This window comes from Lipotes vexillifer, unplaced genomic scaffold (assembly GCF_000442215.2).
Source record: "Lipotes vexillifer unplaced genomic scaffold, Lipotes_vexillifer_v1.1 scaffold373, whole genome shotgun sequence".
NCBI classification, from domain to species: Eukaryota; Metazoa; Chordata; class Mammalia; order Artiodactyla; family Lipotidae; genus Lipotes; species Lipotes vexillifer.
Genome location: NW_006783733.1, coordinates 476,598 through 548,686, shown reverse-complemented (window position 1 = coordinate 548,686; position 72,089 = coordinate 476,598).

Below are 72,089 nucleotides of genomic sequence, written 5' to 3'. Positions count from 1 at the left end.
TCAGCGTCCACTGCCCACGGGCCCAGCCCTCCGCGGCACGTGGGATCCTCCCGGACCGGGGCACGAACCCGTATCCCCTGCATCGGCAGGCGGACTCCCAACCACTGCGCCACCAGGGAAGCCCTAGGTTTGTGATCCATTTTGAGTTACTTTTTGCTAAAGGTGTAGGGTCTGTATCTGGATTCTTTTTAATTTTTTTCCTTCTCTTTTTGCGTGTGGATATACAGTTGTCCCCATACCATTTGTTGAAAAGAATATCTTTGTTCCATTGTATTATCTTTCCTCCTTAATCCAAGATAAGTTGACTGTATTTTGGGGAGTGTATTTTTGAGCTCTCTGCTTTACTCTATTGATCTATTTGACTAGTCATTTTGTCATTGCTACACTGTCTTGATTACTGTAGTTTTAAAGTAAGTTTTGAAGTTATATAGTGTTAATTCTCTGAAATTGTTCTTTTCCTGTAATGTTGTGCTGGCTATTCTGGGTCTTGTGCCTCTCCATATCAACATTTTTTCTTCCAGTTTTATTGATAAAACTGACATCAGCACTGTAAAAGTTTAAGGTATATAGCATAATGATTGACTTACATACATAATGAAATGATTACCATAGGAAGTTTAATGAACAACCATCATCTCGTATAGAAACAAAGCAAAATAAAAAGAAGAAAATATTTTTCATTGTGATGAGAACTCTCAGAATTTATTCTCCTAACATCTTTTATATATAACATACAACTGTTAATTATATTTATCATATTGTATATTACATCTCTGCTACTTACTTATCTTATAACTTATAGTTTGTACATTTTGACTACATTTACCCTCTCCCTCCACACCTTGCCTCTGATAAACACAAATCTGACCTCTTTTTCTATGAGTTTGTTTATTTGTTTGTTTGTTTTTGAAGTATAATTGACCTAAAACACTATGTTAGTTCTGGTGAACAACATAGTGATTCAATATTTCTGTACATTACAAACTGAGCACCCCAATAAGTATAGTTACCATCTGTCACCATACAAAGTCATTATATAATTATTGCCTATATTCACCACCCTGCATACTTTGTACCCTGACTCATTTATTTTGTAAGTTTATAGTTTTTAATATCACACAACTCTTTCCCTCATCCTCTGAGTCACCTCCCTCTGTCAAGCACCTGTTTATTCTCTGTATCTATGACTGTTTCTGTTTTATGTTTGTTCATTTGTATTGATTTTTAGATTCCACATATAAGTGAAGTCATATGCTATTTGTTTTTCTCTGTCTGACTTATTTCATTAGATGATATACTATATTTCCATTTAAGTTGTCACAAATGGCAAGATTTCATTATGTTTTAAAGCTAATATTCAATTGTATGTCTACACAACATCTTTTTCCATTCATCTATCTATGGACACTTAGGTGGCTTTCATGTCTTAGCTAATTGTAAATAGTGCTGCTAGGAACATTGGGGTGCATATATATTTTCTAATTATGATCTTTTGTATTTCTGCAGTGTCAGTTGTAACTTCTCCTTTTTTATTCCTTTATTTTTTCTTCATAAGTCTGACTCAAAATTTATCAATTATTTTTTATCTTTTCAAAGAACCAGCTCTTAGCTTCACTGATCTTTTTTATTTTTTTTTTGTTTATTTTATATATTTTTTTCTCTGATTTTTATTGTTATGTCTTTCTTTCTACCAACTTTGGATTTCATTTATTCTTTCTCTAGTCCCTTTAGGTATAAGGTTAGGTTGTTTATTTGATATTTTTAATTTTCCTGAGATAGGTTTGTATTGCTATAAAACTCTCTCTTAGAATTGCTTTTGCTGTGTCCCACAGATTTCAGATCATTGTGTTTTCATTTTTATTTGTCTCAGGTAGGGACTTAATTTCCTTTCTGATTTCTTTAGTGACTCATTGACAGTCTAGTAGTAGCATATTGTTTAGCATATTGTGTTCTTTGCAGTTTTTTTTTTTTTCCTTATAGTTGATTTCTAGTCTCTTAGCATTGTGGTGGGAAAAGATGCTTTATCTGATTTCAATCTTCTTACATTTACTGAGACTTGTTTTGTGGCCTAGCATATGAAATACCCTGAAGAATGTATCAGGTGCACTAAAAAGAATGTGTATTCTGCTGCTTTTGGATGGACTCCTCTGTATCTGTTTAATATGTCTAATATATCATTTAAGGTTATTGTCTCCTTATTGATTTTGTCTGGATGATCTCTCCCTTCATGTAAGTGGGGTGTAAAAGTCCTCTACTATTATTATGCTACTGTAAATTGCTTCCTTTATGTATGTTAATATTAGATTTATGTATTCAGATGCCCCTGTGTAGAGTGCATATATATTTACACTTGTTATATCTTCTTGTTAGATTGATCCCTTTATCATTTTGTAATGTTCTTCTTGGTCTCTTGTTACATTATTCTAAAGGCTACTTTATTTGATACAACTATTGCTATCCCAGCTTTCTTTTTGTTTTAATTTGCATAGAATACTTATTTTCCATCCACTCACTTTCAGTCTGTGTATGTCTTTAGATCTGGAGTCTCTTATAGGTAGTGTACATACAAGTCTTGATTTGTATCCATTAGTCACTTTATGTCTTTTGATTGGAGTATTTAGTCCATTGACATTTAAAGTAATTATTGATATGTATGTATTTATTGCCATTTTGTTAATTATTTTTGTATTTCCTTTTGTCTCTTTCTTATTCTTTTGCTCTCTTCCAGTATGATTTGCTTACTATATTTAGTGTTGTTTGGATTTCTTTCTCTTTTTTTTGTGTGTGTATCCATTACATATTTTTGTTTGTGGTTATGATGTGGTTTACATATAACAATATGTAATAATATATTCATATATATACATATATATGAAGTTGAACAATATATTTAATTTAATTGGATAATCTCTTAAGTTAAAACACGTTCTAACAATGCTACATTTTTACCCCCCCCCCCACAAGTTTGATCTTTAGGGCATGATATCTTACATCTTTTTTGTGTGTATATCTCTTAACTACTCATTGTGATTATAAATGGTTTTACTACTTTTGTCTTTTAACTTTCCTACTAGCTTTATATGTGTTTGTTCTACTATCTTTTCTATAATATTTGCCTTTACCAATGAGATTTTTCCTTTTGTAATGTTCATATTTTCAGTTGTCTTTTTTTCCACTTAGAGAACTACCTTTCACATTTCTTGTGAAACTAGTTTAGAGATGCTGGCTTCCTTTAGCTTTGCTTGGCTGTAAAACTCATCTCTCCATTAAATTTGAATGATAGACTTACAAGTAGAGTATTTTTGGTTGTTGTATTTTCCTTTCTTTACTTAAGTATATCATGCCACTCCCTTCTGGCCTGCAGTTTCTGATGAAAATTCAGCTGATAGTGTTATGGGAGTTACCTTGAACACAGCTAATGCTTTTCTCTTTCTGCTTTTAATATTTTCTCTTCATGTTAAAGTTTTGTCATATTAATTACAATGTGTCTTAGTGTGGTTTCTTTGGGTTGGTCTTGTTTCAGAATCTCTGTGCTTCCTGGATCTGGTTTTCTGTTTCCCATCTCAGATAAGGGAACTTTTCAGGTATTATGTCTTCAAATATGTCCTCTGTCCCTTTTCTCTATCTTCTCTTTGACTGTCCAATATGTTTTATCTGTGCTCTGTGATTGCTGGAACCTTTTAAAGTTATCAGTAAGATTTTGTATTGAGAAAATCTATAATTACTGTTAGTCTGATTTGAGTGTTTGTGTTACATAGAAATTTTATAAAAAGGACCTCAATAAAAGGCAAAACTTTTTCATGAATGGTCAAACTTAATTTTAAATAGGTCAACTCTACTACAATATGGCTATATACTCAAGGAAATTTTGACAGTTTTCTAGGAGAAACTTTTAGGAAATTAAGCCTATACTATAAACTACAGAGCAGGATAAAGTTAAGAATATCTATTATAATTCCAAGATGGAGAGGAAATATGCATGCACATGTATAGCATGAGTAGACATTAAAACACTTAACAAAGATGTAGTGGGAAAAATTATAGTTTTGTACAAGAGCTACCAAATAGAACAGAGAGAATCCAGAAACAGATTCATGAACATATGGTTTCCTCAAATTTGATAAGAGATAGTATATTGGGGGTTGTGAAATTGCACATTTTTTAGTAGATGATCTGTGGAAATTTGGCTCAGTATATGGACTTTAAAAGTTGGATAACAAAGTTGGATTAAAAGAATGGCTCTACATAGATTAAATAACCAAATGCCAAAAGTAAAATTAAAGTTAAAAATATTAAAAAATGCAATTTTTGATGACCACATAGTTAGAAAAAAAATTAAAAACAAAACCTTACAGTATAATTCATGTACAAAAAATTTTTAACTTTGGTTAGGTACAAGTAAAACATCATTAATTATAAAATCTCATAGCAGGCAAACTTAACCACTATATGACAGACTGGAGATGATATACGCAATGTTAAACATAAGTAAATGATTAATATCTATATTATAAAGGAACACATTCAACTTATCAAAGAAAGGAAATATTTACAAAAATAAGCTGAGAATATGAATAAAAATAATAATTAACAATTATATAACAATTAATGTGTTCTAGATATTGTGTTAAGCATTATATATATTTTAACTTACTTAACATTCACAGAGTTACAAAGTTGATATGGTTCTCCTCACTAAATATGAATAGAAGGATGCACAGAGAGTTAAATAATGTGTATAAGTTTATTTTTGTCTAAGTAAGTGATGGAAGCAGGATTTGCTTCAGGATGTCTTGGTCCAAAATCTCTGCTCCTTATTAGTTTATATTGCCTTTGAAGAAATATCCACATAATTAATATGTGCATGATCAGCCTCACTGGTAAATGTGGAAATAGATATTAAAATGAAAATTGTATACCTTCTTGCAAGTAGTAGATTGGCAAAAATGTAAAGGCAGTACACTATGAAATGTTAGAATATGGGAAAATTGGAAATTTTAACCATTGCTGATGTTCCGATGTTTGGAAACTTGTGCAGGCATTCTGGAGATATTTAGTGATATCTGGTAAAATCATATATGCAAATATCCGACATCCAGCAGTTAGTCTCACAGAAAAATATATATCCCCCCAAAATATTTCCCATAAGTCTGTAAGGATACATGAATAAAGACACTCGTCACAGTGTTGTAGTTTTTGGTAACATAGAAGTGTAGGCAAATGACAAATCTGTTACTGGAGGGATGGGCTTATAATCGTAAGATATATCCATTATGTATAGATACAAGTATCATATGTATGTATATGATAAATGAATAAAGCAAATATAATTAGTTACATTTATTATCAAAATATTAATATATCTCAAAAACCTAATGTTGAATGGAAAACCTAAGAACACAATACAGTTTATAGGACAAAGGTCCTAAAGAAAATGAAAAATCACATTTCAAATAAATCTATACAATTTTTAAGACACATTTACACCTAATTCAGCATAATTTAGATGGGTTGAAAATATATGCATTAAATACACTAGGAAGGTGCCATGGGTGTGTGTATGTGTGTGTGTGTGTGTGTGTGTGTGTGTTTGTGTGTGTGTGGCATAGAATATGGGAATTAGTCTTATGTGAAAAATGCAGTTAAAATAAGAGAGCAGTTAAAAATGCAAGAAATCTTAAGTGGTGAACTTCTTCTGGGTTGCTCAGAGCATTCATATTTATATTTGGTTAATAAAAATAAAATATAATATAAAATGAAAACATGTGTGCATTTTATATATAAGTATCCTCCAGTCTATTCTCTGTGGTGAATTGAAAGATTCAATATTTTTAAGTAAGTTTTTATAATCATATAAAAGTCAATAGCAGATGTTCCAGCAACAATTAGAAGACAGAAAAACACACAGCAGATGAAGGAGCAAGATAAAAACCCACCAGACCTAACAAATGAAGAGGAAATAGGCAGTCTACCTGAAAAAGAGTTCAGAATAATGATAGTAAAGATGATCCAAAATCTTGGAAATAGAATGGACAAAATGCAAGAAGCAGTTAACAAGGACCTAGAAGAAATAAAGATGAAACAGACAATGATGAACAACACAATAAATGAAATGAAAAATACTCTAGATGGGATCAATAGCAGAATAAATGAGGCAGAAGAACGGATAAGTGACCTGGAAGATAAAATAGTGGAAATAACTACTGCAGAGCAGAATAAAGAAAAAAGAATGAAAAGAACTGAGGACAGTCTCAGAGACCTCTGGGACAACATTAAACGCACCAACATTCGAATTATAGGGGTTCCAGAAGAAGAAGAGAAAAAGAAAGGGACTGAGAAAATATTTGAAGAGATTATAGTTGAAAACTTCCCTAATATGGGAAAGGAAATCGTTAATCAAGTCCAGGAAGCACAGAGAGTCCCATACAGGATAAATTCAAGGAGAAATACGCCAAGACACATATTAATCAAACTGTCAAAAACTAAATACAAAGAAAGCATATTAAAAGCAGCAAGGGAAAAACAACAAATAACACACAAGGGAATCCCCATAAGGTTAACAGCTGATCTCTCAGCAGAAACTCTACAAGCCAGAAGGGAGTGGCAGGACATACTGAAAGTGATGAAGGAGAAAAACCTGCAACCAAGATTACTCTACCCAGCAAGGATCTCATTCAGATTTGATGGAGAAATTAAAACCTTTACAGACAAGCAAAAGCTGAGAGAGTTCAGCACCACCAAACCAGCTTTACAACAAATGCTAAAGGAACTGCTCTAGACAAAAACACAAGAGAAGGAAAAGTCCTATAATAACGAACCCAAAACAATTTAGAAAATGGGAATAGGAACATACATATCGATAATTACCTTAAATGTAAATGGACTAAATGCTCCCACCAAAAGACACAGATTGGCTGAATGGATACAAAAACAAGACCCATATATATGCTGTCTACAAGAGACCCACTTCAGACCTAGAGACACATACAGACTGAAAGTAAGGGGATGGAAAAAGATATTCCATGCAAATGGAAACCAAAAGAAAGCTGGAGTAGCAATTCTCATATCAGACAAAATAGACTTTAAAATAAGGACTATCAGAAGAGACAAAGAAGGACACTACATAATGATTAAGGGATCGATCCAAGAAGAAGATATAACAATTGTAAATATTTATGCACCCAACATAGGAGCACCTCAATACATAAGGCAAAAACTAGCAGCCATAAAAGGGGAAATCGACAGTAACACATTCATAGTAGGGGACTTCAACACCCCACTTTCACCAATGGACAGATCATCCAAAATGAAAATAAATAAGGAAACACAAGCTTTAAATGATACATTAAACAAGATGGACTTAATTGATATTTATAGGACACTCCATCCAAAAACAACAGAATACACATTTTTCTCAAGTGCTCATGGAACATTCTCCAGGATAGATCATATCTTGGGTCACAAATCAAGCCTTGGTAAATTTAAGATAATTGAAATCGTATCAACTATCTTTTCTGACCACAACAACATGAGACTAGATATCAATTATAGGAAAAGATCTGTAAAAAATACAAACACATGGAGGCTAAACAATACACTACTTAATAACGAAGTGATCACTGAAGAAATCAAAGAGGAAATTAAAAAATACCTAGAAACAAATGACAATGGAGATACAACGACCCAAAACCTATGGGATGCAGCAAAAGCAGTTCTAAGAGGGAAGTTTATAGCAATACAAGCCCACCTTAAGAAGCAGGAAACATCTCGAATAAACAACCTAACCTTGCACCTCAAGCAATTAGAGAAAGAAGAACAAAAAAACCCCAGAGTTAGCAGAAGGAAAGAAATCATAAAAATCAGATCAGAAATAAATGAAAAAGAAATGAAGGAAACAATAGCAAAGATCAATAAAACTAAAAGCTGGTTCTTTGAGAAGATAAACAAAATAGATAAACCATTAGCCAGACTCATCAAGAAAAAAAGGGAGAAGACTCAAATCAATAGAATCAGAAATGAAAAAGGAGAAGTAACAACTGACACTGCAGAAATAAAAAAAATCATGAGGGATTACTACAAGCAACTCTATGCCAATAAAATGGACAATCTGGAAGAAATGGACAAATTCTTAGAAATGCACAAACTGCCAAGACTGAATCAGGAAGAAATAGAAAATATGAACAGACCAATCACAAACACTGAAATTGAAACTGTGATTAAAAATCTTCCAACAAACAAAAGCCCAGGACCAGATGGCTTCACAGGCGAATTCTATCAAACATTTAGAGAAGAGCTAACACCTATTCTTCTCAAACTCTTCCAAAATATAGCAGAGGGAGGAACACTCCCAAACTCATTCTACGAGGCCACCATCACCTTGATACCAAAACCAGACAAGGATGTCACAAAGAAAGAAAACTACAGGCCAATATCACTGATGAACATAGATGCAAAAATCCTCAACAAAATACTAGCAAACAGAATCCAACAGCACATTAAAAGGATCATACACCATGATCAAGTGGGGTTTATTCCAGGAATGCAAGGCCTGGTCTTGTAAACCAGAAAAGGAGAACGACACACCTCCCTAAGACTCAAGAAAGAAGCCCTAAACTTCACCACCAGCACCCAAAGCTGAAATTCTATATAAACTATTCTCTGAAATAAGTTATAAGACATTCATAAAATTACAGTACTATGTCAGTACTAAAACAACCCATTTTATCACATACATGTTATGTACATTGTGCATGTTTGCACTACCACATCAATAAGTACATGTGTTCCATACGTACATGTATACACTGTATGTATAATCATGCATTACATTATTTACCACATGCCTAATAAGCATGTACGCTAAACCATTGATATTGCATAATACATACAATTTATTGGTTGTACATAGTACGTCAGGTTAAATCAATCCTTAGCCAAGGTACTTATAATCCCGCACATTACACCACAAGCTTGATCACCAGGCCGCGTGAAACCATCAGCGTGCTCGGCAGGTGTCCCCCTCCTCACTCCGGGCCCATAGCTTGGGGGTTTCTATCAATGGACTTTATCAGACAACCTGGTTCTTACTTCAGGGCCATCTCACCTAAAATCGCCCACTCTTTTCCCCTTAAATAAGACATCTCGATGGACTGATGACTAATTAGCCAATGCTCACACATAACTGTGGTTTCATGCATTTGGTATTTTTTAATTTTGGGTGGGGGGATGCTTGGACTCAGCTATGACCTTAAAAGGTCATAACACAGTCAAGCAAATTGTAGCTGGACTTGATTGGAATTATATACTGGCACGAGCAACCTGCATTGTGCAATTCAGTCAGTGGTCGCAGGACATAGCACTCCACTCTCCCCCTCCCCGCCGGTTTAAAATATTTACCTATCAGAATAAATTAACCTTAACACTCCCATCATACCAATGAGATACTTAGATATTCACCACCCATACAGACAGACATCCCCCTAGATTCACCAGCCATTTTATCAAAAATTTAATACTAAATCTGACATAAACCACACAACGCAACCATACAAACACCACCTATATGCAGCAAGTTAATGTAGCTTGAACACTTCTTAAAATGTCTAGATGGGCTCACTGGCCCCATGAACATAAAGGTTTGGTCCCAGCCTTTCTATTAGTTTTTAACAGAATTACACATGCAAGTATCTGAACTCTGGTGAGAATGCCCTCTAAATCACTGAGTTTAAAAGGAGCAGGTATCAAGCACGCCACACCTGCAGCTCACAGCACCTTGCTCAACCACCTCCCCATGGGACACAGCAGTGATGAGAATTAAGCCATAAATGAAAGTTTGACTAAGCCATGTTAATCACGGTTGGTAAATTTCGTGCCAGCCACCAGCAGCCATAGATTGACCCGAATTAATAGAATTATGGCATAAAGCGTGTTAAAGAATTATACAAGATAAAGTTAAACCTTAATTAAGCTTAAGCTGTAAAAAGCCATAATTACAGTAAAAATAAACTGTGAAAGTGACTTTAACATATCCTGATCACACGATAGCTAAGACCCAAACTGGGATTAGGTACCCCACTCTGCTTAGCCCTAAACCCAAATAATCACAGCAACTAGACTATTCGCCAGAGTACTACTAGTAACAGCTTAAAACTCAAAGGACTTGGCAGTGCTTCACACCCCTATAGAGGAGCCTGTTCTATAATGGATAAACCCCGATAAACCTCACCAACCCTTGCTAATCCAGTCTATATATCACCATCTTCAGCAAACCCTAAAAAGGAGCTAACAGAGACAAAGAGGGAAGAGATATGGGAACATATGTATATGTATAACTGATTCACTCGCAGAAACTGCAGAAACTAACACACCATTGTAAAGCAATTATACCCCAATAAAGATGTTAAAAAAATAAATAAATAAAATAAAATAAAGAAATAAAATTTATATGTATATATTTGTGTATATATATATATATATGTATATATATATATATTTTTGTTGTTGTTGTTGTTGTTGTTGCCGTATACGGGCCTCTCACTGTTGTGGCCTTCCCATTGTGGAGCACAGGCCCTGGACCCGCAGACTCAGTGGCCATGTCTCACAGGACCAGCCGCTTGGCGGCATGTGGGATCCTCCCGGACCGGGGCATGAACCCGTGTCCCCTGCATCAGCAGGCAGACTCTCAATCACTGAGCCACCAGTGAAGCCCTATATTTTTTTAATATTCATTTTTTAACATAACAGTATTTTTCAAACTGAGGCTACTAAACCACTAGTCTTCCTTTAATAAACATACTCATTAAGCATACATTTATTTTATTGTATGTCTATTGTATGTTAATTTGAATAATAATAAAGAAAAAAGTTCTAAAGAGGAGAAATTTAAGATAAGAAGCTTTTCCAAAAGTAAATATAAAAATATTTTTATTATACTATACCTAAAAGTTTGGCATTTTAATATAAGGCACGATGAAAATGAAATATTAAAATATCTATAGTCTTACTACAGTCAACTTTATAATTTATTTTTCATTTTAATGCCAACTGAATGTAAACAGAATGAGAGTGTTTAATCCCTAACATTGCCTCTTAGGAGTTTTCCTTGATTTTTAGATATGATGTGAAAGCTGGATGACTCATTCAATATGCTTCAGTGCCCTTGAGGAAGGTTGAATAGAATAGCTCAAATAGGGAAGATAAATTTCCTATAGCATCTCAGAATGTAGCATTTTTTAAAGCTAGAAAACATTTTCCACACAATTAGCACAAAATCACTTTGTCATGGATTTGCCTTCAGGTCATTAACTAATATGTTCACTAACAACTTGCACAAAGTGGATTGGAAAAAAAAAAAAAGCTTTCTGAGTCAGAACTGTGACTGATTTGGAATTAAACCATGCTTACTGGAATTCCATCAATATATTTCTACTTTCAGTATTTCTGTTGTGACCCTGCAATGACATTCAAAAAAATATATTTTCTACCTCATCTATTTCTTCAATATTCTAAATGCTATTTAAACAAAATTCATTTAATTATTTCATAAGTGACCCCACTTCTCTTATTGGGAAATAAATGTGTCATTCATAATAGAAAATGAAATACTATGTATGCTGTCTTTGTAAAGTTTTACATGCATTAATGTTGTATTTGTACTGTATACATAAGAATCTTATTAAATAATAATATTGTGATAAAACTACATATAGTACTCTTTATGAAGAAAATTGTCTATACAATTCATGAAGAATTATGAAAAATATTCCCCAAATATTATAAAATTTGAAAAACCCAAAACATTAGGTATAATTTTGGATATTAACATGTAAATTCACACACTCAGGATAGGGTGAAAAATTCTTTAAAATCAAGTCCTAAAAGGCTTATCAATACTCCTTGGATTAACATGATCTATTAGAAGATGTAAGGCAAGGATCAGTTTGGAAAACTTCCATATAGGGGAACAAGTCCATGTCTCAAAATAGCAACACAGTTCTTATTAATGTCAAGGGGTAGAGCCTAAGATTTTACATATGCCAAAACTAGAATATAATATTGTCCCAGCTTATGGGGTTTTGTGAAAAGTAAAAAACTCACATTTATTAGGAAGAAGAAAGTGTTGGAGAGATATGAACATAAAGGATCCATAAGACTCACTCACCAGCAAAGTAAATCACTTCCATAATTCAACCTTGTGGCTGCAGTCTATATCTAAAAGTATGCCTCAATAAAATTGCAGTTTAATTGCTTTGAATAGTTAAAAGAATGATAGCTCACAGCTGGTTCAGAAATACTCTTCACAGTATTACTGAAATCTCAGAGAATTTGTGCAGGTATCCTAGAGTAAGTTGGGAGCTTGAACCACCTCTGTTACCTCCTTGATATATTCATACATACCACTGACTGACACTTCTATGAAACCATCTGAGATGGTAGGAAATAATGGCTACATGTAGCAAGTTCCCATTTCCCAGAAGTGAGCATAAGTAACACACTCCCTGTCAACTGGGACTTTTCTCCTCTGTGATAGAGCTATCAATCATCTTGAGAATGTCAAGAGAGAGGCTACAGAATAAACCCTGAGGACCAGATGGAAAAGAGAAGTCAGTATCTTAGTTCTCTCTACAGAATGGAATGGATGGTTGAGGAAAATCTAACCTGACCAGAGAAGCTGGTCTTGACTTAGAGAGTCTTGGTGGTATTAGATAAATATTCAGGGGGTATATACACCAAGCTCAATAAGGCATAGCTTAGGAAAGGCATAGTCAGGATATCTTCAGATATCTTTATTTTCCTTTTGTTTTCTTTCTCTTTTCCATACTGATTGTATTCCTTCTCCAAGGATCATTGTCTTCATAGCAATATTTGGAGATTTTGGAGGATATCTAATAACCCATTATACTGTGTATGCATTATAACAGTTTCTCTGAATCTTTGTATGTTTATCAATTTTGCTAATAGTAAAAATTGCAATGGACAGTTTTGCTTTTTTCTTTGGTATTTTTAAAATTCTAACATATATATATAAGCTTTTTTCTATATAGATTCTATATCTTCTTTCTTCTCTATGATGATGTTAAGTTTTGTTATATTATGATGTAATATAAAGTATATCTTGATGTATATCTATATCTTAGGTATGGTATTATGGGCTGAAGTATATCTTCTAAAATTTATTAGTTGAGGTCTTAACATCCAGTATTTGGAAGTAGGGCCTTGAATGAAGTAAAATGAAGTCTTATGGGTGGGCCCTAATCCAATATGCCTGGTGTCCTTATAGGAAGGGGATATTAGAACACAGACACACACAGAGGGAAGACTATGTAAAGACACAAAAGATGGCCTTCCAGAAGCTGAGGACAGAGGTCACAGAAGAAATTAATCCTGCCAACACCTTGACCTTAGACTTCTAACCTCCACCACTGTGAGGAAATAAATTTTAGTTATTTAAGTCACCTAATGTGATACTCTGTTATGATAATCCTAGCAAACCAATATGTGTGGGTATAGATATAGCTATATAGATATTCCCCATAACTATACAAAAATATATTGTGTTTTTATGGTAGTGGCAGTAAAAAGTGGAGGATATAGCTAACTTTACCTCAGATAACTCATTTTGAAGATTATCAAGTGATTAATTCATCTTTTAGTCTACGTATTAAATGACATTTATTATTTATTAAATTCTTGTATACATCTGGGTCAGATCCTGGACTCACGTTTTGCACTATCTAGAAGGTTATATGGAAGTTTGTTCATGGAAAACCAAATTTGGGGATATATTATCAGTGAAGGGGACTTGGAAACACAGTGAATGTGGTTGGCTCTACTATCTGACATCTGTGGGTTTTAACTCAATCCTAAGATTTTCCAGTAGTGTACTACCTACAAGATCAAGACTGGTTCAGAAACTGTGGAACACGTGACTGGATGTTTTATAGGAGAAAGTGGCAGAACATGAAGCCATCCACAGGAAGATAGATTATCTCTAATCTGCTAATAACTGACTACCTCCACTAGAAAAAAAATGAAGCTAGTCTGGAATAATCCACTTCTAAAATTATACTGACTTCTTTTATCACATGTTTTGTGCTAAATGAGCATGAAGATCATCTTTCAGATGACATTTGTCAGAATTTTTCATATGGTGAATAGAGAAGAGCAGAATAATTTAGATGTATTTTTCTATGCTTTTGTTATAAACTATTTGCATTTATTAATACATATCACCTTGCCTTCAGTTTAAAGTAATTAATATACATTTTTTGAAATTTCATTATTTACTAATAACATGATTATTTATTCTTTCATATAAATTTAACAATCTATCAATGTTTTAAACTGTATTAGTTACCACTGCAGTTATCACTTAACCACAATATTTTGCTAATGATTTAATAAAATGTATTTATTTAAAATAATTCATTTATGTCTATAAGTAAATTAATTTTATTACTATTATAAATGTACACAACAGAACATAAAATGTCATTGTTTAACTGAAAATACTTTTAATTATTTTTTAAATACCAGAATTTTCAAACAAATAAAAATCATGAAATAACAGAGAAGAAAGAAAAAGATGTGGTTTATCAGATACTTATTCTCTTCATTGCCTCAATCATATTGTGTAACAAGCTCATCATCAGTGGCTAAAATGAATAAGCACTTATTTGGCTTGTAGGACTGTGGGTTAGTAATTAGACTTATCTCTTCTGGATTGTTTTTCTGGTCTAGGATGGGTTCATATACATGCCTATGGTCAGATGTCTGTTGGTCTTCGATAGATGACTGCTCAACGTGTCTCTTACCTTAAAGCAAACTAGCCCAGGAATGCTCTGTCGGCAGTAGTATGAATAGTAGTACAGAAGTAGAAATAGGCAAGTGTTTTCTTGAGGTTCTGCTTGAGTCAGCTGATTACATCCCCTTAGCCAAAGCAACTCAGGTGGTTTACCCCAGATTCAGTGTACAAGATCAATTGGTATAACATCAGGAGCAGAGACAAAATAAAACTTTTTGCAAACTATCACCGTTGGGAAATTTAATTCCTAGTGCTTATAGAAATAATTTGTCTTTTTGTGTCTCATCTGTTATGGCATTATGTGTTGCAGATTCAAATTTTATCTCTAGTTTTATATTCCAATCAGCCTAAATCAGAAATGTTTTGGTAACTTTTATCAGAGACATTACATTGTTCACTATGCAGTGATAACAGTGATAGTTTCTATAAACTGAATGGTTCTAGGTATTTTGGGGAGGTGAAAAATACATCAATATTGATGTAAAGTTACTGCCTCAAAGATATATTCAGGGATTTTAGAGTTTAAAAATTAAAGGTTGGAGCAGAATCAGGAATAATACCAGATATCCTATTTTAATGGTGGAGCTAAACTATTATCTCTTTATTTAATTTAAAAAACAATATAAATATCAAAATGATATGAATCATGATGTTTTGTGTTGTGTTTATTTAGCAAACAACCATAAAATACTTTCTTCTTTGTTGATCCAATTTTGTGTGTTTCTGACTTTTCACTATGAATGTAATTTAGTTTATCACAGCTCCTTTGGTACAAAATCTATAATTTCAGACAGCTCTAATATCTTCCTAGCATCCCTAACTGTGCTGTGATTTCCCTTTGGAGACCCCTAATGAGCCATTTTCTTGGGACTGCTGTCTGATCTCTTACAGTCCCTTAACATAAGGTATAGTATCCTGAGCATAAAATAACTTCTTATCCACTCTCAATTTGTTCTTGAATTTGTGTAATTTTTCTGTGACTTCCATGCTTTTCATTTCCCATATAGAAAATCATATACTAATTCTATTTTTAAAGAACGATGAAATATCAATACATGATTTTTAATTATGTATTTTCAATATATATTAATAAAAATAAAATAATGATAATAGTGTTTTAGAAGGAAAATGTCTCGTTTCATTGTTTCAATTATGCCTTTATTTTTTCTGTTGAAAATGTGAATCATGACCAAAAAATTGCAGATCATTAATATCTTGTGAAATTTCTTTGAAAGATAAATAATGCTATAAATATCTGAAATTTGTTGGACAATATTTTCTAATTTATTTAGAACACAAATATAAATGATTATAAAACTTCTAGATTTCATTGTTTTAACTTTCAGGTACCTTAACTTGTGGTAGCTAGGTAAATATTTAACAACTAGTGCTACCAAAAAAAAACAAAAAAAAACTCTAATTTGGAGTATACATAGTTCAAGATACCAATATGATGCCATGAATTCAGCATTGGGAAGAGGTGTATGCAATTATCTCTTTGAGCTAATTGTGAGCAGCCTCTGTGAGTGGGCTCCAGCACCACTGAGTCCTTGAATATCTTGTTTCACTTTCTTCAAATGATATAGTTATATATATATATATATACTCTCTTAGTTCTTCTGGCAATAAAATGACCTACAGGGATTAATAATAAAAATTATTTATGTGGAATGGGCCAGAACTAAGTTAGGTATACTGAAGGGACTACAGTGAACTGAACGGCTTATCATATGAGCTAAATGGCACAGCAATTATCTAGTTCTAGAGGACTATCTCTGGAATATTTCCAGATTCCCTTTCTGTGAAATGTTTATTGAGTGTTTCTCCTTAAAAAGATATATTTTCATTAATAATTCCTCTATGAGATAATATGTATGTAGACTTTAGTGTTCTCTAGTATTCCACTCTACAATAGCCATAGAGTCATAGTCACAAAGTTTATACATATGCATGCAAACACTTTATATTAGAGTCTGGTTGAATGTGTTCCCATGAATCCATATTCCTAGGCAAAAATATATGGCTCAAAATGAGAACACATAATGCTAATGAGACAATAGATGTAAATATAATACACCACTAAATCAAAGAAAAGATAAATTGGACTTTATATTCAAAGGCTTCTCATCTTCATGTCTCACTGTTGAAAAATCAAAAGGCAAACCATAAATGGGACAAAATATTTACAATACTCATGACTCTAAAAAGACCTGTGTCTTGAATATATAAATCACTTTTAAAATTCAATAAGAAAACCACCAAGAAAAAAATAAACAAAATTGAAAAAAATAATTCACAAGGAAAGATATGTTAATAACCAGTATACACATGAAAATATGCCCAACCTCGTTAATCGTCAAGGAAATACTAATTTTTATTAATTTAAGCCACAGTGAGATACAGCTTCATATACGCTAGAATGACTAAAAGACAAAAGACTCAAGAATGTTAAATGTTAGAGAATGCAGATCAGAATAAATTCCTTCAGAGGAATACACGAGATAAAATTCTAAGCAAATATGGAAGGATTAACCTGTGATAAATCTATTTTCCTTTTAATAGGAAGGAATGAAGTGGAGAAAGGAGACATTAAAATCTGTTACATTGGAAAGCAGGAAAAATGGTAGGATTGCTGGGCAGTGTTGTTTTCATTTTCATTTGGGTGATTTTATAGTGCTAATATCCAGTAGAGGCTGAGAGGACAGAGTCTGGAGTCAGACCGCGTGAATTCAAATCTTATATCTCAAAAATCCTATATGTGATCTTAGAAACAGGAATATTTTCTTGTGCTTCTCTTTCCTCATCTGTAAAATTAGGATACTGAGAGTAAGTAGGTTGTTTACAAAGGTGAAGTGAGTTAATATATGTAAATATTTAGATACTTTATGTATATAGTGTTACCTCTTTGTTAATAACAGAAATACCTCTATGTTCAGGTGCTCGGGAACACAACGAAATAAATAAGGAAATAGACAAGGTATAGTTGGGAAAAGACACATAGTTACAGGGAATCTGTGTTGGAAATTTTTCAGGTCAGCGCACTGGAGAGTGAGTTTAAACAAATACCGTATTCTAACACATATATATAGAATCTAAAAAACAAACAAACAAAAAATGGTACTGATGAACCTAGTGGCGGGGCAGGAATAAAGACCTAGACATAGAGAATGGACTTGAGGACATGCGGGGAGGGAGGGGGAAGCTGGGGCTAAGTGAGAGTAGCATCGACATTATACACACTACCAAGTGTAAAATAGTTAGTGGAAAGCAGCTGCATAGCACAGGGAGATCAGCTCAGTGCTTTGCGACAACCTAGAGGGGTGAGATAGGGAGGGTGGGAGGGAGGCCCAAGAGGGAGGGGATATGGGGATATATGTATGTGTATGCATGTGGCTGATTCACTTTGTTGTACAACAGAAACTAACACAGTACTGTGAAGGAATTACACTCCAATAAATTTGTATTTAAAAAAAATGTAAAGAGCATTCTCAAGGGTATTGTAATGAACCAGAATCTATGCTGAATAACAATAGAAGTGAGAATGTGAGGGGTAATAGTAGTGAAATAATGCGGATGGAGTTATGAGTTGGATTTCTACATGAGTTGGGTAAACAGGCAAATAAGAGGAGTATAGAGAGTGTATTCAGAAAGTTGGACAGTTCAGATTTCTGAATCAATGTATTTGCAAATCAAAGATTGTAAGTTACAATAATGGGGATGGAGACTGACATGATATGGGGGAAATGGTTTTGGTGGATAAGAAGATCCAAGGGACTGAGTGGTACATTTCTGGGCTAATCATCTATGTGCAATTTGAGGTTATACAGAAGAGTAAAAGCAGGAGGAGTACTATGAGCCAGATTCCAAAGGTCTTAATATCTGAACCAGAGCCAATAAGAAGTCTGAATATGAAGTACTACATAGGATTGAAAGTGATATCTCATATCACGTGCATCATTGAAACTAAATCTTTTATAGGAGGAAACAAGATAAAAGTTTTGGAAGTACAGTGAAAAATGAGGAAACCTACACTACCTCTACCTTTGCTGGTGCCTAAAAATCTTCACCTGAGAGCTATACTAAAGAGGGCAGTATCACTGAGGTCTATCTGGGTTAAGAAGACAAAATGAACTTTCAGAAAAGAGGTTAAAGATATAGGACGTTTGATAAAATGTTCAGGAGGGTGGGGAATGATGTAGAATTGGGATATATTAGAGGATATATAGAACATAATGGAATATAAATCAAAGTGAGGAAAGATGGGCCTGGGAGCCTGGGATTTGTGCCTTTAAATAAATAGAGTCTAGCACATGGGTTGAAACTTGATAGTCTCTTAAAGATAAACAGTCTCTCATCTCTAAGAAGATATTTGGAACATCCATGCAACTATTCTGTGCTGCAGCTAATTATTGTTTGCTGGCCTGGATTAAGGGCAATCCTGGTGGGAGCATTAGGCTTTCAGATGACCTTTAGGTGACCACCCTTTCTGGAAACTATGAGGAAAGACCTAGAAATGAACAAAGAAACAAAGTTCACATACACTAAAGTTCCTGCGTTGTGAGAATCAAAAGCCCCCATTTTTTTCATTCAAAATATTTCCTCTGTTTAACATATAATTTCAATTGATATCTAACAGTATGAAAACTTTTAAATGTACACTTAAATATATCCAATTTTTGATTAGTCTGTGAAGGTGAAAGATCATAGACATTATGAAGAGTGATATCAACATAAATTGTTTTAACCCATTCCTTAATTACATATTTTCTCACTTGCAGAGTGTGCTATAAATAGTAACCAAAATTTCTTTGTAGTAGTGCCAATATTCAGCTTAGCATATGAATTCAAACAGGAGAGACTGAAATTCTGATCAGTGTGTCTTCAGTTTAACCTGAATCCTGCTGATTGAACTATGAGGCAATAATGACAGCTTCCTCACAGAGAAGAGTCACTGAAAACTGTACCCCTCCATGGGCACTGCCCTTCCTGACCTCATCACCAAAAAGTAAAATAGCTTATTTTTCCTAAACACTACAGTAGGGAGTTTTCGGAGTAAGGACTCTTTTTAGTGCACAATAACATATCAGAATTTGTGTATAGACAATAAAGCAGCATACCACAAATCCCTAGAACACCAAGCTGGATATTCTCCTTCCTGCAGGTTTCTTCCACATGTTTTGAGATAAAAACAATGATAAAGGCTTTGCATTTCCTCCCTGTCCCAATTGACTAAAAGTCCGTGGAACACTGTCTACAAACATTGCTTTTTAATATTCTGCAAGACTGAATTTTTTTTATTTAAATGGTGGCTGTATAATTTCCAAAGAGCAGTGGTTAGTGGTCTGTTTATCAGGCAGATAGATACCCTCTCTTAAGGAATAATCTTTATCTTTCTTCAAAGGTTGTGGAATCCTTAAAATCAGGGAGCATGTCTCGTTTCACTTTTTATATGTAAATGTATTGCTTAGGAGAATGCTAATTAAAGGCGTTTAATAAGTGTATGTTAACTTTTTGCAGATGTGGACTTTTTCCTAGGAAAAAGGAAAGTCTTTTCTTCCTATACTTTTCTTATATTCCTATTACATAACACTAGACAAGAATCAGAATGAGATATGACTTCAATAAAATCTACTAAATGTTTATACTGTATTAAATGCTCAAAATCTATGATGATGAAAAATAAGGTACACTGTAGCAGTTTGTAACCTAGTGTTCTGAAAATATCTATGTACTCTAATAAATCCATAAGTCCATGTGACTTACTTTTGCAGAATTATTTTTGAAAAAGAGCATTCAATTAGATCACTTGTCAACATTAATACATCTGAAAAATCCGTTTCTTCCTTCCCCAATTTCCACTGAACAGGGACCATCCCACAGATTCACATTCCAAACTCCACAAGCCCTATTATGAGTTTAGGGAACTTTGCTCTCTCAGTCCCTTTTCTCTCATTAATACATTTATTAGAGAGCATGGCACCCTCCCAGCAAGCAAAAGGAAGAAAATAATTGAGAGAAAAAATAGATAGTAGGAAGTCTGTGAACACTCACATATTTTAAATATTCTTCTTAGTATTTTATTGGCCTCCCCAATTAGATTATTGGAATAAGCATAAAGCAGAATATTCTACAAAACATTTTTTTTTCACAATACATATGAAAGATGCAAAGTTTTATATTTCACTATATTTTTCATAATTCTAAGAGCAAGTTTTAAGACAAGTTTTCCTTTGTGATGTTGATTTCTTACAATATTCACCCAATGTCTCTGAAACTAAAGGGCAAACCTAGCTGGTCCATTCAGTGTCACGTTTTGAGTAATATATCTTTTCCATTCTAAAATAATATTTACCACCAATAGTTCTGTACAATTTAAGTAAACCTAAAGAAACTTTTTTTTCCCAACTTTTCAGGACTTTATTTGGTTTCCAGGACCAGATCCTGTACATTTCCAAGCTTCCTACTCCAACCCCACTAATAGTATTTCACCTTCAAAACTTTTAATTTTTTTTTTTCTGGAATGTCAATGACACTCATGGTTTGCTAGTTACATCTTCAAGTCACACTTCTCCTGCTTTACTTTTTAACTGTGCATTTTTCAGCCAGCATGTTTGCTGTCTTTCTCCTGAAGAATCTTGTTCCACTCCTCCATGACCTTCGCCTCTTCCAGAAGGGCCTTTCCCTCCTCTTGAAAAACACTGTTCTCCTCTCTCAGAGCCTTGTTCTCTTCACAAAGGGCCTGTTCCTCCTTCTACAGAGCTTGTTCTTCCATCTCCAGTGCAAATCCTTCTTCCATCAGGGCCTGTTGCTCCATCCTGATCGCACACTCCTGATGCTGTAGGGCATTGATCTCCTCATGTAGAGAACTTATTTCTTCTTGAAGGTTTTCGCCTCGTTTTGGAAGGCTTTCTCCTGTTCCCTGAGAGCCTTGATCTGAACTTCCAGGGCTCGATTCTGTTGCCAATAAGACTTACTTTCTGTATTCAAGACATTGATTTTTTTCCCCAGGTGGTTTTTGGTTTTCTAAAATCACACTTTTAAACTTACACAGCAACTGGTTTTGCTGTCTCAGGGACTGGTTCTCCCCCCCGGATTAACTGATTGCCCATTCGGAAAGCTTTGTTTTCTCCTCAAAGGGCTTTATTTTCTCCCCAGAGGGACTTGTTTTCTTTCCTGAGATCCTTGTTCTCAGCCCTGGACACCTTATTGTCTCTCTGAAGGTTTTTTCCCACCTCCTGAGATCCATGTTTGAGCTTGTTTTGATCTTGGGTACAAGAGGAAAACAAATGCAGTGTCTTCCATCTTTTAAATTCAGAGACAACCATTGTTTCTTAGTGTTTTATCTGAGAAGAGTATATAAACTCCCGGTGTGCTGGATTCAACCAAAGGTGAACTAATGATATTTGGAATAAAAAAGGTCCTAGATTTGTTGATAATGTGTTTGTATAGAATTGGCTGTTATTTGATTTGCACAAATAGTAAACCCAACAGGGATCTAACAAGGCTCAGCCAGGCTCACTGCAGGGAAAAAAAAAGTGAATTTATGAAGAGAAGTCAGCAAATTAACTATTAGGTTGATATAAAAAAAAACTGAATAAGTTTAAATCTCAACATACAAAAATTATACAATAATAATTCTAGATTACATATTGAATCTAGATGCCAGATAAAGGTTAATGTGTTGAATTGTTATCTGTGTTAAACTAAGCTAAACTCTGAGCTAAACTATTAATCTTTCACTAATATATTCATTATTTTAATTAAATCGCCTGCTATTGGTGTGGAAAAATACCATCCATTTAAAAAAAAAAATGTCTTGCTTTGTAAGAACTAGAAAATATTTTTAAAGAAGTTATACACTATAATTTTTACATATTTACCTAGACATTTAGTAGAAGTATCACAAATCTAAACAAATATTCACACACTTACATTTCTGTGGTCTGAATTCCTTGCAAGCCTGATTCCTCTTAGTACTAGAAAACAACTTGTCAAGATTTTATGTCATCAATAGTGATGTCATATGGTGTTGACTCTAATGATATAATGGGTGCTATACATAGTGTTTGGCTGTTTTCTGGTATGTTTTTTAAGAAAAAAATATAATTTAAAAAGTAAGGTCATATTAGATACCTGTCTATACTATTAATGAATATGTATTTAGTCCTTGCTTTCATCTAAATTATTAAAATTAATTTATAAGATTGATTTTTGTTATAAGCAAAATAACTTCTAATTATCATAACCTAGGAATTAACAAGTACTAGTAAAAGTACTGTACAATTAAAGGTGAAAATACTTTAAATGATTTTAAGATTTTAAGATCACTGAAACAATAATATACTCAATAATCAGTATTAGGTAAATTTGTAAATTATACTAAGGAAATAGCACTGGACACATTTTAATTCCAGTAATCCTATATAAGGAAACTTTTTAGATTATCCAATATATGTCCACTGTTAGAATATAAAACAACAGTATTTTTATATTTTGTTTAAATGTAAACTTTTGGTGAAATATTAAAACATTTAAATATTACTATATTAAATAGATGTCACAATGTTTTAACTACTTATACTTATAAATTTATAATTGGCTTAAGGTATAAACTTGAAAATAGAATATATAATAGTATGTATAATCCCAAACCACTCACCTTCATAAAGATTTGCCAGTTTATTCACTGTGCCAGATTTATTACCAGCTATTTACATTATATCTGTTTAATAAGATTGAAAAAGTATTTTTCTCACACAGTCATAACTCTCTAACTTAATAAAATAGTAAAAAAAAAAATTATAATGGCATGGAATGAGAGTTAAAGTAAAATTAAGAGGATCTATGTGAAAATTTTCAATTTCTTTGTTTTTAACTTTATGAGAGTGAAATATCCATGGGATCAGCTTCATCTATAATTGAATTGAGAAAGTTTTTATGTAACTATGTACCGGCTTCTTCTTTATACTAGTGTTTCTAGTCTAGCTATTTTACTACTGCTACCATGGTAGCTGAAGATTCAGAAAGAGTTCCAAAGACATTGGAACATTCTGTGTTAGAATCTTGAAATTCTTGAGACTTAAGGACAAACTGGGAAGCAAGAATAAAGTCTCTGTTGCCCTTGATCTATTGAATAAATTGAATTTATAATTTAAAACTTTCCCTCAATCTACAGGCCCAGATGGTTTCATCTATGGATTCTTTTAAATATTTAAGAAATAAAGAATATTAATATTTCTATGAACTCTTTCAGATGAGAGAGAAAAAAAAAAAAAAAAGAACTTGTTGTTTTGAGACCACATTACTTTACATAAAACCCTGGCAAGGATATTACAAGAAAGAAAAACTATAGTCAGAAGTATCTCATAAACACAGATGCAAAAATCCTAAACAAAAGATTAGTACACCAAGTACAACAATACATAAAATGCATAATGTGTCATCCATTTAACCAAACTGAGTTTAATTCATAAACACAAGATTGAGTTAACATTGGGAAATCAATTAATGTAATTCAGTACATTAATTTGTTCTGTTAAGAACAAAGGAGAAAACTTTCATCTCCTGCCAAGATGAGAAAAGTAATTTCAGAAGATTCAGAAAAAGCATTTTATAAAACAAAAGTCAACACACTTTCATCATTAAAACCAAAACCAAACAAACAATACCATCACAAACAATTTTGTAGCACAGTAAGAGCAGAAAAGAACTTCTTTAATTCAATTATAAGTATTAAGAAAAACCTGCAGAAACATACCAGATGATAAAATACAAATAGATCACAAGTATATAAAGATGTCTGCTATCATCACTTTCATTCTTCATTGTCCTGGAATTTTTACTATTACAAGATAAGAAAGTATGTAAGGATTAGAAAAAATATAAGGCTCTCAGGATTTGCAAGTAATATTTCAAACATTTCTGAGAAAATGTTAAATTATTATAATAAAATAGTTAACTACAGCTAACCTATTAAAATTGAATATGATTTAGTAAGCTTATTGGATATAAGGTCAATCTGAAATCAGCTTTATTTACATATATTCAACTAACAATTGGAAAAGGAATTTTATAATTATATATTATTTACATTGGCAGCAAAAGCATCTAGAAATGAATTTTTGCACGACCTCTATATAGAAAAATATAAACATTATTGAGAGAAATTACTGAGCTACAAATAACAGGAAGAGTAGACCATGTTTATGATTGGAAGTTTCAATATTGGAAAGATGTTAAGCTTTGTCAAATTGATTTATATATTCAATGAATTCTCTGGAAAAATAATCCCAGCAGTTTGTATAAGCCCGTGTGTGTAAAATGAAAAGTTGATTCTCATATTTCTATTTAAATGCCAGGAAAACAATGACAATCTTAAAAGAAGATCAACTTTCTAAAAAGCTATAGTAAATAAAAAAACATTGTATGAATTCAAGGATAGACAAGTAAACCAATGGGACAGAATAGGAAGCTCAGAAACAGATGTACAAATCCATGGACTCTTGCTACATGGGACAAAACTGAGAAATCTCACAAACAGTCAAGTGAAATAAACAATACATCACACATGATTTTATTTAAAAATGTAAAATCATGTGATAATGTATGATATTACAAGTCAAAGTAAAGAGAATTTCTTAGAGGTAGGGATGTGCTAATGATGGCATGCTAGTATAGTGTTCAATTTTTACTTCTAGGTGTGTATTCCTAGAGTGCTTATTGTTTGATATTTCATAGAGCTACCCACACGATTTGTGTGCTTTTTATGTATGTATGATTTACTCAAAATATTAATGTAAAAAGCAACAGGAGAAAATGTTCACACATACATTGATGTATGTGTGTGTTTGATGTTTTTATAGAAGTCTACCACTTAATAGCAGTGTTATCTTGGGCAAGGTAACTTTTTCTCTGTTCGTTTCATCAACCGCCTAATGAAGAATACCTGATTATTTTCGTATGTGGATACAATGAATTGAACTACATGTAAGGTACTTGGAAGTTTGTGTGGCCCATGATAATTGTGAGTCACCACCACCACCATAATCATCGTCTTTATTATTTATTTTTTAAAATTTTACATATAGTGAAAAGAACTTTCTAACATGCCTTTACATCTGTATCAAATATCACTGGCATTGTTGCTCCTTTCACAAAATTTTCTGTTTCAGGATTCTCTAAAATTCTTGGTTAAATACGTTATTTCTGATCTCTTCAGATAAATCATAAACTTCAAGTCAGTCTTGCCTTTGATTATCATTCAAAAAAATAAATAAATAGAAGAAAGGGAAACAAAGAAATTGACTCCCTGTTTATTTATTAGTAAATTAGAAGATAAAGACTTGATTAAAGGAAAATAGATGTCATGTTTAATAACATCATTTTAGAATGGAAAATTTTCAAGCTTTCTAAGCTTTTTTTCTAAATATCTCTTTATTGATTTGTAGAGGAATAATCTGCTTTCGGACTTTTAATTTCTTTTAACTTGTTGACTAGTACCATGTTCTATTTAGTAATGTAAGAATAGTGCCCATATAATTGCAGATTATTGGGTAAAGCTAATATAGTAAAGATTCAAAATCACATCCTCAGGAAACTTCTTGCAGCTAATCAGGAGTCACCTAACACCATTTTGTAGTTAGCATGATTTATTTTCTGTGCTTTTTTGTTGAAGGCTTGGCACATATTGATTGCATAAAACATTTTATAAAAAATAAAACACCGCATAAAAAAATTGTGGTGTTTACAAAGTCAGTATTCTAGAATTAAATATCTTAACATTTAAACTAGTGTAGTCTGGCCCTGGCTCTTGTCACTTTCCAGTTCTATGACCTTAAAAGTCCTTTTAGAGAATGAGCCGTCTCTGCTCTAAATCAGCCTAAATGACTCTTACCTAAAGTAAAATCAGGACTTTTGAGGAGGGAGCAGCCACAGGAATGCCAGGACCACAAATCCAGAGACACTTGGGTGTGAAGGGTGAAGTTATAACTTAAATCTTAAATATTATATTCCACAAGTTATTTGAGCTCCTGAGATTGGGAAAATAGCACAAGGAAAGCAAAAGACAAGCAGGAATCAAGCATGACTAATGTGGTATTATTGAGATTTTTGACATACCATTCCCAATAGTATCATTATGCTCTGAGTTGTATCCCCCCAGATTCATATGTTGAAATCCTAACCTCCAGTAATTCAGAATGTGAATGTATTTGGAGTTAAAGTCTATAAATAGGTAACTATTATAAATTAAAATGTGGTCATTAGGGTGGTCCCTAATCCAATATAACTTGTATCCTTGTAAGAAGAGGAAGTTTGGATGCAGGCACAGAAGGAAGGACATCTAAGGACAAAAGGAAAAGACGGCCATCCCCAAGTATCAGAAGAAATTAATCCTGCTGACACCTTAATCTTAAACTTCTAGCCTCCAGAACAGTGAGAAAATATGTTTTTGTTTAAGTCCCTTAGGGGTACTTTGTTATGGCAGGTCTAGCAAACCAATGAAAAAATCATTCTTCTCTGTTTAAGTTCTGAAAAAAATTGACCTTTGAAATTAGATCCATAGGAAGAAACTGACCATCAACAGGTCGATTTTCACCATCCTACATTATTGTTTTGCACAATCTTATTTTTATTTCTCTTTAGGTCCTTGGATTCTGACAGCCAGTTCTATATTCATTTGGGATCTAGCTAGGAACCCAGAAATTACATTCCCCTGTGAGTAGGTATTTTCAATTATGCACAACAGTGGCTGTTTCTTCTCTTTCCTTTTATTAAACTGTTTAAGAAATCTGCCTCTTAAGGAAGTTTCTTTCTTCCTTCCTTCCTTCCTTCCTTCCTTCCTTCCTTTCTTTTCTTTCTTTCTTTCTTTCTCTTTCTTTCTTTCTTTCTTTCTTTCTTTCTTTCTTTCTTTCTTTCCTTCTTTCTCTCAAATAGAAAGATCTTTCTATTTGATTCTTCTTTCAAATAGAAAGAAGAATTTCTTTTTTCTTTCAAATAGAAAGAAAAATTTCTTTCTTCTTTTGATTGAAGTATAGTTGACTTATAATACTATGTCAGTTTCAGGTATACAAGAGTGATTCCATATTTTTATATATTAGACACCGTACAAAGTTATCACAATATTATTGCATATTTTCCCTCTGAGGTACATTACAGCCCAGAGGATTACTTGTTATTTCTTCCTTTACATCTGTTAATGTTTGCTATATATGTTTAAGTGCTCCTATGTTGGGTACATTAATATTTGTAAAAGTTCCAACCTCTTCTGGGATTGACCTCTTTATCATTAGGCAATGCCCTTCTTTGTTTTTTGTTGTAGTCTTTGTTTTAAACTTTATTTTGTTTGATATGTGTATTGCTACCCCAGATTTCTTTGCATTTCTATTTGCATGGAATATCTTTTTCTATCATTTCACTTTCAGTCTGTGTGTGTCTTTAGCTCTGAAGTGAATACCTTGTAGGTGGCTTGTAGATGGGTCTTCTTTTTTGTACATTCAGCCACTATATGCCTTTTGACTGGAGAATTTACTCCATTGACTCCATTTAAAATTATTATTGAGAAGTATATGCTTATTGCCATTTTGTTAATTGTTTTCTGGTTGTTTTTGTAATTCTTCACGATCCCTTCTTCTTTTAATCTCTTCTTTTGTGGTTTAATGGTTTTCTTTAATGTTATGTTTGGACTACTTTCTCTTTATTCCCTCTCCCATGTTTTATGTTTTTGATGTGATATTTTACATCTTTTTAGTTTTTGTATTCCTTAACTAATTATTGTGGCTGTAGTTGATTTTATGTGTTTTGTTTTTTAACCTTCATACTAGCTTTTTAAATGGTTGATCCACTGTCTTTACTATATATTTGCCTTAACCAGTGAAATATTTTCTTTTATATTTTTATTTTAGTATTTGTATTTTTATTATGAGTTATGGTATTTTCTTCTTCACTTAAAGCCAACCATTTAACATTTCTTGTAAAGCTGTTTTAGTCATGGTGAACTAATGACTCAAACTCTTTTAGATTTTTCTTGCCTGGGAAATCTGTTACTTCTTCTTCGATTCTGAATAATAACTTTACTGGGTAGAGTATACTTAGTTGTTGTTGTTGTTGTTGTTTTTAGCACTTTAAATATGTCATGCCACTTCCTTTTGACCTGCAAAGTTTCTGCTGAAAAATCAGCTGATGACCTTATGAGGATTCCCTTGTGTGTGACTTGTTTTTCTCTTTCTGCCTTTAAAATTCTCTCTTTATCTCTAATTTTTCCATTTGAATTATGATAAATATTGATGTGGATCTCTTTGAGTAAATTTTGTTTGGAACTTTCTGGGCTTCCTGGACTTGAAAATCTGTTTCCTTCCCCAGGATAGGGAAGTTTTCAGCTATTATTTATTCAAATACATTTTCTGCCTTTTCTCTTTCTCTTCTCCTTGTGGGACCCCCTATAATGTAAATGTTAATATATCTGATGTTGTTCCAGAAATCCCTTAAGTGGGCCTCATTTTTTTTTTTTAATTATTTTCTCTTTTTGCATTCTGATTGGGTGGTTTCCACTATTCTATCTCCAAGATTGCATATGTATTGTTTTGTATTATATAATCTGCTTTGGATTCCTTATAGTGGATTTTTTATTTTAGTTATTGTATTCTTTGCATCTCATTTTTTTAAATATTATATTTTCTAACTCTTTGCTGATGTTCTCACTGTGTTCCAACATTCTTCTACCAAATTCTGTGAGATTCTATGTGACTGTCACTTTGAAGTCTTTATCAGGTAAATAACTTATCACCATTTCATTAGGGATTTTTTTGGGGGGGTTATCTTTTTCTTTCATTTGAAACAATTTCCTTTGTTTTATTTTGTTTGACATTCTGTATTTGTTCCTGTTACTTAGGCAAAACAGTTACTTCTCCTGGTCTTGAAGGCATGACCTTGTGTTGCAGCATCCCTATGCAGACTGTCTGCACCCAGTGGCTTTTGTGGTGACCTTGCTGCAATAGGTGGAACTGGATCTGGGCATGGGCCAGGGAGCTGCTGAGGCAGTCTTGGCAGCCCAGCTAGAGTGCCAGGTGCGTTTTATTCTACTGCCTCTGTCCTGAGACTGAGTGAGTGAGTTTGTGTGTGAACCTTTTATGAGCAGAGTCTTGGTTTCCAGCAGTCCTCAGGCTTTCCTGGTCATAAGTTCCACTGGTTTTCAAAGCAAATTATGGAGTTTCATTTTTCTGGTGCTTGATCCTATGGTTGGAGTGTCCAGTATGAGGTTTGAACCCCTCGCTTCTTAGGGGAGACCTCCAAGTTTATGACATTCCCTCCCATTTATAGGTCACCACACTAGGGATGTGAATCCTGACAAAATTGCATCTTTTCCCCACTTACCCATCTCGACATTTTCCCTTTATACCCTTAATTGTAGAAGAGCTGTTCTGCTGGTCTTCAGTTTGTCCTCAGAAAGAGTTGTTTCATATGTAGCTGTAGTTTGGGTGTGTCTGTGGGAGGACATAAGCTCAGGAACTTCCTTCTCTGTCATCTTGATCCTGCCTTCTCAGTTTCTTTCTTATATGAAATTAACCAGCTCAGAATCAACTTGACTCTATATGGCTTTTACACTACCTGGAATATGCAGGGTACACCCTGTTTGTGGTTTTCTCCTTGACCTGTAATATAAAAAATATTGGGGGCTGCTAATCTATTTTTACTAATACAAGCTTGGTATTAGCAATTCAAAGCTAGAACTTCTCTAGTGTGGTAAAGTACACACAAAATTCAGCTGACAAATCATATAAAAGCAGCAAATACTCTATAAATCAGTTTCTAAAAGAATTTTAAAGAGGTAAGGTGATATTTTGCCTAAAACTGAACCTGTGCTTCATTTATGCCTACTTAGGAAATGCTGAACTTGTGAAGTAAGCAATGAAAACATACATGTTGAAACCACCTGCATCAACTAAAAGAACAGTTGTGGGCTTCCCTTGTGGTGCAGTGGCTGAGAGTCTGCCTGCCAATGCAGGGGACACGGGTTCATGCTCTGGTCTGGGAAGATCCCACATGCCGCGGAATGGCTGGGCCCGTGAGCCATGGCTGCCGAGCCTGCACGTCCAGAGCCTGTGCTCTGTAATGGGAGAGGCCACAACAGTGAGAGGTCAGCGTACCACACACACACAAAAAAGAACAGTTGTTAGATTGCAAGGATAAGTAATCTAGCCTTTGCAGAGGGTAGCCTTAAGATCTCCATGCCTTTTGCTTGCTAACCTCCCAGCAGCCAGACTTTACTTATCAGACCTCAGTCATGGGGTTCTGCTGACTATTAAGCTCCATGAATTCTGTCTTGGAGAGAACTGCAGCATCTGAAGTAGTCCCTTTTGAGCTTTTTTCTGAGATCCCAGTGACTTTGCCCAGCTTATAGAGGTCCATCACTTCTTCTGAGGCCTAGGCATTTTTCCTTAAGGCTCTGTCTTTGCTCAAGCCCTTGAAATCACCACAGAACTGGCTTGAACATCTTGCACAGGTCTCAGGAATAAAAAGCCAAATGCTCCTCTGTAAAAATATCACCTGGATAGCATCTCTTAGGTTTAAAATACTTTGCTCACAAACTGAAATCCAAGGCCCAGTGCCATACATCCTATACATATGAGTAGCCTTAATCACTTCCTTAAATGACTTTTTTGTTTTATATTTTAGAATAGATAAAGGGTATATCAAAGTTTAAGGTCTCTGAAAAGTAAGGGCTCAAATCTGCAAATGTCCCAAGGAGGGACAGGTTCTTGGAAAATATGAACTTTTCAGGAAATCTATTAATAATAGGTACTTTCTGTGGGTAATAAGAGTGGTGATTATCTATACAAATTTGAGATAAATCACTCACCTGCCCAAGGAGGAATGAGTAAAGTGGTGTAGAGAGGTAATAACGTACATGAATTGAGAAAATTCCAGTGGATGTGAAAAAGAAATGTTCCACCCCATCCCCAAGAAGTAACAAGTGAATAACAACCTATCACTGGGGAAAACTGTTGATGGAAGAATATGGTGCAAGAAGAGGAATGAGAGCCTCCAGTTCTGTAACAGTAAGGGGTAAAAGATAAATAATGGAAACCTAAGAAGCTTAAGGCAATAGCCAGAAAATCAGGAAACTTGGAAATAAGATTTAAAGTTGCCAGATCAGACAACAGCCTTTTATTTTGTCATAATTATTTGAAAAGATCAAGGTTGACCTCAACTGTGGAGATCAATTAGAATACATTCCAATTTAAGTAGTGCTTTCAACTTTAAATTTCCAGTATTGTCTTAAAAAACAAAATAAAACAAAAACGACAATCAAAATAATAACTAAAAACAATGACTTAATTTTAACTTACATTCAAAGAACATTTCCAAAATTATAAAAACAAAATACAATCACTGAAATTGTTTGTTTGGGTTAAGTGACTACCTAATTACTTTACAGAAAATTACCTTTCTTCCTTAAAACAGCATGAGGTTGTCAAATTTACTCCTGTTGTAGTGAGGAGACTCATGCTATTTGGCTTCTGGGCTCCATCAGCATTTGTCTACATCTGCTTTCATCCTCCTCAAACTCCTCTCAAAAGGAGCCCAGAGAACCTGCAATTCACATCAGGGCACCCAGCCAGATTAGAAGCTGCCAAATATCAACATCAGGTTTTCTGAGAAAAATTAAGTTACTTAAGCCTTCTCCCTAGCACATCAATGATGTTGGATAAAAGGTTATGCAGTTTGAATCTCTATTTCCACCCCGCTAGATAAAAATAATTTGGAAGTGAAAATGTGAGGTTATGATGTGATTTGGACATTTTACGGTGACCTAACCTTTTCAATTGTTATTCTTACTGTGTCTGGCTATAATGTTAGCAATTTTTTAAGACTGTTTTTCTACAGTTGTCACACTACAACATGGACAATAGAATGTGAATGACTTCAGGTATTACATTTTAAAAGGGTTTTGTGGTTCTATGCCCATCTTCAATATTTCATTTACTGTGTGGGAAAATTGATGATATGCATGTGTTTTCACTCTGATTATTGTCTTTCCAATAATTGATTTTGAATAGATTTATGATAAAGAAATTTAAAATTTGAGACTGAAAGTAATAAGAAACCTCAAGTGCCAGTAATTGAATGGGAAATTTGATTAATATTTTCATTGTACTTTTCATCAGTAAATGGTAATAATAATAGTATATCCTCATAGTTTTACTTTGAAGTTTAACAAATTGATATATGTAAAATTTTAAGAATATGTGTTTAATCATTAATGAAATTAGCTGCAGTTATTATATTAACACATATTTTGAATTCCAAATAAAAAATAGATATTGTTAATAACAACAGTAAAAATATTTTAAATGTTTATAGTAGTTTGTGGTTTGAAAACATGTTTTCACATACATCAATTTGTTTGACTCTTCTGGCAACTTCATAAACTTAATAATAATATAAAAATTCTAAATTTAAGTCCAACTATTTATTTATTTGTAAAATTTATGAACTAAATACTTTTATGAATTATTTCAAGTCATGTAGGGACAGAAAATGTTTCCCTTCTTCCCTTCTAGGCTCTTTGGCTGGTCTAGTAACTAAATTGACATAAACAGATTAACAGGAGAAAAACAAAACTTAATTACATTTGTATAGGAACCCCATAAAAAAAAAAAATGAGATTCAAAGAAGTAACCAAAGCAGGCAACTTTTATACCTGTTAGACAAAGGAGCAATAAATTTGTGAAGAATTGACAGGAGAAAGAAATTTGGGCTTGGGGTAGTAAATTAGTGAGAAAGTAACAAGTTTTGCTTATGTGGGCTTTCTGGCCCTGATTTCCATATTTCCAGTGATATTGATGCCTTCTACCCTCCTGAACGTAGGGAAGATACCTTTCTCATGGGAGATTTATCTCCTGCTTTCAAGAGGACAAAAGAGTGTCAGAGTGTCCCTCTAGCACTGGTTGCTTCATAAGTTACTTTAATTCAAAATAATCAATACACCAAAATGGCATATTTTGGGGTGGCTTATTCTGCTTCCCTTCATATACTTGGTGACTATGAAAAGGCAGAACTTCAGGATTTTGGCTACAAATCATGACTATTCTATGCTATGAGTTCTCACTTATCAAATGGATAGTAGAGTCTTAGAATAGGGGGAATTTTTTCAAACTCCCCTCAGACTACACAGACTGAAGCATGATATTTTCTGCTTGGCTGCTAGGTATAATTAGTTGATACCTCCAAATATATTTCATCATTGTATATTTGAGTACATACATTATTTTATAATATGTCCTAGAAAAGAGGACTAATGTGGAGTTTGAGATGGAATAAAATCATAAGATAAATACACCAACATGCTATTAATCAAGTGACTTAGTGACTGAATTTAAAAAATTAATTAATTAATAATAATAGGCTTTATTTTATCTGTGAGTGTGAAACAATGAATTAATATCAGAAGGATGTTAATGAGGGGGCTGATTTGGTAACTTTATCATTCAGGATCTCCCTTAGGTCCTTAACTGTGGGTATTAAGTGTGAATGTATGTGTTTTCCTTTTTCTTTACATATACTGATAAGCACAGTGTTCATGACTCATTGCGGCCACGGCTCACGGGCCCAGCCGCTCCACGGCACGCGGGATCCTCCCAGACCGGGGCACGAACCCGCATCCCCCGCATCGGCAGGCGGACTCTCAACCACTGCGCCACCAGGGAAGCCCTCATTTACTTTTGAAAGAAATTTTCTGAATATTCAGGGATAGTGTCTCTATGGGAAAATTTTATTATTTATTCAGCTTTCTCTAAATATAGGTAATTAATAACAGATCCTAAGTTATTTCTAGCAAGTCAAATTGTCAACATTAATATTTAATTAACCACATCATTTTATTAGCCACAAATTACAGATCCTATAGGCCACAGGACTAGAATATCTGAGACTACAGAATGGGTCTCCCAAAGTCTCAATCAAAAGAGAAAAGAAAAAAGGAATTTTGAGATAAAATATTGCAAACATTTCTCCATATTCTTTCTAAATAATTTCCATCCCACATATTCATATGATGAAAGAGGCAGAAGGACAGGTTGTGCTGTCCTGTCCAGGTCCCCTGTCTCCATTCATGTTTCATAATGGACTTCTGCAACAATTGGCTCTGCATTGTTGCTACATTGTTGGCTCTGCTTTTAAAGAGTCAAGTTTCCATATCTACATCTCAATGAAGCTGTAGCCTAAGAGTGAGATGCACCAAATGACTGGTATTCTAAAGTATTTGTTAGGGTGATTTAAATAACAAAGGAAATTAATTATGTAAATGTCCAGCTATTCTCACCATTCAGCCTTGATGAGCTTCAGCAGAGAACAGGAAAAGTTGTCTATCTTTTCTTTTCTCCTTCAATACCCTATGAGAATAATCATTCAGGTTAAACAGCTCAATGAAACTGACACATTTCTAAAAATAAATATGCTGGAACATATATTGTATAGAAAGGAGTACATAAGTCTAACATATTTATAAAAACAGCATAGATATTAAGATTGAAGAAACCTAGATATAATTTTAGGAAGAGAAGAATAGTTTATAACACAGTAATAAGAAAGTGCCTTTTTATAGCATCTACCATAGCTGGAAGGAATTTAGAGATAATGGAATCTAACATCTTCACTTTAGATGTAGATGCTGATACAGAGAAGAAGCTAAGCTTCATGTCTAAGGCCATATAACTGGTTAGCAATAGAACCTTCATCAGAGCCAAGGTATTTGACACAGAGACCAGATCATTTTTCAGAATGTCATAGCTGACTTTCTATTGAGTGATAAAATTGTTTTATTTCATCTTATATAGTGAAAATGTTAAAAGTGAAACAGAGCAGGACCCTATGGGGCTCCTGGGCACAAAAACCTTTCTCTGTCCCCTTCTCTGAGTTCCAAAGTGCAGGTTCAAATAGTTACTAATCAGGAGAGGGAAGGGATGCAGAGACAAGGGAGGAGATGTCAAGAAACAATAATACAAACTTGGGGGCAGGGTCCTGGCTCCAGTCAAGGGATACACATAACATTACCTTTGAGCTCTTCTGCAGAACTCAAACCCCCCACCAAATTGAAGACTTGATGAAGCCGTCTTCATTCCAGAACTTACAGTTCGCCCATCATCTCCTGACTCCAGATGATCTTCGGATTTGTTAGGTAGTTATTCAGACATTAGCAGCAAGGAGGAGACAGTGGTGAAAAGAAGCAGGGAATAATCAAGTCACAACCCAACCATCTGAGGACCCTCCCTTTACATTAGCAGCAAGGAAGCAACAGTGGTAAAAAGACAAGAGGGGAGTAGTAGAGTTACACCCCAAGTATCTGGGGACGCTCCCCTGACCCCATCCAGAATGGCTGAAACTATGCTCGTGAGGCAGACAACTTATCCTGATAAAGAGGGAGCACTGTAACACAAGAGAACGTCCCTGAGCTGCACATGCCCAGACCAGACAGGCGTATAACCTATAGTAAACCCAAACCCATAGTAGCATCATTATAATAAAATCAGCATGTGGTTCTCCCCCGCTTCTCTGGGTGGGCTTTTCTTAGTGAATCAAGGGTAAGGGCATGAGCAATAAGGAACTTGTAATATAACTCGGGACTGCCAATCAAGTAATGATCCCCTGTCTTTCACCCACGAGCGCCCCCAGCCTTCTTGAAGAACACTCCTTATAAACACCCCTAAGCCGGTACAGGAGGGCTGCTTTCAGTTTGCAGAAACAGCCCGCTCTCCCTCTGAATGTAACTATGCTTTAATAAACTTTGCTTTGCGCTAAAGCCCAAAGTGTTAGGCTACAATTGTTTGCTTGCTCTCACAAGGACAAAGATTGTTGGTCCGGGTCTTCCACTGACCTCCTCAGTTGAAGCTATTTGACACAACATATGCCAACCCTGTAATAGACTGAAGAAATGTGAACCCTACATGCACCCTGATCCTTATCAGCAACCCAGCCCCTGGACTATAAGAATCCTTACAGACTCCCCTGGGTTGGGACACTAAGTTTTGAGGGCATTAGCCTATTGTCATCCCCTTTGCCTGGCAAAACAATAAAGCCATTCTCTTCTACTTCACCCGAAACTGTCTCTGAGATTTAATTGTGTTGGGGCACAGAGGCCGGACTCAGCTTTAAGAGTTTTTATTTCTTGATTTAAGGAGGCATTTTCTGTTTCCTAGTTTTACATGAGCCTGAAAAAGAAAATTCTTCCATCATTTACCTAGGCAATCCATGAATTCATTTCACTATGTGATGTAGTGGCCCTTGGGTCACAAATACTTGCTTGTGTTACAAATACTTGCTTGTGTTTGTAAAAGTCCTGTAAAAACCCTTAGCTATGACTTACATACTCATATTTCTATGAGGGAAGTAGAGAAGAAACAGGTAGCAATTTTGAGCAGACTACACTTGAGAAGGACAGTGACAATAGATGGGGGAATAGGAGAATTGAGAAAGCTTATTTTTCCTTTGTGTTATGAGAAACCTATTTCAGGAATTCGGATTTATTTAACAAGTGTATATATCAAACTTAGATCAAGAGCACATAGGAAATTCTTAAATGAATCAGATGTGATCATCTCAGCGTTTAACTTATGAACAATTAATTGAGGGTATCAGGGAAAACATGAAGCAGATATTTAACTGAGAGCACTTTGCAAAAGCACTTAAAGACTATATGACACATAATTAGCAGTGCTGAACAGTTATTCACAGACACAAAATTAGAATGTGATATACACTGTAATAATGCCTGTAGCCTAACACAAGGAAAAAGAGGCATTCTTAGTAGGGCTTGAATAAATAGGTAGGATTTTAACTAATCTAACTTGACAAGAATGAATACACAAAGGAAGCAGTATGAGGAGAGCTAAGAAGTCAGGAAAAAAAAATAGGCTCTTTCAGTAAGCAATGTAAATATAACTCTGAAAATATTTGTTCTTTTACATTAGTCATAAACACTCATGTAAAGAATGTAGGTATGTCATCCCCAACCTGCAACAAACAATAAATTGGCCCAGATTCTTCAGTCTGTTTGTTTTGATTTCCTCTGAAAATTTCCTTCATTTCAAAATTGTGCTTTTTTGATAATTTAGACCTAATTGCATAATAATGGTCTTTCATATGTACATGGTTCTGGCTTTCCTTTTTTCTGTTTCCTATTCTTATCATATGTATGTCACTAACATTTGCATTATTTATATCTTTAGAGGCAAAGCATGACCTGTAATTATAAGCAAAGAAAATCAACACCTTCTTACCAAAAGACAGATTGCCTTAAGTAGAACAACAGTTATGAAAAATTGGGGAAAAAAAAAGTGGCAGTCCCAATCTAACAACAGATGTTGCTGTTTCTGCCAAACATTGCTCTGTCTCTAAGCCTCATTTCTGAAAAAGTGTGAAGTTAATCAACACAATATATCAATAATTGTATTTACAAAGCTCATATTGATAATCTCTGTGCAATTAAGATTCTTTGAAACCCATCTAAATCATTAATATACTTTAAACAATATCTTGAATTTTAAAATTATATATTACTTTGTTATTTGACAATAAAATTGTTGACAAAGAGACTTTTTTTCATTCTTAATTAAAGTGATTGGAATACTTTGTACTGATTATATTGGTTTTCTTGAGCGGACTCAAGAGAGTTTTTTGATGTTGATGTGGACTTTTCACAAAAAAAAATCTTCACAGGCATTACTTAAACTTGCCTCTCCCTTATAAACTTGTACAAATTACCCATTCTAAATAGATATATGCATAGGTATAAGCGAAGCTATAGACAGATATCAATTGATTATGTATAAATATATTGGAAAATATATTATGCGTACGTACATATTTAGATATATACAGGTATACATGTACGTGTATACTGAGGACGGTCAATGCTATGATGTAATGTGATGTTTAAAGACAGTGGGATCACATGGCAGGAGTCAGGAGATTCACTTGAGTGTGGGTCAGATAAGCTTCATCGTGTTGACCTAAAACAGACTACCAGCTATTTCTTCAGGAAAAATAAGTTGCTTCAGATCAGCAAAGAATTGCAATTTGAGGTCTGCAACTATGGTGAGCCATGTGCAAGTCCCCTAAAAAATGGAGAGAAGAACTCTTTTATACAGCGAAAAGGGAAGCTGGGAGGGCTATAGTAAACAAAGAGAGCACGTTTGTCGTTGGCTGAGTCCTGACAGTCTCTCACTGGCTGAGCTTTTGCTAGGCAAAGAAGAGGGAGTCTTTCTTCTCCCTGTTGGGCTCTGCTATCAACATAAGGCATAGGAGTGCCCACTGCTGACCTCCCAACTCTATTTTAATTGAAGTTTCTGCTTATTAACTTTTCTTTATGTTTCCCTCTTTTTATCAAGACTTTTTTTCTGAAAGCATTGTTTCAAAGTCAGGTTTTCTGGTTTCAGTGGTTTTTTGTCACTCAATGCCTGGGAGAACATTTCTGGGTGTAGTGTCTCACATAAGAAGGAAAGTACAGAAATGCGAAACCTATTGAGGTCACTTCTGAGTAACAAGGAGGGGTAGGAGGGAGAACTCTCAGGCATTTTTAATCTAAAGTCCATATGTTACCAAGATCATCGAACATAGACATTGAAGATTATCTGAAACATTATGCCATCATCAAAGGTTTGGCAGACAAACTTCCAACACATCTGGTCAGGAGATCTCGGAACAGCTGTCTCATCAGATGTCATTCGCTTCAATTCAGGGAAACTTTTACTTTCGGTTCATCAGATAATGTGCAGGTTCAGCCAGGGTTCCGTGATTTCTTTAGTTGTGTCACATGAATCCAAGAGTCTATTTCTTGAGTTTGGTGGCATAAGGCTTTGTTCACAGCACCTGATAGGAGCCTTTCCAGCAGTGTTAAAGAGAGTCTTTCACAAGGTATGTTTTCTAGTGGATGGCATCTCCAGGTTGCAAGGTATGATGCTTAAGGTACTAATCTCCTGAGATTGCACTGTGGAAAGATTGCTCTACCAAAACATGGTTACTTTTAATAGAAACAATTAGGCCTGTGCAATATTGAAATGTCTCTTCTTTGTCAGTTGTGGGTCAAAAGAGGCAGGGGCCAAGTTCATTATGTGTCCTTTGACTATCTCAAAGGCTGAGGGTTTAGGAGTTCCCAAGGGGGTGGATCTGAGATTCAGGACTAAGGGCACTCTTTTTGGCCAAGGTATTTGGAGGTCCTCTACAGATTTTGCCATTGAGTCTTAATAATGCCCTTAGTGCATTTGACTAAACCAGAGAATTGAGAGTGGTAAGAACAGTGAAAATGTTGAAAAACTAGCCAAAGAGCACAGGCTTGTCCAAGTACCTGACAAGTAAAATAATGGGCTCTTTGATCACTATGAAGTTCAAGAGGAGCTCCTCAGCTAGGGATAATCTGTTCCAAAGGATGTTAGCCATGAAAGAGGCAGTAGCCTGATCACAACAGAAGGCTTCAGTCTAGTCTGCATGAAAACATAGAGGACATGACTAAAACATGTGTATATTCATTAGACCGAGGAAGTTATATGAAATCCATTTGCTAGAGCTTGAAAAGTCCATTAAGAACTTTAAAATGTCTGGGAGCTGTACAAACAGGTTTCACTGGGTTGTACTTTGAACAAATGGGCCAAGTGAGTTATGTACATTTTTGTTGTCCTATTAATGTTTCCCCAGCATCATTGATTCATGAAAGCTATTGTTTTGTCAATAGACCAGTGGTTTAGTGCATGTACAGTGATTAAAAGTGGAAATTTTAGTTTCCTGTAGGACTGAGTTGTTATTTGGTCCAAACCAGAGTTTTCTCTTTTTATTAAGCCTGTAATTGTTGAGTTTTCACTCTTGTTTTTCTTTTTCTGAGGCCAGTTATTGTGCTTCTCTAGCCAGTTTTTCTAAGTTATCATTTGGGGAAATATCCCTTTGGACCATGACAGAGGTTTGGCTGCTGTTAGTTCCTTTAAGAGCAACTTTTCTTGCAGAAATGTTAGCAAGGTAATTTCCCTTAGCTTCCAGAGAGTCAAGTTTAGAATGTCCTGAAATCTTAATAATAGCTAAAGTGGCAGGTATAAGTATTGCATCCAATAATTCCTGAACATAGGGGTCATTTTAAATTTTATTTCCACTCCAAGTAAAGAAGCCATGTTGCTTCCACAACATTTCAAAATCATGACCTACTCTGAAAGGATAACTATTAGCAGTATAAATACTGGAAGTGTTGCCCTTTGCTAAAGTGCAAACCTGAGTAAGAGCACGTAATTCAGTGTGTTGGACCAAAATAGCAATAGGTGCTTCCTCAACAATATCAAAAGGTGCTGCCTCAAAAATATCAAAAGGAGTTGTGATAGCATACCCAGCACCATATTGTTACTGTTATCTTTTAAATAAGAACCATTAGTGAATCATGAGAAGTCAGCATTACCTTAAGAAATTTCCTATAGATAATTACAGGGAGTCACAAGGTGATCCATCAGTGGTAAGCAGTTGTGAGGGACTTCATCAGTGACAGAGGGGAGAAGGGTAACAGGATTAAAGTTATTACAACACAAAAGAGCTATGTGAGAAGGAGTTAACAAAAGAACTTCATAGGAGGTGAGACAGCTGACTAAGAAATGTTGAGTGTGATGAAAATTTGGGAAGGCTTCTACTGAATGAGATGCAAAAATGGTTAAAGAGGATCGCACAACGACTTTCTCAGTGGCCTTACCAAAAGGGCAGTGGCTATAATGGCTGTTAGGTAAGGGGTGTTTCCCCATGTTACATGGTGCAGTTGCTGGCTATAATACCCTATTGGTCAATGGTGGTCCCTGTGTTTTGCAGTGAGTACCCCAAGGGTATTCTCTTTTTTCATATATAAAAAGGAAAACGGTAACTGATCATTGGGATGCCCAAGGGTACATAGGATTTTCAAACTCTCATTTACAGCCTTAAAAACTATGATTCCAGTTCTTCCCATAAAATTGGGCTGGGGTTGTTGTTATTGAGTAAAACATATAGAACTTTGACCATAGAGAGAAATTTGGAATCCAATTTTGGCAATAACCAACTATCCATAGAATACCTCACAGTTGGTGCTCACTTTTGGGTTTTGGAAAACTTAGGACACTATGAAGCCAATCTGTACCTATGTGTGTCCCTTGTTCTGATATCAGATACTGTAAATACTGAAACTGGGTTTGGGCAAATTGCAAATTTTTTTTTTTTTTTTTTTTTTTTTTTACTACATTATGTCCCTATAAGGCTAAAAATTTTAGCAGGTGGATGCTGTGTTCCTGTGAGGTGGCTTGAGAAAAAGAACAAAGAAGCACAACTTGTGCATATTACAACAAAGCAGAACCTCAAGGAAATTTTATACCATCCAATTCAGCCTTCAGAATTTGTGAGAAATGAGAACTCCACTCAGTAAAACCCTGAGGCATTATTGTCCAAGTGAGTTTGTTTTTTTTTTTCCCAAGAGAAGACAGAAAGGTATTGGATAGCTTTATCAACTGAAATACAAAAGAATGAACCCCATAAATTGCAGTCAATAATTTACTTTAGGTGAGAATGGAAGTTGGTAACATTTAAAGGTTAGGAACAACATGTTGTTGAGAGATAACAACATTGTCTAGTTTTCTGAGGCCCTGGACAAACCTCCACCCTCAGCCCTTAGGTTTTCTCACCATTAAAATGGGAGTATTATAGGGCCTAGTACAAGGGCTAATGGGTCCTTGAGCCATATAATTGTCTATAGTGAGCTTTATGCCTTGAAGTGTTTCTATACTTATAAGGTATCATTTGTTCTGGGAGGAGGTTTTGAGAGTTCTATTTGAATCTTCATGGGAGGGCCGCTGTGAACTTGGCCAACATCAATTGAAGACTTTGCCCATAAGGAAGGTTGTAGCTTATTCAATGGGACAAATTATCAGTGTTTCCAGGATTAGCTCTAATACCGTCAGACATGGAATGAATAAAAGATGTCAAAGTGTCATTTAATTCACCTGGTTAATTTGATGACTGTCAGTTTTTAGAATTATTTCCCCCTTTTGGGAGAGAGAAATTCTGGCATGATACCTCTCTAAGAAGTCTCAGCCAAATAAATGAACAGGGGTAGAAGAACTAAGGAGAAAAGTGTCTGTATATAATCAAAGGGCCTAAACAAAAATGAAGTTTTAAAGGCAGCAACATTTTGAGGTTCATTAGAGATCTTCACTATTTGAACTGTTTTCATACTCTGAAGCAGGGGCACTGAGAGTTTGGCTCTGATTTCATTTAGGACTGAAAGAGACTCATCTCTAATCTGGAGAAATGTTTCTCCAAGCTGATTAAGAGGGAGGATTGGGAAGAGCCCCTGTTCTTCCTCAGAGACCCATCATTGATAATTGGGAGGATGTTAGAAAAGCTGGTTAGACGGTTGAAGGCATCTGAAGTGCTTAAATTTGTAACAACATCTTTTCCAATGTCCTGGCTCTTTGCAAAAGCAGCAGAAACTTGAAGAGATTTGCTTTTGTTTAGGGACCTTCACCTGCTGGAGCAAAGATTAAGAATTTTAGCTTTCTTCCTTTTAGGAGACTCATCTAGAGTGAGAAAGAGCTAGTGTGCCAGATTAACTGAATCTGAAGTAGGCAGTTTCCCATTCCATCGTGATCTTTTTTACTAGAAGGGAAAGGTCCCAATTCAGCCCACTAATAAACATACAGTTAATAGCTACCCTGGTGGAATCAACATCTGAAAGAAGAACAGATTTTTTTTTTAAAAATCTAAAGGCAATTGTAATATTCATGAACAGGTTCATCATATTTTTGTGTACAACACTGAATTTTGATCCAACCAACAGGCTTTGGAAAAGCTCTAGGAATTGTTCCATGAAGGTGCCTAGTGATTGCCTGAATGTGATCATATAATAAATTTAGTGGGCTGATCTCCCAGTTATAATTCCAGAGACCTTTCAGGATTTTTCAGGTTTGCTGATTTTATCCAATGCTGGGCCTGACTTCATTGACAAGCATATGAACTAGCTGATATAAGTTGGAGAAATCAGGTTGATAAATCTGAATGTGTAAATTAAATTCCTCTGCAAATCTATGAGGATCTTTTGTTACTTTGGGAAGATTTTTGACTATGGCTTGCATTTCAGCTTTAGACCAGGGAATGTAACAAGTTAAGGGTTTAGCCTCTGGATCCTCAGAAGGCTTAATTTTAAAGTGACAGGTTTTAATAAATTCTAAAGCAAAGGCATTGTGGAGAGTTTCAGCGAAAAGGGGAAGTTTGGCAAGAGAATTACTACAGGGAACCTGAGGGCATAGAGGAGGTATAGGTGACATAAAAGGAAAGGAGGAAGATGGTACCACAGGCAGGGCTGGAGCACAAGGAGCTGAGGGAGAGAGATAAGATGGCACCAGAGGTGGAGCCTGAGACAAAGAAACCAGGGAAGAAAAATACGAGGCTTCAGAAGTCATTTTATCTTTCTTTGATTGTTTGCCTCAGAAAACTCTAAAATTTTAATTTCATGATAATGTTTGCAAGCCTCATAATACCAATTGGAATAACATTCCGTTCAGTTTTGGGAATTTTAGAGCAGTGGTTGTCTAATTTATTTTTAAGAATAGTAAGTTTGAAGATTTCAAAAGTTCCTCATAATAGTGATTGGTATTCTAAATTGCCTTTGGTCAGGTTGATTCATTTAGTTAGAAATGTGCATGAGAAAAGACTATTTTTCTCAAACATAAAATCAGCCAGGGTCCCTTAGGGGCCAACATCACAATATTTAGATAACTGGGATCGCATTTCTCAGAGGTTTTCTACAGAGTAAGAGACTACATTTCAAACAGCCTAAATAGCTCAAGCAGCTTAAGAAGGTGACCAGCTCAAACAGTTCAAACATCCTGCAAGACTAATACTAGCTAGTTCTACATGAACAGTCTGGTCCTAAGGAAGCCAGGTTGAAAGTTGTGCTTAGCACAGTTTCAATGAAAGAGTCCCTGTCCCCAAATGAATGGGCTGAAGGCTAACCAGTTTCTGGAGGAACAGCCCCCATTCCAAAATTATGGGCTGAAGGCTAACCAGTACAAGATGGAACAGTCTGATTTCATAATCAGGCTGTAGGGCCAAACAAGTACTCACACACAGAACAAGGCCTTAATCAGGAAGTACAATACCTTAAAATAGATCTTGTCTAAAACCCAGAGAGCTTCAAAATGCAAAGAGTTCAAAAGCTTGGATCATGAGAAAAATTTACCCTCCAGCTCCAGGTACAACTCAGTGAGCAACAATGGGCTCATTACAGGTACCACACCTGTTTGGTCAACAGTCTCAGATTCGTCGGGGTTCTTCTCTGGATCCTGTATGGGCCACCAAAACATTGACCTAAAACAAATAGACTGCCAGTTATTTCTCCAGCCCCCCCAAAAAAAGGGTTTATTCTGGATTAGCAGAGAGTTGCAATGCAGTGTCTGCCACAATGGTGAGCCACATGCAAGTGCCCAGCAAAAGTGGGGAGGAGAACTCTTATAGAGTAGAAAAGGAAGTTGGGAGGGCTAAAATAAGCAAGAGTCTGTAGCTTTTCATTGGCTGAGTTGTGACAGTCTCTCATTGGCTGAGATCTTGCCAGCAAGAAGAGGGAGCCATTTTTTCTTCGTGTTGGGCTCTACTATCACCATAGTACATGAGAGCTCCCTCTTCTAGTTCCTGACTCTATTTTCATTGAGGTATCTGTTTATTATATTTTTATATAAAAAGTCCATATTTTAAGTGAGTCTAGAAAATTGTGGAACTGGATATGAAAAAGGTTAAATGAGCCATAAGGAAGTTCATGTTGAGAGTAAGCAAAACAAATTCTCCTGTATTTGAAGAATTAGAATATATGACTGGAGTATAAAGGACTGGTTTGAAATAAGGGGAAAATGAAGCTGTACAGGGAAAAAGGGTGCCTTGCTGAAGTTTTTAGACACTTTTTTTTTAATGGCAAATCATTCATGCTTTAACTGTAGCAAGACAAAATCAGCTTTTTAATTTAAGTAATATTCCAGGAACAAATGTTTTTGAGGGCATATGGTATTCCTGTATTTGGACATATAATGGGAAATAAATCCAAAAGAGTATTTGCACTTATAGTACTTAAAGCCTAATGGAGAATACAGATATTGGATAAGCAATTAAAATAAATCTTGATCAGAGGAATTACTGGAAAATTACAGATTTCAGTGAAAACTCAAGGCCATGAATTCAGTTCTAAATATTGAGTTTGAGGTACTTATGGGCCATATAGAAATAAATGTTCTTACAGTCATTTGGTTCTATGGGGCTGACACTGAGGAGAAAGGTGGGCTTTGGAGAAAATGACATATCTATTAAAATGGTATATGGATGAACTGGAGTAAATAAGAGTCCAGGATGAGTTCAGACCAAGGCCTTAGAGAATAATTTGGTGCAAAGGACCATAACAAGGGGAAATACAAAAGGTCATTCCCTATAGTAGGACTGAAAAACAAGTCTGGAGAAGTAGGAGGAAGACTACAGAAGAAAACATGAGAGGGTCAAAAAGGATTATGGTCAAGTAAAGTGAGAATTCAGAAACTGTGATTTTTTTGTGCTTTTGTTAATACAATCTTAATGAAATGGTATTGAAAATAATAATTACATTTGGTTGAAAAGTGAATGAAAGTTAAAGAAGTTGAAGCAAGAATTATACAGAATCATTTTGAGGAGCTTAACACTGGAGGAAAAAAATTTACTGGAGGATAATATTGAGTGGAGGAATTTTTGTTTTAAATTATAAATGCTTGAGCATGTACATGAAGTAATCCAACTGTGGTGAGGGAGAATCTTTCATATGTGAACATGGGTGTGTAATTATATAGAAATATGTAGAAATGATTCCATGTAATGCAGTTTCATTATTTGAATATTTTGTTTGAACAACGATAAGATGTCTTACTTTTCCAGAACCTGATTTTTCTAAGTGCCTTTCAGTCCTACCAGTTGGATGTTTAAATGTATTTGTGACTTATCAATCTTTCATTCATTTTTGAATTTGGATGGTGCAAGTATGGAGAAAGGTAAGCTTCAACTTCAGTGAGGGAAAGTGGATAAGAATAAGTGCCCTGTTCTGATCCAAACAAATTAAGTTATTTGTGTCCTCCCTCATCTGAAGACAAAACAAAGTTTAAGGAATTGCATAGGAATGAAAACAATATGTTTTATTGCCCAAAGAATCTCCAGAGGTCTTTCACGTATGATGTCATGCACAATAGGGCACAAGAGCTGCCAACAGAAGACTTAGCAGGGACCACGACCCTAACAAATATGGCCACCAAAAGCCATTATCATTTGAAACTGATCCAGAAAACAAGAATAGCTTTTGGAATATGCTTCCACCAAGAACGTCTGAGGGCTACAAGGAACAGCCACTATGAGTTGAGTATCAGGAGCTGCTATCACATGGGGAATAAAAGTTTAGTGATTCTGCAGGCAGCCACCATCAGGAGTCATTATTAAATGCCACACTGGGGGAAAAGTTTTGCTGATAAGTGTTCCCTTAGGATCAGAAACTTCATGGTTTGAATAAGAGATTTTATTGCTCGAAAGTTTTGCACTGCTGGCAATAAAGAAAGAACAACTCCTAAAAGAGATGGCCTATGTAGTTATTTTTTTAATTCCTATAGCACTCAAGTTCTTTATTATTATTATTTTAAAATACTTATTATTTTGTTTCACTCTATTCACACATAATAAAAACTATTCAGTGAAAAGTGAAAAAATCTTTTTCTTAGGAAACTTGATGTTTAAAAAAAGTGAGCCAGAGGCCTTGAAGACTGAGTTCTTGATGGACAACATTGTCCATGGAAACAAGATTTTCCAAACTCTGAAACATTGATATAAATGTTTTAATGTTTCGATGCATTATATGCAGTAAAAGTACAACTATCAGAGATTGTTTTAGTTCAAATGTATTTTAAAATTATATGGAATATGTGTTCTTTTTAAGCATTAAAATCTTTTCTGAGGGAGACTTATGGTCATAAAAAATACCTTGTAGCAGACTAATCCACTAAGAGCTACTTGAAAGTTTGGATAAAATTAGTTACAAAACAAAAGCTCTTTGAAGGTATCATAGAACAAATAAAACAGCCAAGATTAAACAAATCTGAGTTTTGATATTCCCATTTTGAGAATGGGACTAACAGTTTATATTTTATAGAAGGTGATGATAATGATGGTGATGATTGCTGATATTTATACAGTATATACTATATGCCAAGTATTGGAAGGACTGAATTTGTTTGCTTTTTTTCAATAGTGCCATGTTATTGCTACTCTTATTATGTCTCTTTCACAAATGGGAAAACATCTAATAAATGCTATAACCTGGATTTGAATATAATTTTCTCTGACTCCAGGGATTTAGTGTTCAATCAATCTGTCAGGGAGCCTTTCTGCATATCAGAAACAAAATAGGTCAAGCAACCAGCGAAGTGCCTGTGTCACAGAAGATGCTCCATATCCACAATAAGCCTGTTCCATATCATGTCCCTTGTTCCTGCTGTTCCCTGTGCTCATCCCTTTGTCTGTAATGCTTTTCACAAATTGGTTTTCAAGATTTGTTTCCTCATTTCATTTAAGTTTCTATGTCAATATTGTAACAGAGAAGAGAAACATGACTCCCTATTGGATCTATTCCATTAGCTCTAATCTTTGTGTTCTGTTGACTGTTTTTAGTCATGCTGGCTCTGTACATTTGTGAAAGAATGTTTCCTACAACCTGAAATATACATGATAGACTATACTCAGGGCTCTGACCTTCAAGAGTCCATTCATATAGAGATAAAAAACTTGCAGAACAGAGAATAACACTTGTCTGGTTAGAGGTTTATAGGAATATCATGATGAGACCTAGCTGGACAGCTGCAAGAACAAAGGATCTTCACACCCCCTCCAGGGTCTGGCTGGAACCAAGAAATTTGCAACAAACAGCCACAACTTCTCCCCTTTTAGTATAAAAGAAGCCTGAAATCTAACTTCAGTAAGATGGTTCTTTGGGACACTAGTCCACCACATTCTTGTTCTGCTGGCTTTCAGAATAAAGTTACTATTCCTTTCCCCAACATCTCATCTCTTCATTTATTGGTCTGTCGTGTGGCCAGCTGTATGGAGGCTTGGAACTCGGTAACAATATCAACCCTTCAGAGTTCTTTCCTGATCTCACTAACTAAAATAGCATCTTTATTATTTCTACCCTCTTACTTTGTTGCTTACATTACACTAACCATTATTTAACTTATTATTATTGTATGAAAATATAAAAGTAAACATTAAATATATAATGTGTCTCATTCACACACTGTAAGCTCTATAGACTATGGACGTTTCCATACCTAGAAGAGCTCCTGATTCCTGATTTATGGAACATATTTACAATATTTTTATGGTATTAAACTATAGTATTTATTGCCAAAACCTAGAAATGGCAAAATTAAAACCACCAGATCAGTGAAATGGTATTTAGTAATATTTTATTGTGCATATAAGAACAGTTCATGGACTGAAAGTTTTCAAATTAAAAGCTGATATGAAGCTCAGGGTCATGATGTTACAGGATGACTTATAAAGTAAAAATGAGGAAATTGTTTAAACTTTTAGATTGATTGGTTATTACAATGGGGGTTTCCAGGTGGGAAGGGATTGGTTAAAACTGATTGTCTTATATCATTTTTAGGAATATGACATTTTTTAAAATAATTATCAGAGGCATTTACAGGAAATAATCTAAGTTGAAATAAGTTATATGTAGTTTTACTTATGTGGCTTAAATAGATTTATCCATTCAGAATTTTCAAGTCTGGTCTTCATTTTGTATTTAATTTTAACACTACTTTCATTATTTAAATTACTATAAGTTGAATAAAACAACTATACCCCAATAAAAAAATTTAAAAAAAAATTCAAGATATTGTTTAAAAAAAGAGGTGATATATATAAAGCATAGAATTAAAAATGGAAACACTATAAAGTATAATGGTTGTATTAGTCAAGGTTCTCAGAATACAGAACCATATACTTGTAATTCACTCTGGGTTAAAATTCCTGAGAACCATTGGAGCCAATGTCTGAAGGTAGCAGAACATACATATCCCAGCTCAAACGGAGAGATCAAATTATCCCTTCTTCTGCCTCTTTGTTTATTCAGGCCTTCAATGAATGTACTGGATGATGCCCAACTGCATTTGTGAGGATGATCTTCTTTACTCACTCTACTGATCCAAATGCTAATCTCCCCTGGAAACATCCTCATAGACACACTCAAAAATAACATTTTACCAGCTATTTGGACATCCTTTAATCCAGTCAAGTGGACATATAAAATTCACCATCACAATAGTAATACAGTAAAGTGTGAAAAATATCATAAGCCAACTTCAAAAATGAATAGAGAAACCATAAATGTTAAAATAGTCTCAGTGTGTTAGGATTCTGGGTTGTTTTGTTTGATTCTTTATTTATTGGATCCCAAATAAAATAATTAAATGAGTGTCATTCTTGTTACTCATTATATCATTTGCTTAATGACAATACTCCTAATTCATAAATGAGGAAACTGGAGTTTTTGGTAACTAAATTATTATGTATGCTTTAAGAGGTTTAACCAAAATTAATTTTGTACTCATGTTATGAGCCTAAAATCTTCTTTACTGTTGGAAAGTACTATTAAAAACATTACCTTTACCTAATAAACAACACATCTAAGTATTTTATGACTAAAGTACATATTAAATTTATTTAAAAATTTTTTTTTAGTTTTCTGCCTATTGTGTCTTATTTTATTAGATATTCAAGACATATTGTGTCAATATAGTATTTTCTCTCTCCTGTGGTTACAAAATGTAGCTTGTTTTTAGAGGGGACAGAAAACTGAGATCAAATCACAAAGGCATTTTACCTGTCACAGACTAGAAGCATACCACAGAGAGCAAAACTGATGGTACTGGGCATCTGTGCATTGAACATTTCATGGCTCAAAGCCACTAGACTCTTTTCTGCATGATCAACTAACTAATTGCTGTACTTGGCCTTTTCTATTCTCTCCAATTAATGCAATGCACAATTGCACATAGCAACAGAGTCACCCATACAGAACAGAATCTGGGCCAGAATTAGGCTCTAAATCCCAGAAGCACCTGTTACAAATATAAAACATCCAGATGGTCCAGTCTTTGTGGGGAAGTGTCAAGCATTGACTTATCTGTCTCTTATTTTTGGTTTAAGGTCAAAAACATGATCTGTTGGAAGCAGGGAGCCAAATAAAAATCATAAAAAATACCTAGGATTAGTGCAGAAACTTCTCAATTTGTTTATCTAAATCTTTATTGCCCAGTGGAGCTCATTGTTATCATTTTCTAAGCATGCAAATGGGATTAGTCCATAATTACATGGCAGGCTTCAGTATAATTAGATAGATTTATTTAAACACAGCTGTAAATCATAAAAATGTGAAATATTTGATGATTGTAAATTCAGCAGTTTGTATATTCAAACTTTAGTCTTCAATCAACTTCATTGTTCTGATTTTGTCTGGGATTCTAGAAAATACAAAATATTACCTTAGCTTAGCTCACCTTTTTATTGTTTTCATTTGTTTCAAGCATACAGCAAAAAATGATATTATGATGTGTTTCAAGTGAATCTTAATGATATATAGTTTCTGTGTTCTTCCTTTTCCCTCTCATTGACATATTTAACTTGTACTTTTGTCACATGCATAATCCATAGGAATAAGAATTAAGGCTTTAGTGAACCATCTAGATACTTTTCAAATATTACAAAAGATGTTCATGTGATACATCAAAATTTTGCTTCTTCTCATTCTCATATACTACATGATTTATTATTAACTTCTCTTGGAATTATTTTTTTTTTTTGCATTTTATCTGTAAGTAAAGAGGAAAAGTTATTTTCTAAAAATAACCACTTGTCTATTTGTTAAAAACTAAGTAATTTTCAAATACTGCAACCAACAGGAAAAGTGATTTTTATTGGTTTTCCTGCTCATGCCAAAGCTCTAAGGAATTTTGCTAGTAAGATGATCACACTTGCTGCCTCTCGTTTCAGACTAGGGTTGGACATAATACATATAGTACATTCTACAGCTTTTATTCCAGGTCAAAATTACCAATTAACATCAGTTTTTTTCTTTTACCCTTTGATTTTTTTTTCTTAAAAAGGGATACATTTTAAAGACAGTAAGGTCTAGATCTTTATTTACTTTCTTACTGAGATTATGACAACTATGACATTTGTCTTCACACAACATTCAGAATCTAAACAGATGCACTTTATCATCATAAGGAAATGTTACATATTCTAATGAAATGTATTATAATTTTAAGCAGTTGAATTAGAATATCCATGGACACTGAGTTGTTTAGATTAATATATTATTCACTCAGAAAGCCATCATGTAAAAGCTCAAAGGATTAGAAAGTAGTTTACTTAAAACATGTAAAATCTATATATTCTTAAAGAAAAGAAAAATCATTGTACTGAGAACAATATTTCTGAAGATAAATTTATTGAGATATTCCAATTTCTACTATTTATTTAGTCAAAATCTCTTGTTTGGAAATTGACTACGGGGTAAGCAGTACACTTAAAAATTAACATTTTAAGTTATGCACATTCATAGTAAACTTACATTTTAATATTATAGCAACAATGATAGAGCTTCTATATTGAAAGTTTAGATTACAATTCTCATTAAGGTAAAATCAAGGTTGTATTTTCATTTTTTTCTGAAGAATAATGCGCTCCTTACTTACGAGCTAAATATACCTGCTAACCTCACTCTAAAATAGCAGAGATAGAAATATTCTCTTAGTAATATTACTTGATACTTGTCATGAATTAAAATGGAGAAATAGAAGTTTGGCCTCACCAACTACTACCAAAAATGGAGGGAAATAGCCAAACACCCAGTCAATATGCTTTAGCCCCAAATTCCTCCTGGAAATAACTATGAAAGCTACACAAAATATATTAAAGTATGTTTGAAGAAATCAAGGAGATAGAATTTAGGAAGAAATTACAGATGGAAATCTATAAGAAGCAGGGACTACATAGGTTAAGCATTTAAGATGTGTCTATTCATGAAAACATAACTGAAAAATGAAAAGCTAAGCATAACTAAATAGTCTTGGTTTGGGAACAAGAGGGTACTGTGAACTTAAATCAACTTTCATAGGGAATGAAGACTAATTTTGACTCATCCTAAGCTCTCAATGGATTAAAGTGACCTGGTATTGCTAGTGCTCATAGCCTAGTGATATCCTAGAATTCAGTGAAATCCCTTTTGGAGAAAGGTAACATCACACAGAGTTGCAAATTATCTGTAACATTTTCAAAACATAGTGTAGATGTAAAAAATTATTAAACATATCTTAGGAAGTTGTATGATGAAAAACAAGAAGTAACAGATAGTATGGAATGATACAGAGAGAAGTCAGGTGATATCAATGTCACTAAAAATTTTTTTTATTTAATTAGGCTTGATATACTTAAGGAATTAGAAGGTAATATTGACAATTCTGGCAGAAAACTAGTAACTATATAAAAACATACAAATAAACTAAAATAAGGTGCCTAATGTATGGATATATCAATGGATTAGACAGTGCTGAATATGTATTATTACACTGGGGTATACAATCAATCATCTCTATTTGCAGATTCCCAACTTGCAAATTCACCTATTTGGTAAAATGTATTTACAACACCAAAGTCAATATTTGTGGTGTTTCATGGTCATTCACTGACATAAGCTTATGAAGAACAGTGGAGATTTTGAATCACTCATGCACACATTCCCAACTGAGATCAAATAAGATAGCCCTCTGCTTCCTTGTATCAGTTCTAATATTGTAAACAAGTGTCCTTTTGAGGTCTATTTAGTGACACATTTCTTGCATTATTGTGCTTTCTATTGATAATTTCACTGTTTAAAATGGTCCCAAAGCAAAATTCTTAAATGCTGTGTAGTGCTTGTAAGTGCAGAAGGCTGTGATGTGCCACATGGAGAAAATACATGTTAGATAGACTTCTTTCAAGCATGAGCTGTAGAGCTGTTAGCTATGAGTTGGATGTTGTTTAATCAACAATGTGTATTAAATAAGGTGTCTTTAAACAGAAACATGAATAAAACAAGGTTATTTATTAAGTAATTGATAAAGATATTTTCAGGAATATAACACTGTATTTCCCAGGGAGCAGTGATTCAGTATTCACTAATTCGGTGCCCACAGCTAACTTTATATAAAACATAACTACCTTGGATTAAAATAATTAACTGTTTTAGAGAAGGGAATCCAAAACACGCATAGGGAGACAAAAAGTTATAATACACAGGAAATAAGTTAGAAGCCATAGGAAAGGGTCAATAGTATATAAAATGTGAGGTCTCCACAAGAGGGAAATAATAAGAATGAACCCAAAAGAAAAGGTGATAACTCAAATTCTATCAGACATGTAACATGTATCAAGCCACAGAGAGAGTACTCTGAAACCAAACAAAATGAAGATAAATATAAAATATCTGGACTATTAGAATACAATGACTAAAATCAAAGGAAGAAGACATATTAAAAGCATTCATAATTGGGATTTTTAAAAGAAATTAATGTCAAAGAGCAACAATAAGTTTGTCAGCCACTTTTTCAAGGAAAACAAAACAAAACAACAATGGAGCCAGAAAACAGTGACTCATCATTTTAAGAACTGAAGGAAAATAAGTGCTATAGATAATGGAACTACAAATGCCTATATCCAGATAAAAGGAGTCACAACACTGCCAAAATTTGAAGTGATAATAGAGGTAATTTCCTAAATGAGAGAACAAGTGAGAGAAAAACAAATTTCAAAACAAAAGGCAAGTGACTATAGATATATATTAGCACTAGTTATCTGTTCCTGTACAACAAACCAATCCAAAATTAGGGTCTTTGAACAATAACCATTGATGATCTCACAATTTCTATGGGTCAGAAGTGTTAGCATAGCTTAGCTGAGTGGTTCTGGAGCAGTATCTAAGCACTGATTACAGTTAAGTTGTTGTCAGGGGTAAATTCATATGGTGGCTTTACAGAGGCAAGACAATCCACTTACAGTATGGTCACTGACATGGTTTTTGCTGAAGACCTCAATTCTTCACCATGTGAGACTTACCATAGGTGACTTGAATCCTCGCAAAATGGCAATTAATACCCCCAAATGCCTGAATGAATACCTAAATGAATTGGCTTATTTGTAGAAAAATAATATGCAATGTTGGAACCCAAGACATGATAAATGTCTATTGACCAATAAGTATTAAAATAATTGAAGGAATACTCATAGTGTACATCTAACTCTCACTCCCACTTTGTCTCCCTACTGAGACAGATAAAAGTGGAATAACAACATACCAAAACTTACAAGATGCAGCAAAAATGGTATTAATATAGTGGAAATTTCTAAATTAAAAAAGGAGAAAAATCTCAAATCTACAAACTAACATTACACCTCAAAGAATCAGAAAAAGAAAAAAAAACTAAAACCAAATTTCACATTGGGAAGAAAATAATAAAGATTAGAGTAGAAATTAATTAAATAGAGAAACAATAGAAAAAAAATCAAGAAAGCCAAGGTTTGGTTCTTTGAAAAGATCAAAAAAATTGGTAAATGTCACATTAACCATATTAAGCCACTTTAACAGAATGAAGGACAGAAACCACATGATCACTTCATTTGATTCAGAAAAGAATTTAACAAAATTCAACACTTTTTCATGATAAAAATACTGCACAATCTAGGAATAGAAGAAAACTATTTCAACATAACAACGGCCGTATGAGGCAAACCCACAGCCAATATCATACTCAATGGTGAAAACCTGAAATCTTTCCCTCTAAGATAAGTAATAAGGCAAGGATGCTCTATCTCATCCATATTCAACACAGTAATGGAAATTCTAGCTAGAGCAATTAGGTAAGAGAGAGAGATAAATGGCATTCAAGTAGGAAAGGAAGTAGAAAAATTATCTTTTTGTAGATAACATGATCTTGTATGCACAAAACCTTAACAATTCTACAAAAAAGTATTAGAACAAAAAAGCAATTCAGCAAATCTGCAGGAAACAAAATCAACTCACAAAAATCAGTTATTTTTTTCTATACATTAACAATGATCAATCCAAAAGGGAAATTAAGAAAACAATCTCATTTACAATACCATTTAAAAATATATTTAGAAATAAACTTAGCCAAGGAGGTGAAAGATTTGTGCACTCAAAAAATATAAAACATTGCTGAAAGAAATTAAGAAAGACACAAATAAATAGAAAGACATTTTGTTTTCAAGGACTGAATGAGTGAATATTGTTAAGATGTCCATACCACCTAACTGATCTACAGATTCCATACAAACCTATCAAAATTCCAATGGCATTTTTTTTGCAGAAATAGACACAATTCATCTGATAATTAATATGAAATTACAATAGCCAAAACCATCTTGACAAAGAAAAATATAGCTGGGGTCTTCATACTTCCTTATTTCTAAACATATTGCAAATCTAAAGTAATGAAACCAGTGTGGTACTGGCATAAAGGCAGACATAGATAAATAGAACAGAATTAGTATTCCAGAAATAAACTCACACATATGACCAAATTCTGTTCAACATGACATTTCAGACCTCATCGTGTGCATTTCCCAGGATGTGTTACAAACCTATTGGATATTTTTGTGAATCTAGTAAGTCTGATGGTCAAATAAGTATCAGCAATACTCTACACTGCATTTACCCTTTAGAGATTCACACTGTATTTATGCAAGACTCTAAGAAGTCCTACAATAAAGAAACAATTTGATCACTGAAACACCCTATCCTCAAACACATAGTTTGAATTGTTTCTCTAAGACACATTTGGGACAGGCTTCACTAGCAAAGTAAAAAGGAGACATCGTGTAGAGAAATAGTTAAAGCAGCTTAACTAAAATGTTAAAATGTTAAAGAAGTCAAACTTTAAAGAGTGAAGTATAAATTTTAAAAAAATGGTTGAAATACAAACAAAGTAAAATTAAGAGATTTCAATGGCTAAACAAATATGATATAAATAAATTGATTTAAGATACTGAAACTTTAAAAAAAAGAAACTCCAGAGGACTAAACACTAATTTAGAATAGAAGTATGTACACATTTCAAAGTTAAGATTCTCTATCAAACATAAATTCTTAAGTTCTTCTCAGTAACTCCTTAAAAAAAAAAAAAAAAAAAAGTAAGTTGACATGAATTTCTGAAAATCAATTAATTAAAAACAAAAATGGAAGAACATACTAAAATAAAATACTCAGGTTCCAGTAGCTCATTTTCCCCACTGTCCACCCAAAGTCAGTCAGCCCTTCCCTTGGATATGCATATGATTATTGTACATGCTTTAAGAGTATTGACTTAAACATGAATATTGTTGATGGCTACACATTCAGCACAAAGATTGCCTTTTAGTTCTCTAAATTCTATTATAAAATTATCAAATCCATCAATTTCTGTAGAACATGAGACCAAAGTGGTGGATGATGTATGGAGAGGTCAATCCATCAGCTTGGATATTTTTATTTGTGGGAATATGATAGTTATTCAGACACTACAGAGTTCCAAACTCATTTATGTGTTCCTTGATGAGAGTGACCATGTCACAGGCATTTTTATTTCAGAAATTCCACAGAGTATATTGTAATTAGTGGCCATTTGAATAAATAATTAATTATGAATTTTGAAAAGCTCTTTTGGCATCAGTAGTCAAAGCTAAAACTAAAAATCCAGATATCTGGAAAGACAGTGAAAAAATGATGGTGAATACATAATTTAAATTGTTATTATTCAGTAGGCTTAAAGAAAGTCTCATAGTTAGTGTTTGGATGAGTTCTTAAGAGAACTCAAACAACAAGAAGCCATCCAGAGACCACTTTGCTCAAAATATCATATTCATCTTTCATAATACGGCTATAATGTACTTTCTTAGGACCCCCTTCCACCAAAAATATTAGACAAGCACATTTTAACCATCACTCTTATTGCCATTCTGGCTGAATGAACTTGTCATTATAACTTTCAAAAGGAGAATTTGGGGCACCACCAAATTCTGGGGGGAGTAGCACCCACCCAGTATTTAAAGCAGTAAAAGTTAGGAAAATCTAACAACTTCATAAGGCATTACTAGAAAACATTTAAAGTCATTTTAATATTTCAGTAGTTTTATTGTAAAATTTATGCATAATAAACAAAGAATATTTAGAATAATTAATGACATTAAATATTATTGTAAGACCATGGCTGAAATCATTACTTTGTTTTATTTGTATACTAATATTATATATTTGCTGCTATAGCCAATTCATATTCTGAGAAAAGGATAAGGACACTTTTGGTTTAATTTTACATTTCAGTAAATTCAGAGAAGATACAGTAAATCTCCTTGATAATGAATATCCAATCTACATGTATTGTGCAATGTAATAGCACAACATATGTAACATTTTCAAGTGTGATTTGCAGATAAATTGGTAACAACATCTTGATATAGTAAGAGTGCTCTCTTTTATGTTTTTCCCCAAAATGACACTCAATCCATTACTTCACACATATGTTTCTTTTTCTTCTTGTTTCATTTATGCCATTAAATTTTAAGTACTTTTCACTGTTTATAGTCAGATGATGAAAATGGTATATCTATTTCAGACTATGGTGTGAAACCAATTGTATGGCTGCATGTCAGTGCACTTAGAACAGCTGGCTCCTGTGATTAGTAGTAGGAATATCAATTATGATTATATATAGGTTTTGTGCAAAGAAAACAATGTCTCTGCAATATGAAATGTAAGGTTAAATGTTAATGTTTAAAGTGGTTAGTATTTTTTATGTTTGTAAAAATAATCAAATTTGTTTCTGGTTATATTTATGATCATGAATTACAGTCAAATGATCACATTGCATGAATAATTTGTTTAGTTTCAGTTTTAAGTAAATTATAAAATCACATATTTAGTGGATATATGTGCCTAGTTCATTCAAAGCATCTATTGTTTTCAGCCCTATATCGTTTTATCTTTAGTATAAAATAATCTAATGGTCAGGAAAGAAAAGGACTGTGAACTACATATTATTATAGCTGTATAATTCTAATATGCCTATTGAAACTCCTATAGTTAGTACATTACCAATTCAGTGTATGTGAGTAATCAATTTATTAGTAATAGCATTTATAATCACTGTAAATTTTCAAGCTATCTTTAAAATGTTAACAATATTTTATTTCAAAATGACACATATTCACTTAGAAAATTTGGAATACTACCAAACAAAAAATAACATCATTTATAATCTTTCCATAGAGATGATGTTTTGATGTATAGCATAGTTTTTAAAATAATTCATATATCCCATTATCTAGCTTCACAGATCTTACAATATTTTGGAGAAGATAGATTTAAAAAGCGACAAAATAATTGTGATATTTAACAAAATACATGCAAAAAATAAGTTAAGTGCTAAGTTAGAATGGAGAGGGGAACTCGCTTTTAAATAGAATGATCAGGGAAGGCTTTTCTATAAAGGTGCTGCTCAAACTCCTTAATACAGGATGAAGAAAAAATTAACCAAACAAACAGCAGGAAGAGAAGTAGAACATTGCAAGTTGCAAATGTCCTGCTATGTGAAAGATCCTGATATATTTGAGAAAGTAAATCTAAATGTCAAGTAGCAAATAGAAATGAGGTAAGAAAGGCAGGTGACAGAGGTAATACAGTGCATTCTAGGTTGTGGTAAAGTTAGGATTTTATTCTGGGTGAAACAGAAAACCAGCAAACATTTATTAGGCTCATAACGTTAAGCTCAAGCTGACTATGGGTAGGACTACAGTGGAAATGGATCTTATTTATTTAGAAGGAAGAATTGACAGGATGTGTTAATGGATTGGAAGCTGGCTAGTAAATAAGAGGGGGAGTGGTTATGGCTTTTCTAAGTTTATTGTTTGAGCAAGAGAAGGATACTAATCTTATTTAGAGAGATATGAAATACTAGAGTTTGGAGAGGGGCAAAATTTGTGAAAGACAAAAATAAAATATTTTAATTTAATTATATCAAGTATGAAATATCTCTGAGATACCTAAATGAAGGTGTTAGGTGAAAGGTTGGATATACGTGTTAGAGGAGAGGTGTGACCTGAAGATATAAATTTGTAAATCACAGCATAAATATAGTATTCAAATAAAGTAAAAGTGAGAGCTCACCTAGGTAGAGAGTATTGACAAGAAAAGTGGGCCAAGTTTGATAACATGAGGAAATCCAATAATTTAGAGGAGGGTGATACCTAGGTAGCAATGCTGATGAAAAAGGTCTCTAGTTATGACAGAAAGAAAAGAAGCAAGGGAACAAAACTGTACAATAAGCCCCAGTATTTAAATATATATGTTAAATTTAATTTTTGATTTTGAAAATATTTGAATTAACTTTGTATAGGGAAGCTTAGAAAATTCACACATAAGGATTGACATTACTCTCACTTCTGTGATTTATCTCACGTTTTCCTTTACTTATATTTTGGTATATTTTCAAGTGTTTCTCAGAAATAAAGGATCATTTAAGACCATTATGATTTTGCCTGAGTCCAAGTGAATATTTATGACTCGTATATTTTAACCATTTCTTTAATGCTGAGTATAGTCCTTGAGACTTGATTAGAGAAGATATAAATACATATTTGTTGAATCAATAAATTATCTAATTGTCAATATGTTCAGATATTCCTAATCTTAAATATTTTCCCCTACATTAAAGACTGTCTTTCAAAACATGGATAAAACTGCATAAATTATAGTATTAGTTTTTTTCTTCTACATATAATTTTACCATTTTAGTATTATAGTAACATTTATTTAAAAATAATGGACCCTTTGCTTTAATAAATATTTTGCAAAATTTCCAAAATTGTTTAAAACCTGGAATACTGATATTTATATTCTGCCTGAGTTTTAATACAGGAAGAGTTAAGGAGGCTAATATTTATGAGGAGATTGAGAGTATATACATAGCCACACCCTGGCTATTTGTATGGCCCACTGTAATTGTGGACAATTCACTAGACATGTTTTCAATGGGAACATGAGCCAAGTTTTGTAACTGAGGATTCCAGAAAGGCATTGATTGAAAGCTTTCAGTAATAAAATACACCAGAAAATATGACCATGATAATTTTTGGGGAAAACTTTTCACAGTGTCTCATTCCATTTTGGAGGCTGATTCAGAGGTGAGCAAAGGGTACGTGTGTGTAGAAAAGATCAACATAAATCTAGAAAGGATGAAAGTAACCCCCTCAAATGAAGTCTAGCCACAGAGAGAGTGTTTGGTAGAATTGGTTAAATATCTTACAAAACAGGCTTGTGTCAGAATCTTAGGATAAAATAACAATAGGGGCTTCCCTGGTGGCGCAGTGCTTGAGAGTCCGCCTGCCGATGCAGGAGACGCGGGTTCGTGCCCCGTTTCGGGAAGATCCCACATGCCGCGGAGCGGCTGGGCCCGTGAGCCATGGCCACTGAGCCTGCGCGTCCGGAGCCTGTGCTCCGCAAATGGGAGAGGCCACGACAGTGAGAGGCCCGCATAACGCAAGAAAAAAAAAATAAAAATAAAAAAAATAAAAAATAAAAAATAAAAAATAAAAAAAAAAAATAACAATAGGAGAAAGCTCACTGTGCCTTCAATGATAAATTAAATGATTATGTATAGTTTTATGAAAGATTGGTTTCATATGAAACATTTAATGTTTGCTGTTATTGGTTTCTGCTAATGAAATTTTTTCTTATACTTTCTTATTGAGAGTGCTTGCAAATATGGAATACAAACTGTTAAATATGTTTGGGGTGACCATGTAATTTGTTGTTAAAATTGTGATACTCTGAAAAACAAAACTGGGCATTGCCACTAATTATGTTAGGGCAACTAGCATAAACTGTACTCATCCTGGGTAAGCAAGGACATCTAACCATTTTAACTGTACAATAAACTTCTCAGGTGTTCTGAGTGGAGAGTAGGATTTTAGATATTCTTCAATACAATAATGTGAATATTTTTCTGTAAGGGACATGCATGTATGTATATTTAAAGTGTCTTGTTTTTGGAAATGGAAAGATTTGGTTGAAACTTTGAGAATTGATCAAGAAGCTATTTTGCTAATTAAGAAAAACTTATCAATAGCTTCCTGGAATAGCTCAATTGTGGACTATAACTGTAAATTGTATGTAAATGGGCACTTTTCTCTAAATGTATATTAAAATTTTGCAAATGATCAAATTGACAACAGTGTCATAATGAATTTAATTCTTTCAAAATAACAAATCAGTATGGATAAGTACATACCTATTTTATCTCAGTTTTTAAATTAAGCCACTGAATTCCACATCACAGATATTTGGAACTCAGTTACTTCAAAGCACATTTTTTTTAACCTGAAGACAGCACAGAGTTTTGTTTTGGAAGTAAATTAAAAATATAAATGGCTATTAATATCTGCACTATCTATAGGCACCAGTTAGTCATCAGTGTCATGTTAAAATAATTAGCCAGACCAGCCTGAAGGGAAAGTCAGGGCACAATATAATTATAAGTCTACTTCTTATAGCTTAGCTCCAGAGACCACTTTGCTCAAAATGTAATTTTGATCCAAATCATTTTCTTTTTCATAATTATTTTAAAAACAATTTTATTGGAGTATAGTTGATTTACAATGTGTTATTTTCAGGTGTACAGCAAAGTGGTTCAGTTATTCAACTGAATATATATATATATTTTTTTCATTCTTTTTCATTCTTTACCCTTGGTGTATAAAGAACTGCTATTTCCCTCTGAGGGCTGAGAATTCCCCATGAGGCTGAGAATTCTCCTACTCTGTAGTGCTCCCTGTGCCTTCATTCAGACCTTGTTCCCAGATATCATCATTAGAGGCCTTCTCTAGAACCAGGAATCCTGCATGCTGAGCATTGATATTTAGCCTGTAAAGTGGCAAATGTCCTTCTCCACCAGACACCACTGACCATTTTTCACAAATCATAGTAATCTTTTCCAACTTTCTTTTGTCAAAGCAAAAATTGAAATGGACCATTTTACACAGGAAAGGAACACTTTATTCATTGCAATAGGAGAAAGAGACCCGAACTCTGAACTCAATTCTGTTGAAACAAAAAGCGGCAGAGTTTTTAAGTACTGGAGTGAGCTAGAGGAAACTATTAAAGAATGTTAGTGGGAAGATGTTCAATAAGATGTGTTGGATATATTGAGTTATTCTTGAGTTTACAAATGTTTTTCTCTGTGATTAGGCAACCTGTGCTGGCTAATTGGCACCCATCAATGTTAGGCTCTTACCCTCCCACAGCGACTGAGAGATGGGCATGTTATCTCTTTTGATATGTTACATGTCAAAGAAGTGGTTCCCACGTCATTGAAAAAGATATTACTGGCTTTTCAGACTGGCAAGAGGATTTTAACAGGCTTTATATATGTCCCAAAGGGGCAGAGAAAGAATTTATAATTACAGGATTGTTTGTTTGTTTGTTTTATATAAATGCTTTAAGGAAAGGAAGATCAGGAGAATAGAGTCAGCAAGAAGCCAGTAGAAAATTAAGTCAAGCTCTGGGGAACATTAAAGCTGCCATCTTGGTCATTTTCCTATTATCACACAGTGAATGCCTATCCTGGGAAGTTCAGATCCACTTAAGGACCTTGTCTGTCTTTAGCTTTTCTCTCAATTAGAGCAATTTAGTCCTAGTTTCTCTTGTCAGAGCCATAGGCTATTGTGCCTTATAATTGTTCTCATGCTATACTGATCTCTTAACACTTTTCTAGTTAGCTCAGCTCTTGCCATGAAACAAGACAAAACATTATTTTCATACACAACTACCAGCCAAAACTTCTCTTACCCCACCTTCCATGTCAATCCACCTGAATCTTGTACTATTTTTCAAAAATATTGTCATATTTTTCTCACTCATGAGCAAACATTCTATAAAATAAAATCTTATAAAATGTAAATATTTAATTTTTAAAGATACATCTTTATGTTCAGGTCAGTACAGTATGATTCAATCTACTGGGTATTTGGAAATATTTTAAGAATTAAAAATATTAATATTTGGTTGACTTTAATCTGATGGTAAGCATTCATTAAGTGGAAAAATGGTATGACATGAAAATATAATTAAGTGTAAAAAATATATCATTAGTTAGTTAATTAATTAATTAAACATAAAGTTTTGCCTGGCAGGACATGTAAAACAAAAATAATTACTTGATATAGCTTCGGTTGTTCAATTTGAAGTTGAAGAAAGGATATACTAAGCCATGTATTTGGATTACTAACCTAGATTAAAATGAACTCTCAATAACTTATTTAATTATGTAGGTAATTAGGTCTATTTACTTAATAGATTATCAATATATTAGGTGAGCTGTTTCAGATTAATTATTTCATCTTTAAGAGTATTTCTCTGATAATTTTTAGTACCTGCTATATGGATATAATCATGTTTTTGAAAATAAATGTATGTTGTAACATCAAGCATTTCATTATTTAACTCTAAGTAAAATAATATAGCAGAGGTAACAGCATTGGGATTCAGAAGATCAGGATATAAATTCAAATTATGCCATTAGAAGCTTAGGATATTGAAAAACCAGATGCTGCTCTTTGTTCCAAAAAAGTATAAATGGTCAGTAAATATGAAGGTGCTTTTTTTCCAGCAGTATAAAAGAAAGGTACGTGTCAAGAACAAAAGCCACAGAACACCTGCTCCTAACTTATACTGAGAATAAGATCAAAACAGGAAGATCCACTGTAACAAACACGGCAGAGTTCCTGCCCCACAGAGTTTGCCATACTTGGGGTTACAAACATGTAAGTAGGCAATTACAATATAATGTCCTGAAACTTATCATGTGGAAGCAGAATGCTACACTATCAGGCATACTTCTGGAAATAATTAACACAGAGTTAATAGGTAAGGCTCAAAGATAAATAAAACTAGTAGGTGTTACAGCCAGAGGAGATCTGTGAGAAAATCAAAGGACAGTGAGAATTTGGGACTTTTATAAATTTATTTTGGACTTTATGCTTAAATATTTTAAGCCTATAAGTTTGCATTTATAAGAAGTAACTTTTTTTTTAGTGTAAGGGGTTCTTTGGAAAAGGCCAAGACAAGAAACAGAAAATCCAGTTATGAAGCTGTGTGATTAAGGGCAGATTGAATCTGTAGTCCATTCATTCTTTTCCAGAATGTTTTTTGAAGATCTACTCTGTTAACTAGTTTGAACTGAAGGAGAGGCAGTGTATATAAAGAAAATTAAACAAAGTTAAGATTAATTTCAGAATTGGAAATTGTTAGACTTGGAGATTGTATTTATCCTTTTTTTTTTTTTTTTTGGTAGAATACAAGCAGAAAGTGTGCTAATGATGTTGGAAAAATCAAAGGGATGAATGGTAGTGAATAATTACCATTTATTTTTCAAAATTTCAACACTCAAGAAGTCTTCTCTTGGTTATTTAGCACCTTATGGATACTTATGTGAAGGAGAACTCATATCCCATATTGAAATAGTAACACCAGAAAAGCATTTATCCAACCCCACTTTGCTAAAGCATTGGCTGATTCGGTATTAATGGCTAATCAGCCAAGGACCACCATAACCAACCTGTAGTCCAACAAAATCAGATTTATTGACTCATATCAAGGAAAGATGATCCAGAGGACAGAGGAATGCACTCAGTGAGAAGAAGCCAGCTTCTTTTATAAGGTTTGGGTTCCTGTTGAAGGATGCTGCAGCGGACCTCAGAGAAGCAGGCATCAGTTCTGGATTGGTAGCTTTTCTCAGGATTGATATGGACTTAGTAGTTTAGCAATTAGGTGTCCCCAGGAATTGGTAGGAAAAATCTGTGGCAGTATTGGTAAGAAAGAGTTAATCAATCAAACAGGGATCGTTATGGCATTTTACAGCTTCAGTATGGCCTTAGGGGGGGAAATGTTTTCTGTTCATTTTGCAACTGTTTAGACCTATGTCTCCTCTTATTCTGATTAATGGCAGGGTTACTTTTTTTTCTTTTTATTCTAAGTTAATTTTCACTTTTTTATTTCTGAAGAGTTTTCATTCATTTTCTGCTCTTTGAGAATTTGATAAACACATCCCTGACTTTGATTCAGGAACTGGAGATTGATGTAGCAAGGAGGAGGTCTGTGGAAAATCTATTCTTGTGGTAGGCCAGAAGAGTAGTGCTAGCAACATCCAAGTGGGAGATGGGAGCTGGTGGAGGCACAATCTGTACACTCCCTTGTCAGAGCTACTGGCAGCAGTTCTCAGAAGAAATGCCCTAAATTTGGCTAACCAAGCTGCTTCAGCCTATCCTAGACTCTTGTTTCTGCCTATGTCCTAATCTTAATATTTGCCTACAATTCTGTGAATTTCCTAGTGACCTGTGGACAATCGATTTCTATTTTTCTGACACAATGTCCTTGTGCTCAGTCAGCAGCAAATATACTAAAATTGCAATGATAAAATGTTATTTATAAAAATTAAACCACAAAAAGAGTATCCAACTTTTGGGTAAATCTGGCTTGCAATGTGTCCTGTGTGTTTGAGAATGCAAAACTAATTTAGAATTTTAAACATTACAAAAATATATGATCATGTGGAGACATTTCTAAAGCCTCTTTCAGGAGCTTTAAAAATTACCTTTACAAATGAGGAGGCCTGAATCTTAAGATTTAGTAACTTTAGAGTAAATCCAACCCAGATAATTTGGAAGTCAAAAATGGTGATTTAGAAAATAGACCTTATTCCTCCTTGATTGTTGAACCCTTCTTTGGAATTTTTCTTTGCCATGCACTCTTTTGAGTTTTCTCTCTTCCATTCCTGGGATATTCTATAGTTAGATATTTTTGACTGAAAGAAAAATGCACAACGTAAAAGTTATGAGTTAAGCTTTTGGTGGGGGATCTTACTGAGGACTATAGCCCATGAGAGAGCCTCTTAGATAGTTCTGAAGAACTTCTCTGAAAAGGTAAGGAAGGAGACAGGATATGTATGAAAACTTGCTGGGAAAAAAAAAAAAAACACGTAGTCAAACATTCAAAATTTACTACCCATCACAAAGAACAGACATCTCAGGTTAATGATTTTAGTTCTTTTCTATGTATAGGAAGATGCAAGAAACTGGGTTCATTGAAATTATTCCTTAGATATGCATTCTAACCTTTTAGGGCAAGTATGCAAAACATAGAATGCTTCCTATTTTTCTCCATCCTGAATTCTCCTCAAGGTACACTATCGGTGGTAGGTGACTGTGGTTGTTGATGGTTTGATCCTTGTAGAACTGAAATGGTGTGTAGCAATCTTTGTTTACAGTGTCATCCAGCCCAAAGCCTGGTTTCTTTGAACTAATGTCCCTATTAAGTGAGGGTAGTAATTTGTTAGATATCTCCCCTTGTAAGTATTTTTAAAATATTTGTTATAAAATCAATGAGTAAATAATGAAAACAAATTGTCAGTGGATGAAGATAATGAAGAATAGTGAAAAAGCATGTTTATCTTATAGATCACAAGTCAAGCATTGTTTATAAATATATGTGCCTTTATTTCAGATGACATAGCAATATCTATTTTAATTGCATAATCTCTGACTGCAATCACCTGAAAGATCGTTGATAGTTTTAAAATAGTTTCGGTAACTCTACTTAATGAGAGTCCGCCTGCCGATGCAGGGCACACGGGTTCGTGCCCCGGTCCGGGAAGATCTCACATGCCGCGGAGCGGCTAAGCCCGTGAGCCATGGCTGCTGAGCCTGCGCGTCCGGAGCCTGTGCTCCACAACGGGAGAGGCCACAACAGTGAGAGGCCCTCGTACCACAAAAAATAAAAAAAGAAACTCGTGTAGTAGATTAATTTCAGTTTTCACAAGTAAGTCAATTTAATGATGGAGATAGTGAACTCTTTTAATTGCAACATATAAAAATTTTGTATATCTACTGTATTATCATTTGTAATAGTATTAAAGTGTCTTTGTTATGGTTAATAGGGTATTAATTAGGTTTCAAAGTTAAGCAAACTGGAATTGTTATTTCATATAAGAACTTAAATAATTTAAGATGTCATTGGGTTCTAGGTTGGGATTTATTTCTGTAATCATGATAAAATATTAGTGTATGGCTTAAACGGAGCTACAGCCTGAAGGAGACAAAGAAATAACAGGGATATGGCATTTTCTCCTGCACTGTTATCGTTTTTCACTTTCAACTTTCCCCCATTTTTCTGTGCTCTGTTGCCATATTCACCAAATCTTTATCAGAGGATGGTCCTCTGACTTTGGTTTACTATTTATATAATCATGGTTTTGAGACAACTTACTTTAATAAGCAAAGTTATTCTTAGGTTTCATCTCTCAGTTCTCCTTTGAAACAGTTGAATAATCCACTTTCTTGTACACACTTTTGGTCCTTTAGTCTATCCAGGGTTCAAGGTGGAATACTACTTTTGATTGGTCAGGTATAGTGGTCTAATATTTTTCCCCCAGAACTACAGAGCTTATTTATAGTTTGCCACTCACACAGAGAAAAATATAATACATGAAAAGTTAATATACAAATAAATACTTAATAGAAAAAAATGGAGTGCTTGTGAATATCCAGGAGAATGCATATCCATAGTTCATGGGTAGACAGACAATCAACAGAAAAACACTTTTTGATTATTCAGTTTATGTGTTTTTTAATGGATCTGCAAAGTGGGCTAGTAGGCAGAGCTTACTTACAAAAATGTTTCACTTTTGAACATCATAATTTTAACAAAAAGAGAGAGAAAGACTAAAACCTCACTCGTAAGAGCTAAGTGAAAATGTGATTTTTTAATTTTAATGTGGTTAATTAAACATCATTTTAATTACTGAGAAAATGTGCAATATAAAAGCTGTAAGTTAAATTAAAAGACATATTATTAAATCCAATGGGTTAGATCAAATGGAGGGGGAAGCTGGAGTGAAGTGAGAGTAGCATCGACATATATAAACTACCGAATGTAAAATAATTAGCTAGTGGGAAGCAGTAGCATAGCACAGGGAGATCAGCTTGGTGCTTTGTGATCGCTTGGAGGGGTGGGATAGGGAGGATGGGAGGGAAGCTCAAGAGGGAGGAGATATGGGGGCACATTTATGCATATGGTTGATTCACTTTGGTGTACAACAGAAACTAACACAGTATTGTGAAACAATTATATTCCAATAAAGATCTATTTAAAACTAAACAAAGCATTCATATCCCTTCAATATAAATGCTTGTCAATATAGAAGCATGAAAAACAAAGCTCTATCAAAGTTAACAGAAAAAATATAATTGTTTTTAAACATATGAAAAAAAAGTAAAAGGAAAACAAGCTAACTACTTTTAAAACCATTATTTAGAAAATGTGAATATTGTATTTGTAATTGTGTATCGCTTTCAGCTTAACAGTCCAGGTAAAGTAGAATAAATGGAGTTACATTTCAAAGATTTACTTTATAAGTATCCTTTAACTATGTCTGATAATATTTTATTATCTTTAAATGACAAAGTATAGTCTATCTACTTCATTACTAACATATTCTTTCTGTATAATATTTATCCTGTGAAAATAACTATTTCATAATTTTATGACTTTAAGGAATATTAAAGAAATATTTGTCCAACCACTCTATTATGTTTAATAATAGTAATAGAAACAATAATAAGACTGACTAATGGTTACCCAGACCCTGCTTGAATATATCCTTTGGAAAGTGACTCATTACCTGAAAGAAGAAATTGGCTCATTGGCCTGAAAAATGGCATTCCATTTTTGAGGAATGCAGACTGTTAGAAATATATATTTGCTATAAGCTCAAAATGTGTTTTCCATTTGACCCACTTATTAGAGGTCCTTTCTATAAAGTTAATCCTTCTATTTGATTAAAGATTTGAAACATTCAAAAAATGATGTAAATTATCCCTTTGTATGATTAAATGTCTCTGATATCCTTAAGAATTACTCACACAACCCTTTTCAAAAGTTTCCCAAAACAGTATCCTTATTGTTCTTCCCTAAATATTATTTGTTTTGTGGAGATAGTAAATTAGGTCTAAAACCAATGCCATGCTACAAGCAGAGAGTATCCTCTGTTTTAGTACAATAATGAAAATGTTTAATTAAAATACAGAAAGTAAAATATTACTCCTGTTATTATCTTGACAATTTTAGACCATGGTCAAAACAGGGCAGGTGAATGGAAAGAAAATAACTTCACTGGCTTAGATTGGACCATTGTTAACAGACTTTGAAAGAAACTGGGAGAATTGAAATTTGGTAAGGATTGACAGTTTATGCTAGATGACAAAATCCAACCCAATTTGCAAACACCAGAGCTTTATTTCACAGTGGGAGAGGAATCCAATTAAATCTCTACCAGTCAAAATAGAGTTTGTATATTCATAAAATATCTGCATTTTATGAAGACCTGCCAAACAGACAAAATATAATGTATAGGCCCTGTATCCAGAGGGTGTATTATGGTTTTCCATTGAAATATTAAAGTTTTTCTCTACAGCTATTCCCCTCCACTTTCAAGTGATTAAAGATAATCTCAAGGAAAGACATTTGTGGTCAGAAAATAAGGTTGGTCTCATTAGAATTTGCTGGAATATATTCCCAGCATGAAGAGAAATTTAACATACTGGATTTTTTTAAGTTTGATGGATATTTTCATAAGAAATTTCAGATTAGACATTTAAAAGCCTCTTGAAGCATGAAAGCCAAGGCAAGAACTCACCTTTGGATTTCACCTGCAAATTCTTCTCTTTTCCAGATCCCTAAAATGTCCTAAGCAATCTATGCCTGCCAGGAATTGACTTTTCTTACTCATCTTTAAGGCTGGGAATTGTATAAACTGGGCACTTAGACAGTTTACTCAAGTAAGTTTTGTAAGCATAGGTTCAATAAATTCAACCCTAGTTCCTTAAAAGTGTCTGGTCATATCTCACTAAATGACTAAGTCATTCTCAAATATAACATTTCAGGCAAGGCCTTGGACCTTGGTTGCACAGCCAATGTTTCCTATCATGTTCTATTAATAAAAAACACAGATTCTTTTTGAACCTATGCAAAAAATGATAATTGTCATGGAATTAAAAGTACTAATGATAGTTTCTGAATTCTGGAGCTATCAGGTAGGAAAAAAATACATAATTTACAAATACTTCTATTTACAAAGGCTTAGTTTACTCAATTGCTATGAGTTTTAATAGTTTAAGAGTAAAGAGAAAGTTTTCTCACATTCAGAAAATAGAACATTAAAATATTGACAATATTCCAAATATAAATCACAATCGTTCCTCATTAGTTTACTTAGTCCCATGTAATTAATCTTTGTTCTGCTCCTTCTTGGGTTAGTTGTCTCATGAGTCCAACTGTTTCTCAAATAAAGTTTGGGAAGTCTGACTCAGTCCACTAGTATGGTTTCTAAGTTGTTTAAATAATGCCCTCTAATGCCTGTCTCCATAGTTACCTGATATAGTCATTTCCATGGGAAACTGAGACAGTCCTTTGTTGAAGAAGAAGCAGTTCAGCCTGCAATTGATTGCAAGGACTTTCAGGGATGCATCGAAGTAAAACAAAAATTGTCAGTACATGACAAAAACTTAAAATGGCTGTGACTAACTTTTTATTGATAATTTTCAAAAATGAAAGATTGATGGGCATTTGTAACAAGACTAGTGTAACTGACAAGGAAATTTTGTTCTTTCTGTGACAAATAAAACAAGAAAAAAGTCAATCTTCCCCAAATTATCTATAAATGTACTGATTAACACATTTTCAAAGAAGACTATATATTGAATCTATTTTATAAAAGTGGATGATTATAAACTTTATGGAGAAAATAATCTTCAGATAAAATATAATCTTGAGACCTAATTAATCACATAAAGCACATATTTAGAAAGTACCAAAAATATATGAAGAATATCAACTAAAGATATTGGGTTGAAAGCAAGTACTAAACATCTGTAAATTAATAAAGCTCCATAAATAAGTGATGTGAGTCCTCCAAATGAAAACCACTTACTGAGAAGAAGTTAAATTCAAATTATCATAAATACCATTAGAAGTCCCTTCCTTAAGAACAAGTTCTGGTCTGAGAGTGCATTCACTAAGTCCAATTTGTTCATAAGTCCAACATAG